The sequence below is a fragment of the Sminthopsis crassicaudata genome, chromosome 3 (genome assembly GCF_048593235.1).
Source record: "Sminthopsis crassicaudata isolate SCR6 chromosome 3, ASM4859323v1, whole genome shotgun sequence".
NCBI lineage: Eukaryota > Metazoa > Chordata > Mammalia > Dasyuromorphia > Dasyuridae > Sminthopsis > Sminthopsis crassicaudata.
In genome coordinates this window covers 45,644,204-45,705,151 of record NC_133619.1, presented here as the reverse complement: position 1 = coordinate 45,705,151, position 60,948 = coordinate 45,644,204, and the positions used below count along the sequence as shown (strand labels likewise).

Genomic DNA, 60,948 nt, shown 5'->3' with positions numbered 1-60,948 from the left:
TTAAAAATTGCTATAATCACCCCACTTTTTTTAACTTGGTTTTTCTCTCAGCTTCCTCTGAATGTTAGTACTTCCGACAGTATTATTATGTGACTGTGACGTATTTGGGAATGCTCCTTCATTAAATGACTTTCTGAACATGTCTTTTAAAAACCTAAATTATTCAAAGAGATCCTTATGCATCCACATCAATTTCTTCAGGCATTCTCCTTTCCTTTTCTTTCTCATCACAATGAGTGCTCTGTTTTCATATTTTCATTTTTGAATATTAACTTAGCCTATGGAATTTAAGTCTACTGGCTCTTGCTACTTTTTCCACCTCAAAGTCTTTGAAATATATTTTCTCAAAATAATGTGAAATAACTAGCTTTTTTCTCTTCTATCCTAGAAGTCAAGCTTTTTAAGGTTCACAACATTTTTATCTTAACTATGAATTGTTTTGTGTTGGTGAAAATCAGATCTAAAATAAGATTGTCTGCTTATTGGATCATTACTTTTAGAACAGAGTTATTCTTTTTTCACCTTTTTTAGGTCATAGACCCCTCTGGCAGTCTGGTAAATCATGGATTTTTCAAGGATAAGATCACAAAGAAAATCATTTATGTTTCAATTATGAAATATATGCATAATTATAGATATAACTGTATAAATATACTAACAGTTCATGGACTCTAAGTTAAGAACCTCTACTTTGGAAGTTTGGAATTAACAAAAATGCAATTCAGTAAATTATCAGTTGCTTCCATTTTTGGCAGAGAACATTCTGATAGATATCCAGATAAATGAAAGTTAGCTTCATTACCCAGTCACACCCAAGCTTGTAAAGTTTCCAGAACTACTGATCCCCTCCCTGATTCTTCTCCTCAGGGGTAGGGATGAACTTTATAATACTTGGATAATGATAACATTTCTGCTTATGTCTCTCTTGCTCTGCACACAAATGCTTCCCACCACTTTCTCCCTTTCTTTCTCATATGCCCAGTTTTAACTAATCTATTCCTTTTAAATAATGTATACATTTTCAGAGCCATATTCATAAGCAGGTCCCACTGTACCAAATATCAGTAATGCCTCTGAGGTCTAGTTTGTTTCTTTTAATTGTGATATCTAGTTCACTTTCTTTATTAACTACACTTTGTGCATTTGTATTTAATGCCTGAGGACAATGTTTTTTAGTTATTATTCCTGTGAAAATCAGAAAAATGGATTAGTTTCTTGAAGGGTAAATTTTTTAAAATGTCTTTTAATTTTACATGTAAGTGTGCAAAGACATTGTTAACAACAATTGATTACCTTAATTTCGTATTTTTTCTCTTTTCTCCTTCTTGCTTCCCTCCTTTTATCTTTCCCTCCTTCCTTCCTTCCTTCCTTCCTTCCTTCCTTCCTTCCTTCCTTCCTTCCTTCCTTCCTTCCTTCCTTCCTTCCTTCCTTCCTTCCTTCCTTCCTTCTTTCCTTCCTTCCTTCCTTCCTTCCTTCTTCTTTCATTCTCCTCCCTCCTTTTCCTTCTCCTCCTTGTCATATAAGAATGAATCCACCCTAGCTAATGCAAACATGTTGTCATCTGATCTGCCACTACAAAAATAAAATCTCTTTCTGATCAAGTATTAAGTTAAACATAAAAGACTTGTTCAGTATTCCCTCAAGCTATGTCATCAATTTATTTTTTAAAGTATCAATCTACTGAGAGGCTGCAATATTAGTTTTTTTTTTTTTGAATCCTATTTTGAGTTTCTGTTAATACACAGTTTTTAGTCTTTATGCTTTGCATTATTTCTTTTGTGTGGCAGAAATAAATACCTGTCCCATATATGATTTATATTGGAGAGTGAGTAAATGTTTCCTCTCATTTGGGAAGACCCTAGAAATGAGTTGAATCAAGTGTTAAATTACTTTCATCTACATCTATAATCATATGAAAAAATGTTCTAAAACACTATTGATTACAGAAATGCAAATTAAAACAACTCTAAGGTATCACCTCACACCTCTCTGATTGGCTAACATGACAGGAAAAGCCCAATGATAGATGTGGGAGGAGATGTGGGAAAACTGTGACACTAATGCTTTGTTGGTAGAGTTGTGAAATTATCCTATCATTCTGGAGAACAATCTGGAACTGTGCAGAAAGGACTATAAAACTGCAAATCCTTTGACCATTGCCATTGCTGAGTTTATATACCAAGGAAACCATAAAGGAGGGAAAAGGACCCACATGTGTTAAAATGTTTGTAGTAGTTCTTTTTGTGGTAGCAAAAAATTAGAAAATGAGCCTTTTAGGTGGGAAATGGTTGAATAAATTGTGGTACATGAAGGTAATGGAATATTATTGTTCTATAAAAATGATGAACAAGCTGACTTTAGAAAAACCTGGAAAGATTTACATGAACTGATGCTGAGAGAAACAAGCAGAACCAGGAATACATTGTACACAGTAACAGCAAGGTTGTGTGATGACCAACTTTGAAAGACTTGGTTCTTCTCAGTGTTTCAGTGATCCAAAGCAATCCTAATACACTTTGGATAGAAAACACACACACACACACACACACACACACACACACACACACACACACACACACACACACACAGAGTAACTATCATATAAGCTCTGGCATAGAGGAGTCTTCTCAAAGATATTAGATAAAAGAATTTAATCCTCATTATTAGAGGCCATACACCTATAATGAACCTGGTCTTTTTCTGTGTGTAGAGCGAAGAGTTCCTTTATGGGTCTGACAAAAGTCCTAAAAATAACAATCTCAAACAATCTAAGCTAAAGTAATTATTTGTACATCAGGGTTTTTTTTTTTTTGTTTTTTTTTTTTTTTTGTTTTGTTTTTTTTTTTAATTTTTAAGTCAGAGTTCAGCTTTTGGAACAACCCTTATTTGGTTGCAAGTTATATAGCTAACTTTCTGTTAAAGTTTCATCTATATCTGAATCTCTCTAGAAGTTATATAAATGCTTAAAGTGAAAGTAAAGAAATCACCCCCTTCAATACCAATTTTCTAAGGCACCTAGTTCACTTTGATTCTAGACAAGGGAAATGGACTTTTTGGAGTGAAATGTCCCTATTAGAGTTGCTGTGAAGTAGGAGGTGAGTGTTTAGAGATACAAATGTAATGATCAATTAATAGTAAGTTTTAATTTGCTTAAAATGACTTTCTTGTACTGAAGATCATGGAATCATAGAATTGAAAGAGACCTCAAAGACTATCTCGTCTAATCAGTACCCTAATGATATTCCCTCTGCATTTTACTTAACAGGTGGTCATCCAACCCTTGTTTGAAGAACTCTTAGATATCTTTTCCTAAGAGGGACTTGAGAGAGTTCATTTCATCTTTGGACAATTCTAATCCCCCACCCCCTTGCTATCAAGCTTATGTATATTTTCATTGGTTGTTCACTTTGCAACTCTTGTTGACAGTGTTATAATAACCCACAATGGAAATAAGTGAATGGAAATATATGGGAAGTTGTTTTCAGCAAGCTTTGGTTTATAAATTTCAGCTTTGCTGTGGAACTTAAGCTGGAAAAGAAAATGATTACCTCTGCTTTCCACACTCTATCCTTCAACACATATTTATCCAACTTTTAACCTTTGATTTAAAAAAAATACAAACAACTCAATGGTGATCAGGAAAAACTAAACCAGAAGAAACTATATTTTAGAAAAAAGTGGGGTAGAAATACTACTCTTTTGATTAGTAACCAGTCCCAGTACCAGAAAAACTTCAAAGTATTCTCTAAACATTGAATTTTCATCAGTGATGCTGTAAGCCTGAACTCTCATCTTTCATGCCATAACATCAAAAGAGAAAAAAGAAGAATGGCTGTATTTCAAAGCAACCTTTTGCTCAGGCCAGAAACTGTGTATTTAGGCACCACACACACAAGTAGTTAATTGCTTTGTTTAGTTATGTTTTAATAAATGATATAATTAATTTTTTGTCTTTTTTAAAAAAAGAAAGAAAGTTGATATCCAAGCATTTCAGAAATGAAATGCTGAGCCCAAGGGATTTCTAGAAGAAAATGAAAAAAGAATTAACCAGTGTCAAACATGGACATCTTCAAAGGGAAGAGTATCATTTAAAGTCACTTTTTACTTACTGAAATATGGTCTGCATATTTTATTGTTTCTATCATCTTGCTTGTTACAGTCCAGCCAGTGAATGTTCAAAGAACATAAAATCCTACAAATAAATAAACTGTGAATGTGAAGGAAGATACAAAAAGGCAACAATTAAGATCAAACGCTTGACGTGTAAGCTTTGATTATGTGAAGCAATTATGTTTCCCAGTGGTTCTCCAGCAAAATGTCATTTAGCCAAGATAGCTGTACAGCAGGAAATCGGAAAGTTGTAAGTATCGCTACACACTGTGAGTAATTAGGAAAATATATCTGAATGGCCCAGGCATTGTGGAAGTGTTTGTTCTTGTTTTTAGTCACTTCTGCTCACAAGTGTCAAATATGACTGCCCGGGCTTGCTAAGAGAAGTGGATTTGGGGTTTCATTTGGTGGGATGTAATTTCTCACATGAGATGTGCCTTTCATGCAAAGAAAATTGACATTCTTGCCATCAGACCAAATATGGAAGCCTATGACATCACATACACCTCATCTTTCATATGGAAAAAAAAAAGTTTAGAGGCTGCTTCTAAGCTTATTTGAATTGTATGCAAGAATGTTCTCTCACAAATATATCTTAAAATTAGTTTAGGGAATATATACAAAGGACCCAGGAAAGGTATATGATTTCAATAAAAAGACTGCTAATTTTGTGACTGAACCTGAGTCTACATCTCCACTGTGCTTGGCTATCATACTAGCTCTGTGACCTTGTGCAAGCAATTTAATCTTTTTGAAGTTCAATTTTTTTAATCTGTAAAATGATGTGCTTGGACTAGATTGACAGTAAGATTCCTTCTAGCTTTAAATTTCTGATTCAATGATCATTATGGAAAGCACAGTATCAGAACTCCCTCCATCTCAGATACAACCAATCTATCATAAAATCAGAGATCTAGTGCTGAAAGGGACTGGAGGTCATTTGGCCCAATTTTCTTATTTTATAAATCAGGAAACTGAGGCCCAGATAGGCTTACTGTCTTGTTCCAGGGCACTCAGGTCACTAATGGCAGAATCAGAACTTAACCTCAAGTTGTCTGATACCAGAATCAGGAGTTTCCTGAGGCACCGAGAAATTTTGACTTGTGCAGGGTCACACAGCTAATGAATTTCAGAGGCAGGATATGAACTCAGGTTTTTCTGACTTCATCCCCTACACTGTAACTATTATGTCATGTTGATTTTGCTGTGTATGGTCATAAAAATTAAGATAAGAAAGTAAATAAATAAAAGAAGAAGAGTAAGAATGTTCCTTAAATGATTACATGAGTTGACAAATGAATTCAGCAAAGATCAGATGAAATGTTTGAATAGGAATTTCTTTTCTACTTTTTCTATATGTATGTATGTGTACACACATGTATATACATACGTGTATATACATGTATATATAGAAATATGTAAAATATTTATAAAACATTTTGTAGATATATTTTTAATTAAAATTAAATAAATTATATTTATATTATTTTGTATTTTAATATATTTATTACACATATATGCGTGTATGAATATATAGGCACATATAGAGATACACACATGCACACACACATGTGTGTATGACTTTAATGAGATTACTTGAACTGGGTATCAATCATTTAAGTGTTTTTAAAGCATTTCTTATGTGCCAGGCAACCAGGCTAAGAGTCAAGAACAGAGAAAGACAAAAACATTCCCTGTCCTTGGGATGTTTATACTTTAATGGAGGAGACAACATGTGCATACAAGGTGGGGAGAGGAAGGGAACAAGCATTTATTAGGTGCCTATCTATTATGTCCCAGGCACACTTCAAAATGCTTTGAAATGACTTATTTTATAATAGTTCTATATAACTGGGTTCATACAAAGTATAAACAGCAAGTAGAGATTATCTGAAAGGATCATCTGTTAGTGCATATAAATTCAGTGAGTGCTTATTACATGCTAAAGGGTGGGAAATACAGACAAAAATGAAGTAGCCCACTTCATGAAGCTTGAACTAATGAATAACATAAAGATGCCCAGGACAGTATTCATTAACAATCTCTGTTGCATTTTGTTTGATAGTAAGTTGAATTAACACTAAAACTCAGGGATGCTTGCATTTAGAGATAAAAGAAGGGACTTTACAACTCATATAATATAGTCCTTTCATAAGTGATTTGCTAAGGTCACACAAGCAGTGAGTAGCATGGCCATGATTTGAAAACCTTGCTCTTAAGAGAGAGAAATGATCCAAGAGTCAGATCCCACACAAAGTATTGTGTTCAGTTCTTAATGTATATTTTTGCAACAACATTGATTAGCTGGAGAGTATACAACAGAGCATAACCAGAATGGTAAAGGGCTTCAAATCAACCCACATGACCACTGACTGAAAAACTGGGGATGTTTAGTGTGAAGGAGGAAAGACTTGGGGTCAACATTATAGATATTTTTGAACCTGTGAAAAGCCGTCATGTTAAAGGCTTAAGTTTAGGCAAAATAGTATACTCTACTGGGAAGAATGTTAGACTAAAAGTAAAGAGGACCCTGGATTCAAATCCAGACTTCCAACATTTACATATGCAAATCACTCAAATTCCTTGAGTTTCAGTTTTTCTATCTGCATAGTGAAGAATAATGATACCTACAGTGCTTTGATTCACAGGGGTGTTTTGTTGTTGTTAGCTTCTAATAATATATTGTTTATTAATTCTCTGCAAATGTCATAGCACTGTGTTAATGTCAGCTATTGCTGTGAGCCCAGAACAGAACTAGGAACCACTGCTAGTAGTTGCAGAGAGAAAAGATTTATCTGTGGTAGAAGGAAAAAAGAAATTTCCTAATATTTTGAGCTATTTAGATATAGAATAGGAGGTTTCCCTTACTAGAGATCTTCTAACCACAATTGAATAGCCATTTGTTGGGTGTAGTCTAAAGGAAATCTTGCTCTGCTTTTGATTGCACTATAAGGTCTCTGAGATCTGAGGTCTCTGGAGACTGAATGTGGATCAAATCATAGTTTTTTCACTAATTTTCTCATGTTTTTTTTTTTCCCTTTTGGTCTGATTTTTCTTGTATAACATGACAATTATGGAAATAGGATTGTATATACTTGACCTATATCAGATTGCTTGCTGTCTTGGGGAGGAGGGAGATAAGGGAGTGAGGGAGAAACATTTGGAACAAAAAGCCTTACAAAAAATGAATGTTGAAAACAATATTTACATGTATTTGGAAAAATAAAATATTATTGAGGGAAAAAAGATTGATTTCTTGATTCCTGTTTTATCAATTTCAAAAACCAAAATTTTTTCTCAACAAAAGTAAAGTTGGGAAGGAAAATGATTTGCAGTTTGAAATACCCAGAGCTCACACATGTTTATGAATGCCCCACGAACAATAAAGTCTAAACTCACTATATTCTATGGAGATAGGTTACATGTTATGCTTTCCTTTCCTCACATCCAATCAATTCCTAAGGCTTGTCATCTCCCTTCGCTTGCCTGTTCTTTACCACATTTCTGATATATTTCTTCTTCTCTCCTCTAATAGAACTACTATCATGGTGCAGCATCTCGCAACTGAATTATAGCAACATCCAGTTGGTTGGATTCCCAGACTCAAATCTTTGCCCAGTCTAGGTGATCTTCTACTCAGCTGTCAAGTTGATCTTCCTAAAACGCAGGTCTGATTATTTCTTAGCCTGCCCCTATTCCATTTAGTAAACTCCAGTGGTTCCTGATCACCCACAGGATCAAATATAAAATTTTCTATTTGGCTTCTAAAACCTGCCTTAACTTGGCTCTATCATAAAATTCCAGTTTTTTTTTTTGTTTTGTTTTGTTTTTATATCTTGCTCCTCTCCACGTACTCTGTAATGCACAAGTCTCTTTGCTATTACTTGTATAAGAAATTCCTTATGCATTCCTCATTCTCCTGACTCTAGATAGTTTCTATGTCTACAATTAACTCTTCCTACTAATCTTCTTTCTGGTTTCCCTGGCTTTCTTCAAGCATCAGCTGCAGATCAAAGAAGACTTTATTAGTCTGCCTTAATCATGGTGTCTTCCCTCTGAGATTATCTCCAATTTATCCTGCATATATTTTATTTGTTCAAAGTTGTTTATATATACTCCTTCCCATTAAAGTGGGAGCTCCTTTTGAGAAATTAAACTTTTTTTTAATCTTTTCTTTTTTATAATCATTGCTTAGCATAGTGCCTGGAATATAGTGGGGGCTTAATAAATGCTTGTTGACTTGTTCTGACTCAAGGAAAAGGCAGGGCAGAGAAGCTGTACTATTCATGCTCTAGATAGTGGGCAGCAAATTAAGTCAGTAACCTAATATTTTGTCCAAATATAAATAAAAATAAATTTATGCTTTGTTAATGGTGGGGGAGCAGGAGGGAGGACTCTGGATTATTGATTTCATTGGTGTGGTGACCCCATAATAGGAAACTCCCCTCTGTCAATTCAGAGAAGCAACAGCTCTACCAGTTACAGTTGCCTGCGGATACTGAGAGATGAGGGAACTTACACTGAATAGATAAGAATAGGTGTCAGAATAGGGCTAGAACAGCAGTTTTCCTGGTTCTGAGTCCATTCTTTCCTATTAAATACCACATTATCAATAATCATTTATATTTATGGAAGATTCCAAATCTGGGATTTTCATGATTCAGATCATCAACTATTCTATACTTTATGTTTTTATTTTGTCTTAAAATTGCCTGGCACTGAGAGTTAAGTCATTTCCATAGGATTAGACAACTACTAGAAAGTATCAGGACAGGAGATAAATATGTCCTGCTAAGCTCCATGCAGTTCATATAGGGGACCAGGCTATACTTACAAAGAGAAAACAGGCCCCAATCATGGCTGCTTTGATTTTCACATCTAGATCAGCAGGCACGTGTATCCCAAAATTATCAGCATTTGTGAAGACATCATTTACAAATCCTGACCAGTACTTTGAAATTTTCCCAATGGTTATCTTTTCATTAATTGTTTTCACCTGTGGAAATCAAGTTAAAATAAAATGAGCATTAAAAAAATCCTTTTGGAAACTTAAAAAATTTTTCTTTGATAAATATAGGTTATTTAATCATAGTACCTTAATACTTAGAGAAAATCAAGACAAAAGAAGGAAGAAATATGATAGACTAGAAAGGATACTGTGAAGCCTTTAGAATGAATTTTAAAAATATTTATGGATATATGACTTGTTATTACTTTTTTTCCAGTTCTAAAATATGCACTACTTCAAATCCTTAAGTCCTTAATAGATGACCATTAGTCCCATCTTTATCTCTAGACTTTGGCTAAAATAACATTAATTATTTATTTATTCTGAATTCTAGGATAGATCCACATTTTATGATAGATTCATGGTTTCAGATCTCAAGGCCAGTTTGTCATATAGAAATCCTAGTGGCTACGTCCAGGTTTAAGTCAGCTTGCCCCCAGATGCCCTTTATACCAGACTCAGGTTCAGGTTAAAGGTAGGTCTTTCAACTTAAGTCACCATTCATTAGATCGTCCTCTTGGTCAGATTATTGCTGATTTCTGGTTTCATTCATTCTTCTTTTACAAGAAACAGAAATGAAAGTGAATACATCTAAGTATGGTATGGCTATACACACACACACACACACACACACACACACACACACACACATATATATATATATATATATATATATATATATGTGTGTGTGTTTTTTTTTTTTTGGTATGTTGAGGTCAGAGAAAGATCAAGGAAAGGTGGTGATCTTTTCTTCTTTTGAAAAAATGGCAATAACATGGATAGCAGAGTTTTTTGTCTTCTATTTTGCATGTAAGTCAAGGAAAATATTTTTCAGTCAGAAAAGTAGCACAAAATAAGTAGATAATTTAAATACAAGGTACAGAAAGAGATGGTGTGATTGTATCTAGTTGTGCTCAATGAGTTAAAATCACCAAGTTAAAGTGGCTCAGTTAAAAAAAACCTTACTGTTCTGATTGTTGCTCTTTTTTGTGATTTTTGGGAAAATTGTAAAGAACAGGAGAAGTACTGTAAGATTAGAACAAACAAAAATTCTGATTTTCACATATCATCTTTACTGATTATAGGTCAGTAAGGTTGACTTTGTTTCTTGGCAACACCTAAAATATATTACAAAAGGAATGGTGTGTGAGCCAAAAGGAATGTAGAGATCACAAAGAGGCAATAGGAGTTCATCAAAGGCAAATCAAATTCAAATAACATCATTTCCTTTTTTGACAGGGCTATAGACTCATTGTACCTAGATTTCAGCAAAAATTTGACAAGCTCTTCAGAGCCCTACAGCATGAATGTTAGTGTAATTAGGACGAGTTGGGATTATTTGAATGATCAAGAATTATTTTTACAGACTGATATCAACCTGGAAGGGGGTCTTTAATAGAATATCATAGAGTTCTGCCTTTAGTTCTGTATTTTTAAAACAGCATTACGTCAACCAACAAGCATTTATTATTAAAAATTGTGCCAGCAACAGGTGATAAAAGACAAAAATAAGACTTTCTTTATCCTTAAGGAGCTTATTTTCTATTATATGTCATCTTCATCATCATAATGATAAGAGTAGCCAGCATTTACATAATCTTTTTACATTTTATAAATAAAGCACATTATCTAATATACTATCTTGTTTGATCTTCACAGTAATCCAATGAGGTAGAAGCCATTTTTCAGATGAGGAAACTGAGGCTGAGTGGCTAAATGACTTGCCCAGGATTATGTAACTGGGAAGTGCATCTGAGGCAGGATTCAAATTCAGGTCTAACACTAAGTCCAGAATTCTATCTAATGAACTATCTATCACACATCAACTTTGTAAGTTATGTAAAGGAGAGAAAATAGCTAACATCTTGGATGAAATAAGGATAAAAAAATCTCTACAGGCCAGAGTAATAAGCAGAAACTAATAAGATGAAACTTAAAGGAGATATTAAGTATACTTTGGTTTAAAACAACTACTATCATAACTGGTATTTATTTATAGCTTTAAATTTAAAAACACTTCATATACATTATTGCCTTTTATCTTTACTACAACCCTAGAAGGCAGATACCCTAAATTGGATTATATCCATTTTACACTTTGAGAAATTGAATCTTAGAGAGATTAAGTGACATGGTCATATGAATAACTGCTGGATGATTTATGGTTCAAATTTAAGTCTCTTGACTCTATGCTCAACTTTATAATATATAATATTGTTACAAGTACAATATGGTCCAAGCTCTAGCACAGGAGGCAAGTTTATCAGTAGTTAATATGAAGTGAAAATAGCAGGAATTAAAATTGCACAAGGACACCTAAAAGTCATATATAAACCTATAAAACAGAGGTCAAACCCCTGTCTCTCCCTATGCCAACTTTCTTCCACTTCCATTGGGACCACTCTGCTGAGTGCTCCAAACTCTAATCCACAGTTATGTGAATCATTATCTATCTCTTCCTATCTTCTTCCCTGCTGCTGGCTTTCCTTTCTCATCCCATTTCTGTCCCCATGCTGTCTGCCTCTGTACTCCTTGCTTTCACCATTTTTTCTATACTTTCTTTGACATTTGTCCCTGTACCCTTTGTGCCTCATTAAATTGTGATTGCAGACCTATTTTCCAGTTACATCAGGCTTTCCTAGGGAGTATCAAAAGAACTGAATGTATCTGTCCCAGAGTTTTAGAAATTAAGTATCAATTTACCCACCTAACATTTTGAATTATATAAAAATAAGATAAATCTTCCTTAGGAGACCTCAAGCTATCATTTATTGTAAGTCTTCAATCAAAGCCTGGACTTCTTGTGAGTTGCAGATATGGTGTATAGGTCATTCTTGTATGAATTAGATCAGGTGGGTCCTCAGTTCATTCCCTTCCAATTAAGAAATTCTATTATTTCTTTCTCTCTGCACTTTCCCCACCTCTGCCCGCTCAATAAAAAATTGATAAGAATTCAGAGTTCTAGAAACAACCACTTTAAGTTATTTGAATATGAATAGTAAGATTGATTAAAAATAAGGTTGTAAATAACCTTGATTCTAGGACTTCTTATCCACTAAGAATTGGCAATTATGTTTAAAAGACCAGGATTTTCATTCAAAGCAAGATTTCAATATAATTGTTTAGAAACATTTATTCACAACATTAGACATACTCCAAACTGTTAACATTATGTTAGACATGTTTTAACAGACATGTTTCAAAGTGTTGACATTACATTAGACACATTACGTTAGACATGTTTAATCTCTAAAAGGCTAAAATAAGATATACAAAATAGGGATCTAAAATGGAAATTTTTTGCCCCAAAGAAGCATACCTCAAAGTCAACATCTCCAAAACAGCCACATGTTGCGTAGGGACCCACAATTTTCAAAATATCTTCTTTGCTTTCATTTTGAATTGTGAACTTTGGCAGGAAAGGGTCCCACTTTTGTACAACATAACCAACTATCGTGCCAGGAGGGGCTTGAATTTCTAACTATAAGAAGATACAAGAAGAGAATCAAGTCAATTCTAAGATCAAAATATTTTTGTTCATAACATAACAATAATTTAAGGTAAAACATGAGAGTTGTTATAAAATTATATTTTTGTTGAACAGTTAGGTGATGTAGTGGAGAGAGCACCAGCCCTGAAGTCAGGAGAACTTGAATTTAAATCTGGTCTCAGACAATTAACACTTCTAGGTGTGTTGACCCTGGGCAAATCACTTTACCCCAATTGCTTCAGCAATATATACATACATATATATATATATATTTTTTTTTTCTTTGAATAATTGTTTTTCTTTTTCTTCAAGTTGAGTCATTCTTTCTTGCCCAGCCTATCAGTGTCACTTACTCTCATTACTGTTCAGCACAGTTCCTTTGACCTATTCCATTTTCCATATTCAGTTGATTTGCCCCTTCTTGTGTAACCTGATAGCCACTTTCCTCTTGGGGTTTCACTACTGGTGTTTCTGACTCAGTATAGACATACAGACACCTTATAGAAACATTCCCTCAAATGCAATATAAGAAACTATATATAGATTTCATTTTATTATTATTAATCTTCTCCCAGAACCCTTTTGATCATGAATAACAATACAGCCCAGCATCAGCGCTCTCATGGTTATAAGTAAGAACTCTGAAATTAATGTATATTAATTAATTATATATTATTAAATATAATAAATTAATGCTTTGAGTTTTACAGCCATCCTTCCAGTAATACTTAGAATTGGTAAGCTGTGGTAATAAATGAATGAGAAAAAAAATGGAATATAGCATGGGGTACTGTTCTCAAAATCCAGAAGAGATATATTCAAGTTCTACACTCTGACACATATTGACTTTTGTTATTTTGGGCAACTCACTTAATATTGCAGTACTTTAGGCCATTAATGTGAAGCTCAAATAGAAATGGGGGCTCCATGCTGACTTAGGAAATCACAAGTATGTATGTCTTTTAAAAAAATAATATATCAACATGTTAAAAACCAGATTCTGCCCAGTAGTTGAAATTTCTGCTCTAGACAATATTCTATGACTATAAATTGCAAGAAGTTACTGATCTTCATTGCTAGGGGGAGCTTTGTCACCTGAGAGATCCAAAGCAATGAAAACATAGGCTGTGACACTATCCCTATAAGAAATTTATGGGAAAGTAAAATAATTTACAATGAGATTTTATTACACATAGAAAATTGGTTGGGCTAAACACCATGATGTCAAATTTAGTGCATGTGAGTTAAAATATCTTTAAAAAAAATGATGCTTGCCTCTAGCCTTAAACCAAAAAAAAATTCTACTTAGTCCTATTCAGTCTTTCCAAATAGTATTGTAGAAACATGCACACATATGTGGGTACACACACACACACACACACACACACACACACATCCTCAGAGTCCTACATAGTTTTAACAAAAAGTTGACTTTCAATGAAAATTAACTAATCTTAGCCCAAGTGTCTCAATATTCCTTAATTTTGCAAGCTTAGTACCTCCCAAATAGTAGGTATTTAATTGAACATTGTTGAATTAGATTGAATTAATTTTTCTTCTATCAATTGTTTTTCTCTTTCTCTTATTACTCTATATAAAAGAGTGAGAGGAAACATAGTAGATATGTTGCCCTTACAATCAGGTGAATCTGGGTTAAAGTTTGATGCCTGAATATACTCCCTTTGAGACCTTAAACTTACAGAGCTATAAAAAATCTAAGGCTCAAAATAGCAGAGAAGTTGATTGAGAACATTTCTTCTTCATGGTTGTTCCCTACACGGATAAAATTACAGATATGCTACATACAAAAACTAAGAGATGATCCTACTTTATCTATTACCTAAAACCAATATAACCATTATGATCACTATTATTATTTCATATTTATATATCACTATAAGATTCCTAGTACTTGTGAGCCATCTTTTTTTAGTTTTTGCTATTACTTGTATCTTATGATAATTTATAAAATTCTACTACTTTGGTCAACAAATAGGGCAATGGCTCTTCCACTTCAGTAAAATTATCCCTAGAACTATTTATTCCATTTAAAGAACAATAACGTAAAGTGATTGGGAAATACTTATACATTATCTATACCAACTCTTCTGTCTCTATTCCAATCATAACTTTTATCTAAAGCTTGAGTGTCTCTCACAAAGGCTACAGAAACACATTTCTCTCTAGATCCTTAGCTTTCAGGCTCTCTCCCTTTTATTAATCACAAAGTATTAATTAAAGGCTTTTTCATTATTCACCAACTTGACTGATATCTTGTCTTTTAAATCATTTCATGATTCCTCATTGTTTTCTCTCAAAATTTCTTACCCCATAATTTAGGTTTCCTTCATTTTTGATTCTGCTTTTTTTGTGTGTATCCCCTTGTTAAATATTTCTTCCTCATTCTTCAGTGTGTATTTCTGAAATTACTTTTTTCTAGTTGAGTGAACAAAGTGAAGCTTCAATTCAGCTGCCTAGCACATTGTGTCTTGGTTCATTTGCTCTATTAAAAACTTGGAAGGAGAAGGGTGAATCTGAACAAATGTAGTTTTTCATTAACGAATATTAAAATATTTCATATGCATTGTATGTCAGCAGGAAGTATAGTGGAAAGCAATAGGTTCTAGGATCAGAGTCCCTAGATTTGTTTCTGTCCTTTTACATTTACTATCTTCATGATCTCCATCAAATCACTAACCTCATTGGATCTCAGTTGCTTGTTATTTAAAATGACTGTGGTGGGTGAGATGGCTTTTCAGATACCTTTTAGTTCAAAGTATCTTATCTTAATATTCTATCTTAAAACAAGAACAAAACATTTCTATCTAGATTGATACTATATTCTGTGATCTCACATTTTTGATGCTTAATAGAAGTATTATATTTATACATGGACATTTTGTAGAAGATAAACTAACAGGAATCCAGGAAACTCAGTGTTGGAAGCATTATTAGGGGCCATTTGTCCAATCTATATTTGAACAGAAATCCCTTATACCAGTGGTCCTCAAACTTTTTAAATAGGGGGCCAGTTCACTGTCCCTCAGACTGTTGGAGGGCCGGACTATAGTAAAAACAAAAACTATGAACCTCAGCCCAATGTATATTGCTAACGCAAGTTTAGGTTGAACATCACTTCTGGTCTGATTTTGTCATAACCCACGGGCCGCATAAACGTCCTCAGTGTCTGGCCCACGGTCCGTAGTTTGAGGACCCCTGCCTTATACAATAATCCTTACAAATGACAATCCCCACTTGGAGTGAGGAATGGAACTATTAAATCTAGGTGCATCCTTAGAGTAGCTCTTTATTAGCAAGATTGTTTTGTTTGCTTATTTTGCAATGAATCATATTCCATTTTTCTACACCTTCTATACCTTTCCCTTTAGAGACAAAGAGAACAAGCCATTTCCCATCAGCCCTTCACCTTCTTTCCAAAGAGATACTGTATTGCACTACACACAGTTACTATAGCAGGTAACTTAGTCTCTACTGATGAACCCAATATATTAGTCATGTAAAATTATTGATACACAGAAAAGTTGGAATGTACTCAAAACATTATAAATCTATTTGATATATGCATGAGTGAACTGAAAAGCTAATAAGCCCTCACTATTTACAAACATTCTTCTAAGTTCTAGTGATATAAATAGAAAAATAAGGCAGTTCCACCTTCAGTGTTAAATTGTTGTTTGTACAGTGGTGAAGGACTCTCAGAATCATATCAGAAATTTGGCACCCTATGACAAAGCTTCAGTTGTCTCACCCACATTATATTTTTACATTAAATACACCCACACAAACACCAACACACATATGTCTATATACTAATTAGAGGAGACAACACTCAAAAAATGTTCAGCTTCAAGATGGATGGAAAGTCCAAGAAATTCAAAGAATGTAGTGGTAGGAATTCAATGAAAGGAGGTGGTTCTTGAGCCATGAGAGAAGGGTCAGATGATAACACTAAGATCTAGAGGGCAAAGAGGGAAGGTACATAATATAAGTATTAGTTTCTCATAGCAGCACAGCTACTAATGCATAGTGGTTCTGAATCTCTCCATAATGAATGGAGTGGATGACTATTCTTGATGGATTCTGGAGCTATCATTCTCTCTTTGACTCTGTTTTTGGCTATCTCTGTATATATGATTTCTCTATCATCTATTTGGTTCTCTTTCTCTATAGTATACATTGTATAAATGGGGGAAAGCTTCCTAAAATTACTGACTGCAATAATCATTGTTAATAATTATAATTGACATCATTTATTAATCTCTCTTATTGGAGCCTTATCTTTAGACATAAAAAGAAATATTATTATAGCAATCTAGTAGGCTACATATATATATGTATTACATATAAGTATAAATGTGTAAATATATACATGTATACGCACATTTACATGCATATATATACATATGGATGGATATATGTGTGTATGTGTATATAAAATGTAGAAATACAAGGTGGGGTGAGGCAACTGGAGCTTTATCCTAGGGTGCCAAATTTCTGTTATGATTCTGAGAATCTTTCACCTCTGTACAAACAACAATTTAATACTGAGAAAGAATAATCAGTTAAAATGGAAGGCTACCATATAGTGGGCTGGGATGAGTTCTTCCTTCATACTACATTGCTCTCCTTTTCCCCAACTAAGCACATTTACTGCCGCCTACCTCTGATGCAACTTAAGGTATATTTGCCTTAGTCTCAATTTTTGTTATTTGTTTTTTTGTCCCCCTCCCCCCCACAATCTACTATATATATATAGTTCTGGTTGGAAATGAAAATTCTTAATCACTCAGTTTCTCAAACTAGTCTGCTCTTAAACCATAGCATACTAAATAAAGCCATCAAAAGATTAATTGTCCAGAGTTCAAATTGAACACTATGTAAATAGCAATATTGTATTTTATTTCTAAAGAGGAAGGAAAAAAAAAACAAGTGATGTTGAAGACTAACCTCTTGTAGGTAGCAAGGGCACCAGCAGCTAGTACATCTCAATGGTCTGTGCACTGTAATCACCTCTCGACCGGTGTTATCAGTGACCCTTAGGGTGCAGGATCTTAATGGTGAACAAAAATTACGGTTAAAGCAAATGCTTTCTTCCACTGCAAAGTACACTCTTTGTCCCAAACGGTTTTTAATCTCATATTTGTTGGAAGTTTCAGTGCCAAGTATCACTAAAAGAGGGGAAAATAATCAAAATGTTATTATATTCTAGTACTATCTTTAACTATATAAATGGGAAGTTCATTTATTACTTACAAAAAAAAACCAAATTTCTATGTCATTAAATCTGTGGTACCAATTTCATTTCACCTGATATTTATCATTTAAATCATGTGTCTGATTTATATCAATTCTGAAATTCAGTCAGTCCCTTAACCTACAAGGGTAATTGTAAGTAATGATTTGGGATTAGATCAATCATTTTCTTTCCAAATCTGTGCTAAATTGGAAACTTCTGTATACTTCCCACACCATTTGAAGTTAATAAATAAACAGGAATCTATATATTTGTCTATTTCAAATGCAAAGTTAAATATTTATTTTACTATTTTAAAGATTAAGACCATGATTGTATTTCAAATCTATGACACAGTTTCTCTTTGGATGATCCCTATGTTTTAATATATGTTTGTTATATTTTGAAGGTACATTAGGAAAAACTCAGGGTTGTGGGAAGGAAAATTATTTAGCAAAGTCTAATTCATAACACATCCTTTTGTAACATCTTTAGATTTTTACATCACTTTTAGATTGACTTATACAGTGGTGGTCCTGGGTTGTAAGATTCTAAAGCTGTATTCCTCATAACTCCTCACATAGTTCCTGACACTCCCTTTCCACCTCTGGAAATGTATTAATTCACTAGCAAGCTTTAGTTTACTTAAACTGAAAGAAATGAATGAAGAACTAACTTTTCTCTTAGAGTGATCTTGTATTAATAGGATATTAATGATAATAAATCATTACCCCTGAAAGGGATGATTTTGAATATGATAATTCCAAGCCCATGAACTGATGATTTTTTTTTGGGGGGGGGAGTATTTATGTATGTATATTTAATAAGTGTAAAAAATTATGTGCTATATATTAAAAGTTAGGGAAAACATGACATAGTAAATAGGGAAAATGGATCAGATATATGATAAGAATGTGTCTAAGTCACTTATAAGTTAGTTATGTGACACTGACCAAGTCACTGAGCCTCTGTGTAACCAGACAGTGCATGGAATATCTCTGTTAAGTCATAGATTGTTTAAGGAAATACATACATCAGAAGTTTCCTACACTGAGAAAAATCATAGTCTCCATGTCTTATACATTCATCTCATCACATTACTTCAAGAAAAATTCAATAACTACATTTCTCATCAAAATATTAACAAGTTTGGCTTTCTGAGCATACAAAACTTAATTTCTAAAAGTTTAAGGGGGTACAGCATGTACCATACTTACTTTCAAGCAGCTCCACCTGCTGGTGTATAATGATCAGGTCTAACTGTTAAAGGATGACATAAAGGAGATACCAGGTTTACATTGTGCCTCATAGCAAAGTTGGAGATGTTATAGAAACCGTCAACACAAATCACAGTGTACATGAAGTTCATCTATTTTCTTGATTTCCTATTAAAAATATTTGGGGAAAGCACTCATTTCTTATGAGGCAAAAAGGATATTGTTGTAATCAAGTAACAGTCTACAGGGTCATGGAAGGATTCCATGAACGAGTTGGTAAGAATGCTAACAATATCATCAGTGAACTCTTAATTATGAAAACTAAAGAAATTCCTGGATAATGCAAAAAAAAAAAAAACAATTAACCTTTAGAGTTAAAATAAATGTAATAGTTTACATGTGACTGCTGACGTGCTGATATCGTAAAAATATGTCTCCAATAAAATCACAGAACATTAGAAAAAAGATGATTATCAGAGTTCTTTATTCTGCCACCCTTAGGTGAACTCCTTGCTATTCCTTGCTATTCATTGTTGGGAATCTCTAACAGATATGAAAGGACTAACTTAAAGCAAAGCTAGTCCATTTTTATAAACTTTCTCCTTCATACCTTCCTTTGGATAAGGAAACCATTGATTTAGGTTAAAGATGGTCCCTTCGCTCCAGTTGGTCCACAGTAAGATGCTATTCATAATAACAAAGACCTCAAACAGAGGCAGTAACAAAGAGACGTCTGGGTTTGTAATATGACCTCCTCTTCTTACCAGCTTTGTGATCATGGACAAATCATTTAATAGCTTTGAGTTTCTTCTCCAACTATAAATGTGAATAGGAATACCTGTAATATCTGGCTCACAGGGATTTTTTAAAGGATTTAATGAAATAGCCCATTTGAACAGATACTAGTAGTAATTGCTATTACTGCTGTTATGTATAATAACTATCATTTATCTAGCATTTTAGATTTGCAAGGCAGCCATATATATTATTTCTTTGGATCTCCTTTGTAAAACTAAATTCCTATACAGAGGTAAGCTAATGTTATTACTGTTATTTTTAATAAGCTTTTGAAGGTAAATTATCAATGACTTAACATGGAGTAAATAGATTGTCTGCCAATAATCCAGAGCTGACTGTAGCAAAGATACTATGTGATGTAAATCACTTTTTTAAGAGAATAAAATATGAAAATATATGGATTTGAAGGCATCTGTGTACTATCTGAAGATGATCTGTCACAAGATCATACTTATTTTGTATGTGATGATTCTAGCATTTTTATTGTATTTTGTTCTTAAAGACTGAAATCTTTGGTTGGTTGGTTTGTTTGTTTTTTAATTTCAACATTTCACAATTAGCACAACTGAATGAAAGAAAAGACTTTGCCAAAGAAAAGCTTGAGCTGGCACTTTTTATTTTAAAAAATAGTTTTAAGCTATTACCAATTCAACAGGCATTTTGTTATTTTTGAGAAGAAGAGGAAGAACAAAAACCTTGTCTATCCCTTGAAAAACAGGGTCCTGTGGCTTTTTTCAAGAGTGAGGTCATTCGGGCCAATTCTAAATAGATTTGTGATGGAAAGAGTCATCTGCACTCAGAGTGAGGATTATGGGGACTTAGTATGGGGTCACAGCATATTTTCTTTTTTTGTACTTGATTTTTTTGTTTTCTTTCTCATTTTCTTATATGTATACTTACACATATATATGCATATCCATATATACATATCTTTGTTTACACATATATGATTCACACAAATATATTTACAAATATAGACTATATCTGCACATATGTGTATGTAATATACATATGAACACATACATACTAAACATGTCTATATAAATACATGTATATATGCATCTGAAATGTAAATATATCATATATCTAGCACATAGCCAATGTGTATTACATGGGTATATGTGAAAATATGTGTGTTTGCATGCGTACATATAGATACATATAATGCATAAACGCATGTTTATTATAGTTAGTACACACATATACTATATAACCCAACATACTATATATCTGTATATCTGTAAATTTATATGCACAAATGCAGGATGTTCCAAAATTCTTAGTGCAATTTAAAGGTACTAAAGATTAAAATTTCATTGAGACTTTTTGGTTATCCTGTATCCATATAGCAGATCTGTGAATTTATTAGTGTAAGAAACTGGAAATCCTTTCCATCAATGCAGATTAGCAACCATTTTGCCACTTATGTATCATCTTAAGAGAGTTACTAAGCTAACTAGGAAGTTAAGTGACTTCCATGGGGCCATGCAACTAGTGTGTGGTTAAAAAAAAAAATGGAGCAAAGTATTTATTTCATATACATGTTTACTTATGCATACTCACCGTATGAAAGCAATAAATCCAATCTTTTTGCATACAGTGAATAAAATATACTGCTTCATAAATAAGCCGCTCATTTATTTGAGGCAAACCTTCCCTTTTTCAGAGAGATCTGGGTAAGGGAAGCATCAAAAACATGTGTCTAGACAACTTACTCTGCTTTGACTGAGTTGCCTGTGCTTGCATCTCTCAGGCAAGCTTTCTCTCTCTGCTGTATATAGTTTTAAAAGCCTCTGTGCTTTGCCAAGCATAGGATGTCGGATCACTCCTGGATGGAGGAAGATATGGGATGACCATATGTGATTGTGCAATCCCAGTCCTCCGGCACTGCCATACCACTTCTATATTTGGCAAAGCCTTGTCTGACAACATCCTCTAACAGCTTGCAGCAGTTAATCAACTCTAGTCAGCTATTACAGCTGATCCACTTTGCAGATGGAAGCTGGTAGGCTGGTTTCCCCATCTCTTTTACATATCTCCATGTGCTATTTAGTCTCTGAAGTGCATTTGTCTGCCAGTGGGTTCCTGGATAAGGCATCTGCAATTATAAACATTTTCCCAGGAACATATGCTGCTTCCCGCTTAAACCCTATCAGGCATAACAGAAATCTCTTGTACCTTGAGGGAATTGAAACAGAGATTTGATTTTGATAAAGGAGATAGACTTTATGGTTTGAAAGCATGCCAAACTGTCTGGAAACTGCAGCAGATGTGCTGATAACTCAATATTAGTGTTAACCATGAGTTCTTTGTAGATTCAGATGTAAGAACATTAAAAAAAAAATAATCAAGAGTTGATTGCAGTTTGGAAGCTGGGTTCAAATCCTACCTCAGTATCTCATTAGTTGAGGGAGCCTTGCTTAGTCATTTAACCTCTTAGAGCTTCACATTCTATATCTGAAAAATGGGGTTAATAATAGAGGAACAAGTCACTTCGCTTGTGAGCAAAGTACTTTGAGCATTATATACATGTGGATCATTATTTTTATTACCATTACTCAGATGAGTGCCAATGAATGTTTAGTAACTAAAAACTAAGAGGCCTGGGTCATTGCAATAGTGACTTCTCATTATCTGTAAAATGATATTATTGGACTTTATGGCCTGCCATCTGTGGATATGCAAGTGCTCTCACCCTTATTATCAACATTATTGGGACTAATATTACTATGTGAGAATAGTAGATGCTCACTCTAATAAGAAAAGGGAGAAGCTTTGGGAAACCAACATTTACAATGTACTTGCTATGGGCAAAGTACTGTTCTAGACAAAAAGTACACAGGTACGAAAATAAAATAATTCCTGCCCTCAAGAACGTTACTTACTTTCTACAGAGGGGTACAGCACACAATCATAGGAGTGCAGATTTAGAGCTAGACTTCAAATCTAATCTGCTGATTTTATACATGACAAATTTGAGGCTGTTAGAGATTAATAATAACAATGGCAAGCATAGTTTCTTTTTTAATTTTTGTAAATATGATGTTATTTGATCCATACAGGCACCTGGAGAAATAGGTGATAGTCTTATCTCCCTTTTACAAATGAGGAAACTTAGATTGAGAGGCTAAGTAATTTGCCTAGGATAAGACACCTAAAAAGTATGTGAGGCAAGACTTGAACTCAAGAGGTCCAATAATATCCTATAGATTTTATAATGACGCTTCTCGATATATAAGTAAGTACAATACCATGTAATGAAGAAGGAGATTACATATACATTTAAGGATGGGGAAGAATTAATACTTGAGGGTGTAAGTGATGCTGAAGTAAGTCCTTAAGAAAGGCAAAGTTTCATTAAGAAGGGCCAGTAAGAGTACCCACCTTGAAATCATTATGACCAGAATTAAAGTCCAGCTTTACTAATTATATGACTCTGGGCAAGTCACTTAACCCCAATTGCTTTATTGCTTTACAAAACAAACAAACATATAGTAAATAATATTTAGTGGGATAGTTTTATTCTAGGTATTGAGAATGACTTCCATAAATTCAGGGAGGCAGGAGATGGGATGCTCAGTTTGGAAAATAGCTTTCATCCCACTTAGAATTCATTTTCCATCTCTTTCCATTTCCACATTTTTCCCTGTCCTTAGTCTCACTTCCTTGATGAAGCCTTCCATGGATAATCTAAACCAGAGATAGAAAATATTATATAGTAACATTTCAATTCATTGATCTGAGCCAGATGAAAATGTAATTAGGAAATATTTGATAAAATCAATAGAACATAGATATGTATTGTTTTCTAAGTCAATATGCAGCTTGAAGCAATCCTGGTATATGGTTAAATTGCCCCCAATTCTAAGTTTTATGTCACTGCACCACACCCTAGACTCTCTCCCTCCCCTGATCTCCATTAGCATTTAATGTCTGTTCTACTTATCTGGAGCTTTTATCTTTTTATGTCTTCTCTCTAGTCTTCTAGACAAGAACATAAAATTATTTGAAATCAGAGCTTTGGTTTCAAAAAAGTTTATATAACCTCAAAGCACTTTGACCCATTAAGTATTGGATTTATTCTATTTTATGTGAAGTAATTGATAACTGCAATAATAATTTCAGCATTGAAATCTAAAAGGCTTTACATTAGAGGGTATGGTAGTCAGTGCCTTGATTGACTTACTATATTACTGCTTTGAAAGGAAAATACAAATCCATGTTCTTATAAAAGATAAGCAGATAGACTCATTCATTATTGGTGGAATTGCAAAATTGTAAGAATTGGGGTAATTTTTTTTTGGTAGAGTAATCTAACAATCTATAATAAAAGCTGTAAAAATTATTTTGTCCTGTGAGACTATATTTTCACTGTTAGAAATATGCACTGAAAGTATTATTGTTACTATTAATTTGAAACTAACCATGCAAAGGTTTTCAAATAGCAAATAGAAAAACTATAATCAAACTAAATGTCTTAAAATGAAGAAGTGGCTAGACAACTAGTTGTGCAGTCTTATAATGATATGTTGTATTGGAAATGTATTTTAAAAAGGAAAGACGATCATATAACAATAAAAAGCAAAAATGTCAAGAAAAAGAGATCTAAAACAACAGAATACACAATGATAGTAAACAATAGATTAAATACTCACTAAATATGACCAGATAATAGCTAAAAGAAAAAGAAAGTAAAGTAAAAAAGAGAATGGACAAAGAAGCCTAATGAAAATTTATAATGATAAAAATAAGAAATTTACATAATTTTGTTGTATATTTGAAAGGCATAGCAAGTATACAGTAGATCTGTAGTTTCTTATGCAATCAAATTATTTTTTGTCATATAATGTTATGGAAATGCTTTTTTTATTCCATAAATTAAAAATGAAATATAATAATACAAAGAGAAAAAAGAAGCACAATAAAAGTTATGCCATTTGACACATGAGTTATTAATTTATATTTAAATAGATGCAAAGTATGTTTAACTCTGTTTTTATATTTGATTGAATCATTCATAAACTTGAGTTAATAACAATGAGTTTTGAAATTCTTTTGACCTTTACAGCCTTTCTTAAGTTTTCATAGTATTAGTTCTCATAAAAATCTATCTTTCAGTCATGTCAATACTTCTTCCCTTTACATGTTATCCAATGAAAAAATCAATGATTTTGTAAATTACATGCATGGGAGTGATATAGAATATCTTATGCTATAACAATTGGCCTAATGACACTTATACAAATGGCTGAAAAATAGAGATTTCTTCTTGGTTCTGAGAAGAACAGATCATGTAATTTACTCTCAATGTTAAATGAAATGACATTGATTTACTAAATAGAAAGGCCAAAACACAAATGTATTTTCCACCTGCTAGATAAAATAAATGAGAAATAAGTAAATTATAAAATAAACTTGATCTGAAATATACTTTTGGTATTAATAATTTTAGTAAAATCATTAGTACAATTAAGGACATAGGAGGAAAAAAGATCATAAAATTGTACAATTTTTAATCCTCTTTTTTTCTCCTTCAGTAGGGAAGAATGAAAAAAACCCACAAAATCTTTACTCTCATTTTATAATGTGAAAATGATTTTTAAAAAACTAAATTAGCTATTAAAACTTTTTTTTGATGTCTTAAGCATAAATTCATTTGGGAGAGCAGGGGTTAGGGGAGTGGAGACTAAAACAGAAAGATAAAAACACCTGGCTCAAGTATTCTAGACCAGGAGGGAGATTGACTGGCGGTGGGAGAGGTGGTAGTAATACTTGCTTCCTTGAATTCAAAGGCACAGTGGGACGACTGTGATCAGGGTCAGGATAGCCTGGGAGAAAACCAGGAAAGCCTCTGCGTTTCTGATTCTGACCATCTGCAAGAGAGTTGGAGTCATATATCATTTTAAAAAGTTGGAACATTTTTTTTTGTTGTTGTTTTGAAGTAGAGAGTGAACTACATGGCTAAATAAGTTCTTTTTTTTTTTTTCTGGTTTCCCTTTAAGTTTTAATATGTTTGTCTTATTGACCTCTTGCTGCTTCTCCTTGGGTTGTTTCCCCATCATTCTCACAGCTCATAAGGACTTATAGCAGGGGTCAGTCGAATACCATAAAGAGCATGAAGCCTGAAGTGGTTAACTGTATTCTCATTTTTAGTAATTGGATAAAAGGTAAATCATATGGTTAAATCACTTTATGAAGATTCTCTTGAAAGTCAGGAATGGCTGTAGGGCACTGCAGGAAAGGTATAGATAAGAATGGAGATTAAATGGCATAATTTTCTGGATTCACAGAGTTCCTAATGGATTCTATCTAGTTTTTATGGACCAGAAGTCTCCCCATTTCCTGTTCATGCCCCAAGACACTTAAAATTAAGGGAACATTTTTTCTTTCATTCTTTCAGGACTATATCTTTTATAGCATTGGCAAATTTCATTTATTTATCAATCTACAAACATATCTTCTTGGAATTTTAAATTTGCATAATTTATACAACTGACTTTCACATTTATTATCTTCTCTGAGTTATCAATGACCTGAGTGAGTTAGGACAGCCCAGATTCATATCTCTCTCCAAATACCTCCTCTTTCTTTCTGTATTCCCATTCTGGAGAACTGCCCCATCTGGAGGTCCCACTCTTCTAATTGGTGACTCCCTTCAAAGATTGCAAATTTTTAAAAAAAATTATTTACAAGGATTGCAAATTGAGAAAGAATCCCAGGTATGTTTTATCTTCCTTCTATGCTCCTCCTCCTTCTCCTCATCTGCTACATTGCCTACTTTCTCCCACATACCATCTTATGTTCCAGTTCCCTCTTTGCGTTTTGCCTTCCTCCATTAGCTACAAGCTTTTGAATAAAAGGATTCTTGCTTTTTTATATGTATTCCCAGTGCTTAATACCATATTTGTTCCATAGTAAACATTTAATAAATAAATATTTATTTGGCTATCAATTATATTGTTAACTATAGCATAAAATTGCAGTTGTCTTCAAGAATTTGAAGAAATGTCATATTGGAAAAAAAAAATTTAAACTCATTCTACATATCTCACTATAGCAAGTTTCCATAGCAAAGGCAAATGAAATGAGAACTATTGGCCACACAGGAAGAACCCAAACTAATACTAGTATACCTGTGTACACAATGGAAAATACATTAATTACTGATGATAGCAACATAGAGGGGCCAGGTAGGTGGCTCAAAGTCTTTGAATCAGGAACTAGACAACCCAAGAAGTAGTTATTTTGCCATGTTCTTTCTACTCTCTATACTTTTGTATTAATTTCATCAAGAGATAATTCTGTCATAGAAACTACAATGCAATGAATACTTAAGATAAGAAGTGTTAAAAAAAAAAAAGATATGTTCAGTTGCCAAATATCAGTACCTATCACAGAGCTAAATTCAGCAGGAAGAGCTAGTAACAATAAACAGATCACAATAAACAGATCACATAAAGAGGCAAAGTTACCCTTTTGGTCAGGAGAAAACACTACAAAACAAAATAAGATGCAGCCACTTAATAAGTGGAGCTTCCCCAAAGTGGAACAGGCTGCCTCAGCATGTGTTTTCCCTGTATTGAAACTCTTCGAGGAAAGAACTGGATAAGCATTTGTTGGGAATGTCTTTCTGAGGTATTAGACTAAATAGGTTACAGGTCTCTGCCAGCTATGAAATTCTATGATCTTCATTTTCTAGATGAGGAAACTGAGGTATAGAGATTTTAATTGGCTTTTCCATTATCATTCACAGGTATTAGAGAAGGCAAAGTCAGAACTAGAACCTTAGTGCTGGCTTATAGCCCAGATATAAAAATAACTGACATTTATATTGGAATTTAGAACTTGCAAAACACTTTATATAGATTATAGATTTAGAAATTAAAAGGAGAAGTCATCTAGTTCAACTCCCTCATTTTATAGATGAATAAACTGAGCCCAGAGAGCCAAAGGGATTTGCCCATGGCAAACAGATAGCAAAAATCAAATGCAGCACTTGAACCCAGGTCTTCTGACTTTAGACCTAGTACTCTCTCCATTCTTCTCAGTGTAGTATACTATGAAATAACTTTGTGGGGTAGGTACTGAAGATATTATATCCCTGTTTAATATATAAAGAAACATATAAAGTGTTTGTGTCTTGCTTCTGTAGTCATACAACTTGTAAATATGTCAAAATTTGAATTTAGATCTACCTAATATAAAGTGCAGCCTTCTATCCATAAAGACATCTGACCAGGTAAACATTTTGAAATCTTTGAGATGCATATATGAAGGTATATATCATTGTCTTCATAGTCTGACTCTGCATATAACAAGTATGTCTTCTAACTTATCTTTATCCTATATGTATTTATTTAATTATATGGAATCGTATAATTATATGTCTTAATTATATAGCATGTAAACTCTTTGAAGGCAGAAAATATTTTGCATTTTTAACTTTCTTATTCTTAACAGTAGATCTGGGCAGACCCATCAGTTCTTGTCAATTGATTAACTAATCAAAATGTATTAAGTGTTAGAGGGATATTACTTTTTTATATACCACTTTAATTAGAATAAGATACTATTTTTAAAACAACCCCTCAGACTGAAATTCAGAACTGTTAAGCTTCAGAATATATTCAGCTGATCATTCAGCTGATGAATTAAGTTTGAAAAGAACTGTTTAAAGCACTTAAGTTTAAGCACTGTTTAAAGTATCATCAGAGGTTACTTTGTCTTCATGGGAACAAGTTTTATCTTTTTAGATGTAAGATTTCAATGTTACTTGTGGAGATTTAGGTTTGATGAAATTCTAACCTCTAAATAAGACTATAGGATGACTGTAAAATGAGTGATGAACTTCATAAAGATTAAAACATATTTTTAAAAATATTTAAAGGTTTTAAATGATTTAAAACATTCTATAACTAGTTTGTTGTCATCTTCATTTTTTCACAGTATTTCTAGGTTATTACTTCAATTTATATAGCTCCATCATTTTCCAAGATTAATTGAATTTTGATTAATGTTTAATGTATAGCATTACTTAAAGTAAGAAGCTTGAGTATTCAAGCATTCCTCTTTTTTGCATTTCCTCACTTCTTTAATATTTTACCAATTTTATGTTTTTATGTATGTGTGAGAGAGAGGGTAAGAGGAAGAAGGGAGGGAAGCAGGAAGAGAGAGGGAGAGGGAGAAAAAGAGAGAAAAGGGAAGAGATAGGAGAGAAAAGGGGAGCCAGGAGATAGAAAAGAATGGAGGAGAGAAGAAAAAATAAGAGAAGAGAAAACAAGAGAAAGAAGAGAAGAGAAAAGAAGAGGGAAAAGAAAGGAGAGGAAAAGATTGTAGGATAGAATAGAGAAAGTAGAGAGATTTTTATCAGGGAGCTAATAGATGCACAAAAGCCAGCTTACTTCCTGATTTTTGTTTCACTCCATAAGGAATTCTGTTTTCTTATATGGTATGACTGAATTATTTCTAATCTACAAAAGACTAGGTTGATCTGGAAATAGAATTAAGTTTTTGAAGCACCTTAAGTTCTATATTGAAATATGAATAGTACTATATTGGTTCAGTTTACCAGGGAGCTATTATTTCTAGGACCTCTCCAAGGTTTGTTCTCTCCCAAGAAGGTGGCAGATGTCAAAATGGTTACTTCTGGAATATTGTAGTGTGGATTGGGTGGGTTTCAAAGTTTTTGGACTTTGGGCAATACAACAGTGAGAAGTAATGAATATTGTATTATCCCCTAGAAAACTCTTAAATTATTACCCTCCTCATGGAAATCAACCATTTGTTTCTCTTTCTTAAATGTGTATAAACATATACTACTTTGAGAATTTTGTTTGCTAGCTGTTGTGATTATCCCCAAGGATACCACTTTCAATATTTTGCTGTGTAATTTAGTTTCTCTTTGTCTTTGTCTCTTTTGTCTCCATCTATCTCTTTCTGTCTCTCCATGTTTGTGTCTCTCTTTGTGAGAGATATGTATCTCTCATTTCTTCTGTGTCTCACATCTTTGTATGCATGTTTTCAGGTACATGCTTGATATGTGTGTGTGTTTGTGTGTGTGTTATGTGTGTAGGGGTAAGGTTTAAAATTCTCACCACCAGAACTGGAAGAAGGGCATTGGAAACATTATTTAGCTTGTATCTCTTCTGGGACCAGTGCTGGTTTATCATCCATCTCCTAAATCATAGCTTTGTCTTGAGCCATCTCTCTCCACATTCTCCTTTGGAAATCTCCCCTGCTCTTATTAGGTCAATAGTTATCATCTCTTCATTGAAAACATCTATTCAGCCCAACCTTTCCTCTGAACTCCAGTTGTGCATTGCCAAATATCAGTTGATCATCACCTGGATGGATGACAAGAATGTCAAACTAAACAGCTTGAGGGCATAGTGCAGCATTAAGTGAGAAACTTGGAGTCAAGAAGATATGAATTAAAAGTCCAGTCTTAGACACTTAACGACTTATTTGATTCTGGACAAGCCACCTAACCCTAACTTTAATATTGAAAGTGGTATCCTTGGACTTTGGGCAATACAACAGTGAGAAGTAATGAATAACTAGTTGTATTGTCCCCTAGAAAACTCTTAAATTATTACCCTCCTCATGGACATCAACCATTTGTTTCTCTTTTTTAAATGTGTATAAACATATACTACTTTGAGAATGTTATTTGCTAGCTGTTGTGATTATCCCCAAGGATAGCACCATCCCCTCCACCAGTATTTTTATAAGAATCAAATGAAATGATTACATCACCTTAAGGTTTTGAAAAGACACTATTATTGGTATTCTTGCTATAACCAAAAATGAACTCACCTCTCCTCTTCCCCAACATCAACAAAAAACTTGGCTGATTTTCCAAATTTCCTGTGTCTTGGATACTATAACTATCTTTCCAGTCACTCAGCTTTGAAGTCTATCATCTTTTGTTCTTTCCCCCTCCCTCACTACCTACCATATTCAATCTGTTCCTATCTCTACAACATCTCTCTGATCTGTCCCCTTCTATCTACCCACAATGCTATAACCCTGGTTCATGCCCCTGTGATTTCTCATCTATACTATTGTAATAGTCTTTTAGTTGGTTTGCCTATCTCTAGTCTTCTCTGCAATTCTTCCTTCACACAGATGCCAATATATATTTTTTTTAAATAAAACTAGGTCTGAAGAGGTATTGCTACAAAGGCATCAGTAGCTCCCTCCTGTCATCATTTAAAATATATTGTGGCATTAAATCCTGTTCAGTTAAGGGCCCACTCAGTGTCACTCCAACCTACCTTTCCCCACCTTATTTTATCACATTATTCTCATTCATGTATACTATGCTTTACACAAGCTCTGGATACAAGCTGTTCCCCATTCTCCATGGACTTATTTAGACACCTTTCCATTCCTAGAATTCACTCCTTACCTATCTCAGTCTTTCAGAACCATTCAAGCTCGCATCTTTTTATCGCCTTTTCCACCAACTCTTCTTTGGCGGAACAATCTCTTCCATTTCCTAGAAAGTTTACTGTGGACATTTCCCCTGCTCCATTACTCCCTAGTTTGTGCTATATTTGTATCCATATTTGGGCATTGGCAATTTGTCTTTTTTCTCGGGTCAGCTATTTATGATTGACCCACCAACTCTGACCCCATGAGGAGGTTTAATTGAGTTCTGACATCATTCTAGGGGTGTTTATGACTATCAATCAAATCACTTGGCTGTTCTTGCTTTCGATTGTCAACTAAATGGCTCTGTACAAAGGATAACTACTTTAATAAACACTTTAGTTGGATTAAAGTAAAAAGTTATAAAATGGGGAGGGGGAATTCCCCAAATTAAAATTAACTGTATAGTCTATTTGACAGCAAAATACACATAACCCAGATTTGGGTTCCTAGTTCACTAGAAGGTATGATAAACTGGAAGGTTCATGACTTGAAAGTAAAATCCTGCTTCTGCCATTTACTATCTGTCTCTTTTTTTGCTCCCTCAGTTTCCTCATCTGTAAAATGGGTTAGAGTTGATAAACTTTATCCTTGCCTTTATCTCAAAATCCTTTAATTCTGTAACAAATATGGGCTATGAAGTCCTTTTAAATATACAATACTCTGATCTTATCATTAAGTTAAATTGCTCCCATGATAGAAATTTGCCTCCTAAAAATCTCTGGGCAAATAGAGACACCAATCTAATCTAAGTTTCAGTGTAAACATTTTTAATTAATCTAGACTATCACTCTAATCTGTTTAAGTTTCACAGAGGTCCCCAAGTCTCTAAATAGATGTGTACGTTTTCCATGTGCTACACAGTTTCAGCACAATATGTTACCAAAACTGGAATATCCATTTTCAGTTGGAAGCCTTCCCTTTAAGTCTGGAATCCTGAGCTGGATCGGTTCCATTTATTTGAATACTGTAGCATTTTCTGGTGGATTGATGATATTTTGATCTTAATCTTCCTTTCCAGCCCCTGCTTTCTTCAAAGTCTTAGACCACCAGAAGAAGAGGGAAATTCTTTGAATTTCTATCTTGCTTTGAATTTCTATCTTCTCTTTTAAAAATGTATAACTACCTTATAAATATTTTATATACTCTGCAACACTTTACCTCACAGACCACAGTTGTTCCTCTAACTCGTGTTTTATGAAGTTGAGAAATGTTTGGGACCAAGTGGGGGTGTCAGGCTTGAATAAAAGTAAAAGTTTTGTTACATCTTCTCCCACTGCTACCCAATACCCTACTCTCTTGCTTTGTTTAAAATATATAAAACCAAAGCACAAGTGTATAAAAAATTCATGATTTTCCTGGTTCAAGTGCGTTTTACATTTTGTTTGGTTCTGCAAGTGCTACTTGAGAGGAAGACTGTTCTAAACTTTAAAGGAAAAGAAAAGCTTACTTCAAGCATTTGATGTTAAATTCACAAAAGGGGCTATTTGGTTAAGATGTAAATATAAACAATCAGTAATGTGCCATAAATCTAACTTAGGCTTTTATCAACTTGTGGGCTTCATCATCTTATTTGTAATTAGATTAAATTTGTCACCAAGTATCCCAATTGTACCTCATCTTGATAAAACTTTTCATTAGAAAATAGGTTCTTCTCATAATAGTGTCTAATAGTTTTTCCTGATAATGGTATGAAAAGTTACACAATGATCAAATTTCTTATAATTTCATAAGGAGTATTGGCAAGAATGCACCTCATTACCTTTCTACTAAGAAAAAAAAAAAGCATCCCTCGTCTTCTGAAGGCTGCTTCAAAGTCAGAACACAATAATGATATTTCTAAAGTGTTTCAGGGACAACAAGGACACTCTTTGGTGGGGGAGGGAGGAGAGTGTAGGAGGAGGGCACTCAACACTATTCATCAGTTTGCCTAAAATAAGACCAAGATTTCTACTTTGCTTATAACATTTGATTTATAGCAAAAGAGACTTAAAAGCTTCTTACACTATATCTTGGCAGCATTTATCTATAGCTTATCAAATCCTTTTGTCTCTAGCAAAAGACAACACACACAGACTTCATAAAAGGAAATAGCTCAGTTCTAATGAGAACCAGCTCATCTCTTTGTCCTCCCTTTCATGATTATCTAAAGGACCAATTTACATTTTTTTAAAAGACCAATATGTGTATGTACAAATATATATATATATATTTCAAAATTGGAGAATACTCCACTCCCATCCTCGCCCCCCTAATACTTTCTAACCCCTACACAGAAGGCATTGTACAAAATCCCTTTAACCTTGGAATTTCTACCTGACTGGATGTCATTTAATAGAGTTTCATCTAGTGTTCCTTTGAGAAACCCTTTTTATTAATGCAATACTTGAACCAGTGCAAACACTGTTTCTATCTGAACATTTTCATCTTATTAGAAACAATTTAGATAGCATTGAATCCGTTCTTTAGGTGAAACAATAGCTTTTTTTTAAAGAACCAATTATTCTCTTTAAGTAGCTATAGCACATTTGTGGTTAACTTAAAGAAATCTTGATAGAAGGAGAAATATTTACTGGAATATGTAGGCAAATATATACAGATGTGTATATATAGAGAGACAGAATATATGTCTTTGTGTGCATGTGTATACATATATATACTCTCATGTATATATATATGCATAGATATATATTACATATATACATTTCTGTAATATATAATTTTCCCCCTATGTTCTTACCTTGAGAGGCCATCGAGGGATGTCTGAGTCACCTCTTCAAAGAGAGCCAGGTTAAAAGGAATGGCTTTTCTTGTTGCAGCAAAGAGAGAAAACACAGCATGTGTAAAACTTCAGAAGGTGTCTGTCTACCTCTTGTCAGCTTACAAAATAGCTCAAGAAGTGAGTGTCTTGCTCCAGTTCCCAAATGCTGCACTTGATGAGCGTGGACAATAGGGGGAGATGATGATGGTATCTTATATAGTAAACATGACTGAAAGTTATCTGATATCTTGGTGGCACAAAAGACAATTCAGAAGCCATATAAGCAAGGAAATAGTAGAGTACAAACTGCTACTCAGTAAAAGGCTCCCTCTCACCCTGGCTTTTCTTACAATTCGGTGTGTATGTATGTATGTGTGTGTATGTGTGTGTGTGTTTGTGTGTTTCCACTCACATTGTGACACTGGGATATTTCTTTTCTTCTAATTTGGGGACTACAAAGATAACTTCCACAAGTTTGCTTTTTGCGATAAAGGATCTAGATGACTGAACATCTCACCAATTCTAAATGCATTTTGAAAATATAGAGAATAAATGAATGCCTTTCAAATTGCCCATATGCTTTTTAATTTCCATTTTATTATGAACTAAAAAAAATTATCTTAGAGGTCATTTAATCTAAGTTGTACCTAACCAAGATCTCTTATGAATTTCAGCCTAAATTTTCCCCTCTGGAGTAAGATGCCTTTTTTATTATTTTAGATTAGAAACACTCTACATGTTTTTTCCAAAAATGTTTTTGGCTCATTTGACACAATAACAGACACATTTTAAAATGCAGAACTCTAGTCAAGTTACAAATCAATATGCAAAACCTCCAATTACCTATATTGTTCATTGAAAGAAAGGGGACTATAACCTTGACCTGGAAGCTCAAATTTCTAACACAGGTGACTAAGTCACCATGGAGATGATGCTCACCTGGTTTATTGTACTGACAAACATAATTTACAGCTGTAGAACTGGGAAGAGCCACTAGAACATCAACAAAATTTTAACACAGAAAAATTTCAGGCCGTCACTTTAATAATGTAAGTCAAATTGATATTCTCATAGTCACACATTCTGTCTCTTTTGGTTTTTGTGTCTTCCTCTCATTCAGTTTCTCTGTCTGTCTCTTTGTCTCTCTCTGTCTTTATCTCTGTCTGTTCTCTCTGTCTCTGTGTCTCAGTCTTTGTCTCTGTTTCTGTATCTCTGTCTCTCTTTGTCTGTATCTGTCTCTGTCTCTTACTGTCTTTGTCTGTCTGTGTGTCTCTCTCCCCTCTCCTCTCTCCCACATTTAAAAGGGAAATTCTCACAAAATGTAGAAAATTTACTTCTAAATAAAAAAGACCAAATTAAAAAGAATAATTATTATAACAACTTATATTTGTATAGAAGATTAGGATTTAGCATAGAATTTTACATACTTTCATTTGAATAATCTAGCAGTTTTGGACAGATGAGATTGTTTATGGTAGATTGTTGTCTGATTGTCGTTGAATTGGGATGTCAGGATTAGAAAGGTTTAAGGGTTAGCCTCATTTTAAGTAGGATTTGTAGTTGTATTCTGAGTATCAAGGATGTTTTGTGTTTTTAATCAATTCTTATAGATTGACTGGGCCTGTCAACAAGATGCTTTGCATTCAAATCAGAGGCTTGGCAACTTTTCTGATGCCAGTTTGAAGCGATTGTTCAACTCTTACCAAAAGTATTATAAATTCAATTAATTTTCTTCCAATTAATTTCATTTCAATAAGTGTAATAATTCCCCTCTATGTGTAAAGTATTTGGCTCTACTCCTGTTTCCATAACATTGGGTTTGGGATTTCCAAAACCAAATCTAAAACTGAGTTCAAGGATCATACACATAGAGTCAGGGAATATGGTAGCCACAGCTCTTGTGCTAACATCATCTTTTGCTTGCCCAGGCTCCCTCTGGCTTGTGGCAAGTTTAAAGGCCTGGAAAGCAACCAAGCAGAGGTGTCTGGTTTCATGATATCACCCTCCTTGGCAGAATAGGATTCTCTCTCTCTCCTGCCATGTTCCACTGTGTCACTTGGCTTCTATATCTAAAGAGTAAATGACCTCTTTGATTGTTAATATATTTTTATCTTTTTTTAACCTGTAAGAGACTCAAAGTCCAGTATCTACCAATTTCCATAAAGGTGTGTTGCCTCATAAGCTCCAAAATCATATATCTTTAGTTCTCATGCTTCCCTCTTCCTTAATAATGAGGATGTTCTGGTATTTTGGGGAAAATAGCATACAAAATGGAGCCTACTTGATAAGGATTCATAAGAGGGACTCAGAGTATCATTGACAACAGAAATCATGCAATTCAAACCATGCCTAAACAGGAATTATTTCAATGACATCACCAAGTTGTTATTTATTTCTACCAGAATTTTATATATGTTAGCTGGTCTGACCTCCCCCAAGGACCTAACCCAGCGTCTTAAACGTGTCATATTCTATATAGCTTATACATTGCTTTAAACTGTTGAAAACTGAACACCCACTATGTATGAGCTCTATAAAGAATACACAAAACCTCTCCTGTCTAGAAGATTATAATTAAATAGGGTTATAAAGGAAGTTCATGAATAACTAGAAAATAAAACAGAATATGAACAATGCAGAGGGCCATGAGGTTGTAGAGGTAGAGTGAGAACTTATTTAGTGGAGAAGACTAGGGAAGGCTTCATGAAGGAGGTAGCCTTTTTTTTTTTTTCTGGGTAGGATGGATAGAATTTTGCTAAGTAGAGATGCAGGGAGATGCTATTCAAGGGAAAAAAGCAGGTACTATGCAATAAAAATGAATTAAACATCCTCATCTTTTTGGCTTATGCCAGAGAAATAGATTTGAGTCTCTCAAAAAGGAGATAAGTATTATGGGACTATGGCACAATGAACAGAGTTGTGGTGATTCTCTTGTCTTTTGGCTAAATTACTAATTGGCATTTAAAGACCTTTACAACATGGGTGCCAATCTATTAGTCCACATCAATGCCACAATATTCCTTTTCCTATTCACACCTTCAATATAATCTGATTTATCTGCTGTTCACTTAAAAAAAAATCATATTTGCATAGGGAATTTCCCACATTTAGAACACACTCTCTCCTAATCTCTTCCTTGTGGAACCCCTAGAATGTCATTGCCTTCAAGAAGCTATCTCTGATCATACCCACTCCCTTGTTTATAACCTTTCTTCAAATCATCCTGTATAAATCCTGTATTTATTTGTTAACAAGTTACATACCTCCTAAGCCCCACTCCATAACAAAATGGAAAAGACTTGAGGGCAGGGACTTTTATTTTTATATTTGCATTTGTATTGCCTAGTATTATTATTGTTTTTTTGTCCTTCATGCAGGAAGAAGATCAAAGTGATATCAATGTTGTCTAGCATCAAACAGATCTTAATACAGTCTTTTTAATTAATCGATTGTGGTAGATTTGAATGCCAGGCAGTGGAAGATCTTTGGAGATGTGTGAGCAGGAGAATATTGATGAGTTGTTATTCTTTGTTTCATCTTGTTTTATTTTAGGATATAAGCAAGCAGAAGAGGGAATGCTTAGGAGTTAGTTCACTTGAATAGTTCATGTGACTAATAAGTGCCTCCTTTATTAGAGGCATTGTGATAACTTTCTGTTGCTGTTCTTCATTTTCAAAAAGGACCAAAATGACATTGCTATATTAGATTTGAGTGACAATATGTCCAACTGTGGCTGATCAGACCAATACGGGCTCATTGTGCTTTGCCACAAATCAGACACAAATAATCCATATGAACATTTGGGTTGCTTTCTTTAATTTTGCATATTTCACATTTTCTTGGGCTAATTCAATTCTTTGCTCATAGAGCATAGCACCTTCTCTGATGAGGGCACGCCATGCTGGGTGGTCCTGTGCTAGGGTCTCCCTGGGTCATATAATCGATTCCAAACTTTAGTTTTCAGATGAAACATATTACAGAATTGTAGATTTAGAGTTGAAGGGACAAAAGGGGCCATTGAGTTCTAGCCTCTCATTTTACAGATTAGAAAATTAAGCCCCAGATTTCGATTTGTCCAAAAACACACATCTAGTATCACAACCACATATTATTTGGGATGAACTTATACTATGCAAGTCATTTAACTTCTCTGAGCCTCAATTTATAGAAAATAAATTAATTGAACTAGAGAACTATGGTATCTTCCAGTTCTAATATCTATGATTGCTGTGAAATTTGTCATGGATCTCCCCCTACTTTCTATCTGGTTGGAAAGCTCACTGTTATATTTGACCTCTCTCTAGTCTTTATCTTTATTTCCAAATACTATCAATTCCTCTTTCTGAAGATTTATCACCTCTGTTTCCTCATTTCTTTCCCATTGCCACAATGTCAGCCCAGAATCTTATTTCTCTCAGGTTATTGTCATAGGTTCCTAAAGAGCTTCCTTGCTTCTAGTTTTTCATGCCTTGTATTCTTTTTTCATGGTTTTGGCATATTTGCCTTGGATAAGTGATTTCTCCCTCAATTCAGACCTCGGTTTTCCTCATCTACAAAATGTCAGGATTGGACTAGTTGGTCTTTTAAAAGTCCCTTCAGATTTTTACTTTTTGTGATTTCTTTTTTTTTGTGTATGTCTCCTTAATGATCAGTTTTATCATGTCACTCTACTATTCGAAAACCTTCAAAGAAGGGGGAATTTTGCTCAGACTTCAAATTCTTTTTTTTTTTTCCCCCAGAAATTGAGTTTGACAAATCCTGACATTTTGCATGTCAATTTGAAAGTAATCATTTTCAGAAACCTGTACAAAATGGTGGCTTCCATAGAATAAATACTCGCTACTCTGATTCTTTTAGATCTGAATGGGAGTTGTCATTTTCATATAGTTTGCCATTCTTTTCACATTTCACCCTCTGGAGCAGGATTTCTGACTGAGTTCAGTAGATATATTTCAGGTGATCTATGAACTTGAATATGAAAAAATACATCTCCTTGTTTTCATTAATTTTCAACTAAAATTTAACATTTATTTCCATTTTGAAAGCAGATAACAAAATATTATTCTGAAAGGAAGGCTATAGGCTTTAGCAGACTGCCAAAGGAATCTTCAGCACAAAAACATTAAGAATACCTGGTCTACAGGGAACTCTCCTTGGATGAAACCATGGAAATTTTGCTTAAGAAATGTTCTCTCTAGTTGGTGTGGTGGATAGAACACAAGCCCTGAAGTTAGGAGGAGGACCTGAGTTTAAATCTGGCCTCAGAAACTTAACACTTCCTGGCTGTGTGATCCTGGTAAGTCACTTAACCCCAATTGTCTCAGCAAAAAATAAAATAAAATAAAATAAAAAAATAACACTAGAGATTATATTTCTATTTCATTGCTTGAAAATCTCCTCTGTGACATTATGTTTGTGTGTGGTTTTTCTTGTTCTGATTTTGCCAGAGATTTGAGAATTGTCAAAAGGAGGTTTTTCATCCTTCCACCAATGCCAATAAATTAATAGAAAATATAATTGTTTCCCTTTGACTTGGCTTTGCTGAGTCAGAAAGAAAGTCAGATAGGTAGAGAGGGTAAAAATTGCTTACTTCAAGCTAGGCCATACTGTTTGAGGTTTGTTCCTATCCAATATGTTGCCATAGCATTCTAGTGAGATAACGTGTGTCATGTTTATCAGTGCTTTCCCTGTGAACTTGGATCCTTACACAGGTTCTCCATGTTTTTTGCCCCTATTTATACCTAGAAATCTAGTAAACACATTAGTGAACTTGAGAACTGTTAAGTACCATGCTAAATTAGATAATTATATCCATTCCAGTAACTTAGCACCTTGTAAGAATCCTAACAATAAAGTATATCACAATTTGCAGTGGAAACAAGGTTATAATTTGAGAGTGCATTCTAAAGCAAGGGCTTGGTATTAATTCATCATCTTAATATAAGCTGATATTTTTAAAGTTTCATAGTTTGAAAATGGGTTTCCAAACTTTGCCTTATTTTGATATAATAGGTGTGTCAACAGAATGAACACATGGTTGTTAAAACCTTTGTGATCATTTAAAATAGTAAAAAAATATAGTCCAAATTATTTTTTAAAATCTAAGATTTTAAAGTTACTTCAAAAACTGTGTAGTACAACCTAAAACAGGAAAAAAAAATACCCAACATGTGATCATCCAACTGTTGTTATAAAACTTTCTGGGAGGGACGTCATTGTACTTTACTAATTATGCTGGCTGGGAAATATTTCTTGACGTCAAGTGTGGATTTTCTCTTCGATATCTTAGATTCATTCATTGCTCTTGAGTTTCCTCTCCAGGTTCTAACAAAATAAGAGTCAATTCTCTTCCATGTGACAGCTTTTCAAATTCTTGAAAAGAATTCTTACAGTTTTTCCCTCTGTTCTCTGATTCTCTGATAAACATCTTGTCTCTTATTTGAAGGAACCTTAATCCTCAGAAATAGCTGTAAATCTAGATTGACTGTACATATTTTTTATAAAAAGATGGGACTCAACAGAGGAAAAAGTTGTCTCGGTTTTTTTCTATTCATTATTTCAGGCAATAAACTTGTTCTATGTACCATGCCTGGTCAGCTTAATGTTTATGAGGGAAGTAAGGGCAGCTACATGAGTGCTAGAAAGAAATTAAATTAAAATATTCTAAGTACATGAGAATACCAAATGGAGACAAATATGAACCATAGAGATTATAAAGAATATTTCTTTTTGAGAAATCTTCCAAATCTCTGGGTCTGTGGAAGGCCATATCAGGACTGGATTGTTCTGTTTTTTGCACTATTCTAAGTTTCAGATTATATCTATATTATTACCATCATACTCTTTTGATCTACTAGAAAAGGCAATAAATGTAGGACTTCTACATGAAATTATTCTGACTTTTACCCATCACTCTATCTTCTACAAGATTAATTTATTGTATGAGTTGTTTTTTTTTTTAATTAGGCAAGTATAAATTGCCTGAATTGGGCTTTCCTCACCCATTTATAGAAATGTATTTGGGAATGGTGATTGATTTTTTAAATCCTTTCATCTCAATCTTATTTGATTTGAACTAAAAATCTTTAATTAGTGTGGTACCTTATAAAGATGCAGAATTTAGAATTGGAAGAACTTAGTTTGAATTCAGACTCTGATGACAATTAGCATCTATGTGACCTTGGGCAAATCAAACTAACCTTTCTGTGTTTTAATTTTCTCTCAATCTGTAAAAATGAAGGAATTAGAAGATGAATTCTAAAAAGCCTTTTAAATCTAAGTCTATGTTTCTTTGATCTTATGACCATTCTAGTTCTTCTTTAGGTAACCTTTACTTTGTAAATATCCTTCCAAAAATGGGGTGAACAGAACTGAACAGTATATTCTAACTACAGCAGTCATAGGGTAGCTCATGAAATCATCATTACTGTAATATAAGATATATATTTGCTCCAAAACTTGACAACCATTTCTTACTACAGTTGTTGACTTCATGAGTTGCTGTGGCCAACCAAATTTAAAACCAAAAGTCCAATTTCTAGTGAGTTCAAATTTAGCCAGTTGTACTTTGTCTATAATGATAAAGATTATCATTTAGTCTATGCTAGTAGCATTCCCATATGGGTAAGAAAACCTGATAGAGCTTGGTTTCTTCAAAACATTCTCACTACAAATGAAATCAAATAATGTAAAACTACAGTTAAATAGGAAAAAAACAAAAACAAACAAACAAAAAACCATCCTAATATTGCCTTCTAAGAATGGTGAATAAAGAAGTGGCTCAATCTGATTTATGTTTCCAAGGAAAACTTGCATGGAATTTTTGGCCATTTCACCTTGCTATACCTACAGAATTCTAGAACTGAAAGGAATATCAGAGGTCAGTTGTTGGCAACTCCTCTCTACCTAAGAGCTTGATGTTCCAAATCTCAGATCTGTGTATTTCCATGGGTCAGCTCCTATTCCTGATATGCTCACACATTCCTCCTCTCTGCCTCTTGACATCCTTGTCTTCCTACAGGGCTAAATGAAGTGCCATTCTTCAAGGACTCCTTCCTCAATTCCCTTTTTGGACCCCCCAAATCCAAAGCTGTTAGTATTTTTGTTGGTTTCTGACATTTATTATTTGGGGCAAGTTATCATTAATTTAATCATTTTAACATCAGTTTCCTTATGTGCTAACCCCTCTACTTCTCAGTCTATTATTATATTATTATTATTTAAAGTATTCTCATCTGTATACATATTTCATCCCTGTAGTAGAAGGCAAACTTGCAGAAGACAAGAACTATGTTGCTTTTTTTTTTGAATTCTAGTACTTAGTACCTTATAAGAGCTTAAAACATATTGTGGAATTAGATACCCAGGATGATCTCCATGCTCAGGCAAGACTCACAGTGAAGTAAACATGCCAGTGGAGAAAAGTGTTTCTTTAATCATAAACTTTGCAAATCTGAATATCATAAACTAAAAGATCATAAATATTCCTAGAATCTTTACTTAATGTTTTATTAAATTTAAATACTAGTTTTGCTTTATTTCATAGAACTTTAATAGGCTTTAATTTGGAAAGCACAGGTCTTCTATAAAGGTATTCAAGAAATCTGCTTTCACAATTTCTCTGAAATTGGTCCCCATTTGTTCCCCATCCAGAGTTGTGAATTTATTGGTATAAGAAATTCCTAGTGAAAAAGTTCCCTCTGATGATGCAGAGAGTTCTAGAGAATTATCTAGATATTGTGAGTCACTGAGTGTATATGTATGGATCTGTGTGTGTGTGTATATACATATATATATACATATGTATATTTCTTTCTTTTTTTTTTTTTATTCATTTTTCCAAATTATCCCCTCCCTCCCTCCACTCCCTCCCCCCGATGGCAGGTAATCCCATACATTTTACCATATGTATATTTCTATATGTATATATTATGTGTGCATGCACATACATGTGTATAAGTTTATATATACATACATATTATGGGTGTGTGTATAAATATAGATATGTACACAGATACATTTGCATATAGATATATTTGTATGTATATATATATATATGCAGATATGTATATGTGTGTATATATATATATATATATATATATATATATATATATATATATATATATGTAGGTATGTAGGGGGTACGTGTAGGTATGTGAGTGTGAATGTGTATGGTGATACTTGAATCAATCCAGGTTTTTTTTTACTCCAAAGTTGACCATCTGCCTTTTGGGATACCATGTTGCCTTTCTGAAATTCTGAAATTATTCAATAAGTATTTTTTATTGTTGAAGATTTGAAATGATGGCATCTTGAAAAGTAAGGTCAGATTCAGCATTTTTCCCCTTCCTCTTCTCCTACCGCCTCAATTGATTAATGCCTACAGATACAGTCAGATGTGCAATATCTGACAAAAATAGTGTCACCAAGAAACAACAATGGCTGTTAAATCATCCTTAGTTTTCACTGCACAGGGAAATGACACATTGACTTTCCACTTCAACAGGAAAGGCAAAAAACAACTGACAGGTCATTATCAAGGACTTTATAGAGAAAGGCTTCTAGATTTCTCTCCATTTGTAAGACAGGCAAGAGAAGCTTCTAAGGAAGCATGTCTGGTTATTTTAATATTCAGTTGTATAACCTTGTGCATTATCCTCCTTGTAGCTTATTATGGTTTTTGAATTTTACTATCTAAAAGAAACTGCTGCCAGCCATGATGATATATTAAAAATGCTAAACAAAATCAGGCTCACCTCTGAAGTTGGGGTAACGTACTATTTGGGGATATGTTTAGATGTCCCTATTTTTATTTCTAGTCTAAATCAAAAGTGATATGGCCAAAAAAGGAGCTGAATTTAGTTTTTGTTTTGAATCTTAACTCACCATTTGTTACTTGTATGGCCTTGCACAAATCATTTACATTTCCTGGACCTGTTTTCTTCATTTGTGAAAAGAGAAAGGTAGAATAAGTGATCCACAAGATTCTGCATTGCTCTGTCATTTGATGATCCTAAGACCCCAATGTGTAATGTCTGGACAAGCTCTCTGGAGGACCTCAGAATTTGATTTCTATGTTCTCTCAAGTCTCTCCCAATAGCTTTCTCACAATTTGAGGAATTACCTCTCCTCCTAATATCTAAAATGTTTACAATATCCCTTGGTTTCCCAGGTATCACCTGTATTGTTACTCACACAAACCTCGGCTGCCATGGAAATGTTAATTTTATTCATTCAACAAATGTTTGAATATTCCTTGTTTTGGAATCTCTGGCAGGCTTTGAAAGGAGGTACAAAGTCATAGAATACATCTTTACCATGTTGAAAGAACTTGACATTTCATGAGAATATCAAGGACTGTGCCCACATCATGAACACAGAAAATAATGAAACTCTTGTTCCTCTACTGATTTTTGTGTTATTAACAAATATCCTTGCTATATAAGCAACAAGCTTAGACACTTCAGTGGGAATTTTTAGTTCATTGGATTGTAAATTCCTTGAAGGTAGGAACCATCTTTTGCCTTTTTTGTATCATGAGCACTTGGCATAGTGCCTGAATGGCATAGGTGCTAAATCAATATCATTGACTGACTATTCTAAATAGAATTTACCAGGAAGTTTATGGAACATATTTAAAGGAAGGATTTCAATGGCATGTTCCAAGCGAGGAAACTCCCTTTACCAATGTAGAACTACAAATGTTTTGGAGCTTGTAATCAATCCTAGTAAATTATCAGGAGATAATGTAAGCTCAGTAACAGTGGAACATAGCAAATGCATCTCCAAGGGAGGACATGAATGCAGGACTTTCTACTTTGAGGCTGGTCCACCATCCATTTCTTTATAATTCTTCTCATTTGTGACTATTTCTCAAAATCATATATATTCAATACTATTCATAATCTTTTAAAATTCTACATAGCAATTAGATATGTCATGCTACTTGAAAATGAACCTTGTAGTGTCACAGTTTAAAACTTCTTCCTACTCTTTAGTGAAAAAGATATAAATTCTTGAGCTTGGCATTCAAGATCTTCCACAATGTGCCATGTTTACTCCTTATGCCTACATAAAAAAAGATATTAATCCAAGAGGAGATAATACATCTCCTCTGTTTCTCTTTTAAAGTTCTTCATCACCTGCCCCCAACTTTCTTTTCCTTTTTCTACAGGAGCTACTTCATTTAGCCTGGATTATGGTTAGTCCATACTCACTTGATCTTTCCCTTCAGTGCTTTACCTGTTACATATGATTACTTAAGATAAGAGATTTTGACATGAAAGGGATTTCAGAGGTCATCTGGTCTAATCACCTCACTTTACAGGTGAGGATAATTTGTTATAAGTTCAAACAAAGAAACAAAAAATAAAAGACAGAGCTGGGATTTAAACTCATATCCTTTAACTTCAATTTTAGCCCTTCTTTCCCCAAACCACACTAATTTTCAGCATTCTTTTTATTTTTATTTTTTTATTTTTTTTAAGTAGGGCAATTGGGATTAAGTGATTTGCCCAGGTTACATAGCTAATGAATGTTATGTGTCTGAAGCTGGATTTGAATTCAGGTCCTCCTGAATTTAAGGCTGGTATTTACACTCATTTTTCTTATCCTATTCTGGAATTAGATTTTCATTCAGATGACAGTCATTTTGAGTTAGTTTTTCTTTTTTTGTTGTTTTTTAAATTGTTATTGATATCTTTTTTTTTTTCTTACATCACTCTCACGTCCAAAGCTATCCCTATCAAAGGGTAATTATTCTTAACTAAACACCAGTGTGAGAAATAGATGCCTTTCTCCCCAGTAAAAAATAGAATTGGAATATGAAATGTATCAGTGTGATGACAAAACTCATGCCTTTATCTTCTCTCTGCTGCTAGATGTGTCAAAATTATCATTAATGCAGAGTGCTTTTTAAAAAGAAAAAAAGTTAAAGGCTTGAATTACCCTTCTGCAGTCAGTGCTGCATTGTTATTGTTTACTCCTTACGCCTACATAAAAAAAGATATTAATCCAAGAAAGATAAATTAAGCCTGCTGGAGAGCACCAGGATGAAGCTAGGAGGAATAGAGAATTCTGAGACAAATATATCTGGAGGGGTCTCCATATATTTAAAGTCCAGAGGAAAGACCTCTGGACTTGAGAGAATTTCCCACAGAGAGGACCTATTAGGTAAATGACATCTCCCAGACTCTAGGTCAGCTGAACCTGAGGCAAAAGCAAAGGGCTATGGTCTGTTTGCAGAAATTCTCTTTCATTTTCAGACTTGTAAATGTCCCTCAGGGGAAAATAAGATAAGTTGAATCAGGAGCTTTGAAGTAATCTCTACTTATTGTATTTCATTCATCTGTCATTTGCTTGATCTGATCCACCTAATGCATAACTGTCAGAGTTCCCAGCAATCTTTTCCTCCAAAGAGTCCAGGAAAGGAGACAATTCTGAGATTTGCTGGCTAATGTGCACGTACTAGGGAATTAAAAGCAAACAAATAAAACCATCGCCCCAGCACACGTTAGTGAGGAATGGAATGCTGGGTGAGGAGTCAGGTAAAGGAACATAACTTTTCTACATGGCTCTGCTCTCTACCAGATTTTTAACTATGGACTAGTCATTTTACTTCAGAGGACCTCAATTGCTTCATAGACAGATGGTCACTAAATTCCCTTTTACACATAATATTATGACTGATGTTTTTATAGTCCATGAAATCCTGCATTAAAGTCAATGAGAAGAAAAATAAAAATATAGAATTAGAATCGGAAGAACCTTGAAGGCCTACTATTCCAAGTCCTTCTTTCTATAATTGAGGAACCGAAGCCCAGAGAGGTCAAAACACGTGTCCAGCATTCCACTGGCCGGAAGCAAAAGTCATCATTAGAACTCAAGACCTTTTACTCCAGAACAACGTGCCCTCTCTTTCACACATGCTCCCTCTCAGGAAGAAAACTGTGCTCTCTTTCATGGAGCTATTCCTTCCACATTCTCTTCTTTGTGTTACAGCTAACAAGCAAACTGAGAGGGAGAACAGGAAATAAGCAAAAAAAAAAAAAAAAAAAAAATCCCCAAGACCCCAGAGCTCCTTATTATCCCCAATACTCTTTTTGGGGGGTTGGAATATTGCTTAAACCTACTACCCTTAGCTGAAACCCTTCTCACCTTGTACTTTGGCTCTTGATGTGCCTTGCTTGCCTGTGGGGGAACTGTGGTCACTGTCCTCCAGACATCTGCCAGGGTCTGCCGGTCTCACTGAAATACTGCAGCCAGCCCCTAGCTGGCTCACTGCAGCTCAGTACAGTAGATTACAGTGGCTCTCTGCATGAAGCTGCCTCCCTCCCTCACAGCAGCCATATCACACACAGCTCAGATTGCTGCATTAGCCAGGCAGCTCACAGTCCAGCCCCGAGGGCCTCAAAGGGTTGGCTGCAAAAAAAAAAGTGAATGATCATGTCAGCCTTTCCCCCAAAACAATGCCTTGGGACTGGGGACTGTTCCTGCGTTACATTTACCAGCTTAGTATAACTCAGTGGTTTGCACTGTAATTTACAATCTACCTGTTTGTGTGCAGGGTTAGGTGTTTGCTCTTTTGGATGATGGCTATCTCACCTGGGATTTGTTTCTCCCTGAGTGAATGGGGCTAAGCCCAGTGCTCTGAACATGATGGATATCTGGGGAAGGTTTATAGAATAGAACTGAGTAGAATTGAATGTTTATCATGAAAATACATATTTGGAACTAAGGAGATTTATGGTATTTGACTCAGGGTAAGCACATAGGGTGTAAAATCTAAGAGCTTGATGGGAATGAGGTAAACAGTTTCCATTTGGAGCTTTGTTGGGTTTCAACTCATGGGACAAGAGGTTCCCTTGCCAGATATCTCCCTTCCCCCTTTCCAGCTTCCTTTACTGTGTTGTCTTCTCCTGTTTGATCATAAACTCATCAGTGGTCTTTTTGTAGCCTCAGAGCTAGTATAGTGCCTGCCATATAGTAGGTGTTTAATAAATGTTTATTGAAATGAATGAGAAGCCCCTACTTATCTGGTCCTCTTTCTTACTCTCTCCTCTTCTGGCTCTTCCATCCTCTTATTTCTTCTTCTTCTTCTTCTTCTTTCTTCTTCTTCTTCTTCTTCTTCTTCTTCTTCTTCTTCTTCTTCTTCTTCTTCTTCTTCTTCTTCTTCTTCTTCTTCTTCTTCTTCTTCTTCTTCTTCTTCTTCTTCTTCTTCTTCTTCTTCTTCTTCTTCTTTCTTCTTTCTTCTTTCTTCTTCTTTCTTCTTTCTTCTTCTTCTTTCTTCTTCTTTCTTCTTCTTTCTTCTTCTTTCTTCTTCTTTCTTCTTTCTTCTTCTTTCTTCTTCTTCTTCTTTTTTTTTTTACTTTTCCTCTACACTTTTTCTTCTTCTTTATCCGGCCTGCTTTCATTTGAGTCAAACTCATCAACTTGTTTTTCCCTTCATGCACAACATTCCATCTTTCACCTATGTGGCTTTGCAAAAGTAGTCTTTTTTATTGATCAAAACAATATATTTTGAAGGTTAATTAGGTAGTGTTACACAAAAGTATTTGTTAAACCATATGCTCTTCTTATTGTTGGTTTTTTATATCTACATATAATCACTAAAAGGCTCTTTTAAAAAAACTTTTTATTTTGAGGTTCTTTTTCTTCTTTATTAAAACTTTTTTTTTATTTTTCAAAACATATGCATGGATAATTCTTTATCATTAGCCCTTGCAAAACCTTGTGTTCCAATTTCCTCCCCCTCTTCCCCCACACCTCCCCTAGCTGGCAAGTAGTCCAATATATGTTAAACATGGTAGAAATACATATTAAATCCAATATATGCATACATATTTATACATTTATCTTGCAGTACAAGAAAAATAAAATCAGAAAACAAAAAGAGAGGCAAAATAAAATGCAAGCAAACAACAACAAAAAAAGCGAAAATGCTATGTTGAAAACCACACTTAGTTCCCACAGTCCTCTTTCTGGGTCCTGGTTTTGTTTATCACTAAACACTAAACTGGTTTGAATCATCACATTGTTTAAGAGAACCATGGCCATCAGAATTGATCATCATGCAATCTTGTTGTTGCCATACATAAAGATCTCCTGTTTCTGCTCATTTCACTCAGCATCAGTTCATATAAGTCTCTCCAGGCCTCTCTGTATTCATCCTGCTGGTCATTTCTTATAGAATAATAATATTCCATAATATTCATATACCATAACTTATTCAGCCATTCCCCAATTGAGGTATATCCATTTAGTTTCCAGTTTCTTGCCATTACAAAAAAGGCTGCCACAAACATTTTTGCAATGTGAGTCCCTTTCCCTCCTTTAAGATTTATTTGGGATAAAAGCTCAGTAGAAATACTGCTGGGTCAAAGGGTATGTATAGTTTGATAACTTTTTGGGTATAGTTCCAAATTTCTCTCCAGAATGGTTGCATCCGTTCACAGTTCCACCAATAATGTATCAGTGTCCCAGTTTTCCCACATCCCCTCCAAATTTGTCATTATCTTTTCCTGTCATCTTAGCCAATCTGAGAAGTGTGTAGTAGTATCTCAGAGTTGTCTTAATTTGGATTTCTCTGATCAATAGTGATTTGGAGCACCATTTCATATGACATAGTTTCAGTTTCTTCATCTGAAATTGTCTGTTCATATCCTTTGACCATTTATCAATTGGAGGGAGAATGGCTTGAGTTCTTATAATTTGAATCAATTCTCTACATATAATTTTAGAAATTATGTTTTATCAGAACCTTTGAATGTAAAAATGTTTTCCCAGTTTATTGCTTCCCTTCTAATCTTGGCTGCATTAGTGCAAAGATGTTTTTATTCAATATAAAAAGCTTTATTAGTTTTATTTATTTATTTGTTGCTTGCTGTGTACCAGGCAGGTGATGGGAAAACCATAAGGTTTTGGTGAGATAGCTCCATCTTTGTGAAGCAGGTGACTTAATGTGGTCTTAATTATAATAAAATGTATAATAAAATAATTACAAAAAAAGAAAACAAAAACCAATGCAATGCTTTTTTCCTCTGTCTCTTGAATTGTTAATTTTTTTAATGACAAAACTCAGACATCACTGTTATTGAATTGGGATCTTCTAGTTATTAATGAATTTGACTAATGAAATTGCTTTTACTTTTTTATACTTCTATGTTGCGTTTATTTTATATAATCATCTATTATTTTCCTAATAGAATTTTAAGTTCTGAGAGGGAAGGAACTACTTAGTTTTGTATTTGTACCTTGTGGGGCTAGGATGAGATCTTCCACAATAAATTTTTATCAGACTAACAGCAATAGAATTCTTTTCCTTCTCCTTTTCTCTCTTTATTATTATTTTTTGCCTAATGAAGATATTAATAGTTGTTAATCAAAACAAAATAAAACAAAAAAAAAAATTCCAGGTTGGATAGTTCATCTTCCAGAGCTAGTTTCTGATTTGATGCCTACAAAGAAATTAATGAACTCTGAAAATTGATTTTTTTTAAAAAATAATTGCAATATTGCTTTTGGCATCAGAGAAGAGCCACTCATTCATAGAATAGGATAATATAGGAAAAGGGACTAGATGTAGGATTTCATTGATAGAGGGAACCCCCTGATGAGATAGCTAAGTGCTTTGAATACAACATGGAAAATACTTAAAGTGGTTTGTTCTTAGAATGCACATTGTTCTTAAAAATAAGACACTTCATTTCCCAGCTGTTCTTTTTCTGTCATCTATCTTTCTTACCAACTAACCAATATTTCTCAAACTGTTTCCTTCCTCCTGAATTCCCTGGCTTCCTTCCTGTCCCAGCTAAACTTCAATATGAAAGCTTTTCTGATCCTCCTTAGTGCTATCACTTTCTCTTGATTATCTCCAATTCATTCTGCACACACACACACACACACACACACACACACACACACACACACATACACACATACACATGGAGTTTGAACATCACTATTCTCATGTCTCCTCTTAGACTGTGAGCTACTGTCTTTTTCTTTTCTTTTTATCTCCAGGCATATAGTGCTGAATAAATGTTTGTTTACTAATAAACTAACTGACTGATTCATTACTGCTCAAACACCATTTTAAGAGGACCCATGACATCATGGGGTGATGTCTTGACTTCATGAATTGGATTTAAGTAAGGCAGAGTTGCACAGAGGTCAGTCTCCCTCTCCCACAGTACACAAGTCATGATGATTGGTGATGGCCTGGAATAAAGTGGATGACTTTGATGTCTCCTATTTTTGATCTAGCTCCAAGCATCTCAATGCAGCTGAAGCAGACGACAAGGGAACACATTGTTCCCTTGCCTCTGTAGGAATTGGGAATTCTTTTATCTTGTTCCCATTCCTCTGTAAGAATTCATCACATGGTTGGAGTAGACATACTTCTAATTTGCCAATAGATGTGAGGACTGTTGGTTTCCTTCAATCTGGTTTAGCCCATCTGCTGAGACAGTTTTACCGGAGTGTGGCCACTGTGCATGCTCCAGCTTCTTGAAGCCACAAGTGAGACTTTGGTGACAGATGGACACTGAAGTGGATGAGCATTCCAGAAAAGGGCTCAACAAGTAGTCTTCCATGAATACCCCATAAACATCCAGTAATATATATCATATCAACATCCCAGTAGTGCTTACTAATCTGGCTATTTATGAAGAATGTGTTATCTTTGGACTTAATGATATGCAATTTTTTCTGATTCTATATATACATAAATGCATTATGATATATATATATACATATATATATATATATATGTTATGAGATAAATAATTGTTACAGTAAATAAATTTCTGAACCTGGAATCAGGACAACCTGAGTACAAATCCTATCTCAAACGTTTATTAGTTGTGTAAGTCATTTAACCTTCCTGAGCCTCAGTTTCTTTAATGGGAGAAAAAAATAATCTTCCTTCAAGTTTTCTTCCTTGGAATATCATAATAAGACTTATTAATCTCTTCTCTAGAATTTATGCTCTGAAAAGAGAATTTGGTTGGTATCTAGGCATTTACAAAAATAGATCAATCAATTTATCAGACTGAAAAAGATTGTCAACAAGGAAATTTAAGACAAGTCAAGGAATTCTTATTTTATCATGTTACTTCTTTAAGAGAATTTCTCACCTAAAAGAAATATCCTTCCTATTGTCTCTGGGATAAAATACAAGTTTCTTTTTCTGACTTTGGAAGCTTTTTATAACCTGATTCTAGTCTACCTTTCCAAGACTATTACAGATTACTCTGTAATCCACTATGTTCTTCATTCCTGCCATTTCACCGACTATATCCTTGCCACCAAACAAGCTGTTTCCCATGGCTAGAATGCAAATTCTTCTCACACATGTATCTTTATATCTCTATTTTTCTTCAAAGATGTACCATCTAAGGTTTTTCTTGATCTTCCATGATGGTAGTGTTTCATCCTCCTCCCCAATAAATAACTTTCTTTATAGTTTCATTTATGTTTATCTGTTATTTCCCTCAAATAGAATATAAACTCCAGGATGATAGAATTTATTTCATTTTTGTCTGTATCCCCAGCACCTAGCAAAATACTTGCCATGCAGCAGATGCTTTATGAATACTTTTTAGATTAATATTTCAATAGTTCCATAGCAATATTTTTTTATCTTTGAGAGCATATAACTTTTTATACCTTGCATTGAAAGAGATCATAAATAGTCAGAAAATAGTCAGTAGGGCAAGAAAGATCAAGGACAATTCATTGGTGCATCTACTGCATTACTTTTACATTATATAGATTTATATAGTGATAATTTTATGATAATGCAGAAGGGTATAGTTGTATAGAATTGACCTCAGTGACACAAAAGCTTTCACTCAAGGCTAATCTCTGACACATATATCAATTGGTTAAATCATTTAACTTATCAGTGATTCAGAGAATTAAGAGAATTAAGTTGTGAAGTAAGCACTATCTGCAGTGGTAAAGAGAATAACTTCATTGTAAGTTCTTTATATTGATGAAATCAACAGATTCACTCACAAAAAAAAAAAAAATATGGCAAATCTAGTAATAAAAAAAATTGAGAAGGAACTATTATTAACTTATAAATCCTGTCAAAAGAAAGGAAAGATGATTGCACATAGAATTGCATAATTGTTCAGAAAATTAATCTTTTAGGCAAAAACAGTGTATTTAGTAGATGGTGTAGGCTCAAGCATAGGGAGCCATTGACTGCAATTGTTTTTCAAGGTCCCTTGATCAGCGTCATAGGACTAAAATATCCTCTCTTACTCTAAAACTTTCCAAATAAGCCCTAAGATATTCTGCCAATCAGAGAACATTGTGTTTGATGTACCACCCAGATCCAGTCTTGGTATCCATGGAAACAAATAACCTTTCCACAAGGTTATCAGGTCTAATTCATTGACTTCACAATCATCAGAGTCTTTCTAGGTTTAATAAATTCACTAGTCCAACAAAAGTAATTACTTCTTTGCGTACTATTTAATTCTTGAAACATTAGGGTAGCCAATATTCCTTCACAATTCAAGGCATGTAACAGGGTGCTTCTGAATATGATTGGACATATGCAGTATAATAGAACTGAAACTTGTTCATTGTTTGCATTTTAAACATAATGTTATTTGAGACTGTGGTACATGGATTTATTAATATATTACTGCTCCATGAAGAATGGCAAATAAACAAAACTCAAAATATATTCAGAAACCTGAATGAAATGGTGCTAAATGAATAAAAATATCAAAATGAAAATATTCATTATTCCTTCACTTAAGTAAGTGAAGACAGCTTTAAAAAACTATAATACTTGCCTTAAAACAATAAAAAAGCATTAGTACTAATTTATAAAATACAAATCTATCTTGTCTCATAACAAAAGCAAAACAACATAACTATAATGTTGTATTATGAATGCAATAACAATTGTGAAAAATAAGTTTCCACAGAATGTTGCAGGCTTCGAGCTAATGGAAGATAATAAGTACTACTGACCAATGGGTTTTCAGAATGTGAGAAATTAATGAAGGTTACTTTTCCACAGAACAATTAAGTTTTAACCTCTGGGAAATTTTGAGCAAACACAGAACTGGGGAGCTGGGAAGGCACAAGAGGACTCAGCCAATCAGAAAGAATCTGATGGTTTTGGGAAAAACCACACACTCAAGATAATAACCGATCTAACTCAAACTAATTGAAATCAATGACTTTACCAAATCGTTAGTGTGCTTAATAGTTTAATTGTATATCAAACAACACATCCCATAGAGTTTTCTACCATTTTTGAACATGAGATGAGGGGGGGGAACATGCATATATATATATATATATATATATATATATATATATATATATATATATATATATATATATATATATATATATATATATATTTAGAGGAAAACATACAGTGAGCATATCAGGAAGGTTGTAATCCAGAAGAGAATAGACTGATCCATTCTCTGAGGGGACAGAATTTTGCCAAGCTAAAAGTATAAAGTTTTTCTGGCTTCTGTGCTCCCTCTTCCCCAAGAGGAGTGGAGCCCATTTCTGGCCAGAGATATAAGATGATTCCTTAAGAGTCTTCTTTAATAAATGTTCCTTGATCCATGAATTTCAGGGATTATTCAGGGAATTCCAGGCTATCTTTCTTGCATATTCTTTTGTTAAAATGTTTGAAAGGGATGATTCATTGTGATGGAGATACATTGGATATTTGTAAGATTCAAAAAAAACAAAACCAAAAAACAATTTTTAAACTTTTTATTTTCTCCTTCTGGCAGAGAGTATACATTACCTGAGTTCTTCACAGCTTCCTTCAAAATCATTTAGATGGATTTTGCAGTGACAGAAAAGGAAAGGTCTATCTCAATGGAGCAGGGATAACAGAACCCAACACAGATGCATTAAGGGGAGGGTCAGGAGTGGGAGGCTCTTAGCCAAATTATAGCAATGTTGGTTATTCTATTTTGGTTCAGATCAGCAGTGAGACCTCCAAGGCAACCACAAAAGGCAAATTGTGAGCCCTGAACCAAAGCAAAGCAATCAGGACTTGGCCAGGCCACTCAGTGCAGTGGGGAAACCAGTAGCACCAGTCCCAACACAATCAGTGAGAAGCCCCTGTGCCCTAGGAGTAAAATTCAACCTTTAAATTGAACAAAAAAAGCACAAAGAACTTTGATCATAGAGAGCTACTATGGAGTTAGTGCAGACTAGAACCCAAATCCAGAAAAAGATAACAAAAACAGAGGACCTACAGATGAAGCATGAAAGATGGATATGAACTGGTTTCATTCAAAAAGGCTCTTAAAAGAGAGAAAGAAGAAAATGGGGAAGATAAATGAGAGCACATAAGAGTGTTATCAGAAAAAGCTAACACCTTGGAAAAGGAAGCACAAAAATTGACTGAAGAAAATAACTCCTTAAAAAATAAATTTGATGAAATAGAAAAAAAAATATATTGAACACAACAACTTAAAAATAGAATTGAAGAAATGAAACAAAAATACCCTGAACAAAACAACTTTAAAAATACAATTGGCTAAATGCAAAAAGAAACAAAAAAAAAAGCTAGCTGAAGAAAATAATTCACTGAAAATTAGAACTGGACAAATGGAAATAAATGACTCAATAAGAAATCAAAAATCAGTCAAATAAAATTTTTTAAAAATGAAAGATGAAAGAAAGATAGATAATATAAGAATAATTGGACTACTTGAAAGCCATGATTTAAAAAAAAAAAAAAAAAAAGAGTTTAGACAACAATTTCAATCAAGGAAAACTGCCCTGATGTCCTAGAACCAGAGGATAAAATAGTCATTGAAAGAATCCAATAATCACCTCCTAAACAAGACCTTGAAATGAAAATTCCAAAAAACATTGTATCTAAATTCTGGAATAATTAGATCAAGGAGGAAATACAGCAAGTAGCAAGAAAAAAACAATTCAAATATGATGGAACCACAATCAGGATTACCTAACATCTTGCAGCTTCCATTTTAAAAGATTAGAGGGCCTAGAATACGATATTTTGGAAGGTGAAGGAGGTTGGGCAATCAAGTTGGGACTACTATCCAACAAAAACTAAGCATCTTTCAAGGGAAAAGATAGGCATTCAATGAAATATGGGATTTTCAATCATTTCTGATGAAAAGACAAGAGTTGAACAGAAAATTGATCTTCAAATACCAGACTCAATTGAAATATAAGAAGGTAAATGGAAGGAAAATGTGTTTTTTTAAAGTTAAAATGTTTACATCCTTATATGAGAAGACATGTAATTATTGAGAACTGTACCTTAGGGCAATTAGAAAGGGCATTCTTAGACAGTATGGTTATAAACTATCTGTAATGTGATGATATAAAAAAGAAATTAGGAGTAGAAAAGGGATTGTACTAGGAGAAGAGGAAAAGGCAAGTAAAATGGAATAAATTATGCCACATAAAGTGCCACAAAATACCTATTATAATTTAGGGAAAGAAGAGAAAGGGATGAGCATACACTAACATAGTTAGTGGAAATAACATACATACTTAGTTTGGTATAGAAATTTGTCTCCTCCCTTCCTGAAGGCAAGCAATATGACATTTATTATACATCTTGAAAAATATATTTCCATATTGGCTACATATTTTTTTAAAAAGCAAAAAGATGTGATAAAAATAAACTGTGAATATATATAGTATTTTTCATCATGAGTCTTTTGGAATTTTCTTGTCTTGTTATCTTGATCAAAGTTGCTAAGTTTTTCATAGCTGATAATGGTACAATATTTCTGTTACTGTTTACAATGTTCTCCTTGTTCTGATCACTTCACTTTGCACAAAATAAGTTCATATAAAATATCCTAACATTTTTTCTCAAACAGTTCTGCTCATCATTACTTTTAACCTAATAGTATTCCAACACATATATTTATCACAACTTGGTTAGCCATTTGCCAATTGATGGGTCATCCCATAATTTTCAATTCTTTGCCATCACAAAAAAGAGCTGCTATAAACATTTCTTTTGTACAAATAATTGTCTTTGTCATTTTTATCTTTGAGTTATAGAATTAGTGATGGTACCAATGGATTAAAGAGTATGCAAAGTATAAAAAATAATGATCAAATTTTAAAAATCAATATTTTCTTTTTCTATTATCACAAAAAAAAATTTCCTTTACAAAGTATGCTTTTTATCTCTGCAGAACTTTATGTGTGTTTCTGAATTCTTCATTTCCATCATTCTTTAGAACCCAATAATATTCTATTACTTTTAGGTACCATAATTTGTTTATCCACACCATACTTGTTAAAAACATAATAATTTATAACTTCTTAACATTATTAATAAGGTTGTATTTTGTATACTTTTTGTACATGAACCTTTTCTTTAAGTTGATAACCTCTCTAGAGTCCAAGAGGTCAGATTTCTGGAACAAATAGTTTTTAAGAAGAGTTAAACCAATTCATAGCTCCATCAGCAGTGTATTAACTTGCTTATCTTCCCATAGCAACTTCAACCTTTTTTCCCCTACCTGCTTGACAAGAATAAGGTATTTGACCTTCTCTCATAATTCATGATTATTGAGTATTTCCCTCAGTTAATTATGGATAGTTTGGATTTCTTTTGACACTATTTTAAAACTTATCTTTTAATTTAATAAGGAATGATGCTTAAGATCTCTACCTTTTGTTCTGAGGCTATTTTTTTCATTAAGATAACTACTTTCATTCCTCATCTCTTTAGTTCTTTTGTTAGCCCTTATAATAATTTTTGTGGCTTACATATATAACTATCTTTTTTCCCTTGGGTACTAATTATAGTTGTTACAGAATTGTGGAATTATTTTCTGGAATGAACTTCTCCCATAGTATGTTTTTATTATATTAGGAAACTGCTCATCACTCTCTCTATCCCCTATTATTTTTTTATATATTTATCTATGCTTTTAAAAATATATATCAGTCATTTACAAACTTACCCTCTCCCTTCATTTTCAGTTATCTATTTGTCACACAAAAACAAAATTCAAGAAAGAAAACTGTCAGCCAGTTGATTCCTGTTAACATATATATTTTTTCGTACTCTTAAATTCTTCTGTCACTAAAAAAAAAAAAAAAAAAAAAAAAAAAAAAAAGAAAGAAATTTCTCATCTCTTCACAATAAAACTGCTTCTCATTCTGATGAGTATGACGGGTAAGTAAAACCTGGAGAGTCTTAAATCAACTTACTTGATGTGAAATTAGTAAAACCAGGAGAATACTATACACAATAACAGGAATATTATATGATTATCAACTGTGAAAGACTTAACTATCCTGATCAAGACAATATCCAAGACAATTCCAAAGTTATCAAATTCCTTTAATTTTTTCTCCTTTAATAATCATTATTTCTTTCTCCTCCCTCATTCACGAATATACTTTATCATATTAGAAAAAAGAAAAAAAAAATCTAAACTGCATGTTGGTTAAGATCCCCCTCCCTCACTCTCTACCATGATTTTATGGGACAACATAAATAAGAATCACATAGGGTGGGCAGGTATAGATGAGGTATGAGACACATTGTTGTCAAGAACATCAAATTCAATGATATTGATCTGTCTATACAGTTGAGTTATTGCATATTTCATTTTATATTTTTTATTTTACATCAATTGATGTGATATCTTCCTATGTTTTTCAGAACTTCTTATATTTCTTTCAGAACTTCTTATATTTTTATTTCAGTTCAGCAATATGAACTTTCATTTACATAGCACAATTTATATAGACTTTCTGAGATAAGCTAACAGCACAAATGAACTTGATTAAAAGAGATAAATATAAAAATGCATTTTGCGAAGAGGTACATTATAATGAATTATTATCGTACTAAATGTGTGTGTTTATGTGGATGTGTGGGTGTGTGTGTGAGAGAGAGAGATACTGACTGACACAACCTCTGACACAAATGAGTTATATAGAATTTGATAACAAAATTATAATAGTAGAAAATATTGATGTATGTCTAGATAAGTATAACTCTACCATACACTCATCCCCAAATAAAAAAAAAGGTTAAGGTCCTGAAAATAATTTTAGGAAAGTCTTATAATACTGACTGTTACTTTTTGGGTTCCTTATTAGGTGATAAGTAGGTACTTGGCAATTCTCTAGCTCAGAATTCACACCTTTGGTTCACACCTTTAAAAGGAGTTTATACCTTTGGACTTCTGGGGGGAGTTTTCACCTTTAAAGGAGTTTACCCCTTTGGAATACCCACAAGCCCATTCTCTGGGAGGATAAAAGGAGCCAGGATTCAGGAACAAGAGGATTTAAGATTCTACCTCTGTTCTGACTGGAGGCTTTGGATTCAGAGGGAGCTAGAGACTAAAGCTGGCTGGAGAGATTCTGACAGGAAAAGATTCAAGACTTTGAAAGGCACAATACAGAACTAAAGCCAAGGCTACCTCCTCAGAAGCTCACTAAGAGATCTCCTCCCAGAGAATGATCACAAATCTAGAGACAACAGAACATTACATTTTGGCGCCCAACATGGGGCAAGGACTTTTGCTTATCCTGACTCTGGCTGATTCTGAGCCCTTCAGGGAACAAACCCGGACATAACAGTTTCTGATTACCAAATAAGAATTGAAAGGTATATAAATATTTCTCAGTCATATATATATATAGTTTTACAATAATTAGCTACAGGTAAGGACATAAAATATCACAAATAAATGAAGAAAAGCAGAATGGTGATATATTTTATCTTGCCCATAATACAACAAAATCATATTTAATGAATTGTCACTCATTAAAATTAATTGGAGAGTAAATAGCATAATCCAAAATAATTGGTGGGTGACAGAACAAAATAGAGAAACTATTCATTAAAGATAGAGTCAACAACAAGTAAGCATATCATAATTTGGAGGTTATAGGGAGAGCAGTACGTGGGTGAATTCTCTCAAACATTTAAAGAAGAATTAATTCCAATATATCAGTTGCTTGAAAAAATTACAAAAAGAAAGGATCCTCTCAAATTCTTTCTATGATACAAATTTTGTTTTGATTCCTAAACCAGAGATACTAATATCCTTGTGGATATTAGCACAAAATCTTAAATAAAACATTAATAGTCTAGCAACACATTAGAAATATAATACAATATATAATTAAGTTGGATTTATATCAGGAATGCTAGGTTTGGTCAGTGTTAGGAAACATACAATTGATCATATTAATAAGAACAACAAAAAATCATATTATCAATAGATTTTTAAAATTCATTTAGATAAGATGCTTATTAATTCTCATTAATAATACTAGAAAATCTTTAAAAAATTAATTTAAATCCCCTAGCTGCATGAAATATGACAATAAGCTTGAGTCCTTGCCTCTTCCCCTCAAGAAAAAAAAACTGGGGGTAGAGCAAGGATATCTGTTTTGATCTTTACTATTTCATATAATGCTGGAACTATTAATCAGTAGGACAAGAAAAAGAATTTGATGTAATAAATACAAGCAAAGAAGAAACAAAATGATTACTTTTTGCAGATAAAATAAAGTTTTATTTAGAGAACCATGGATATTTTTTATATTTGAGAGTCTACTTATTAAGATATGCATAAGGCCTATATGCGTAAATCTATAAAACATTCTCACAAAAATAGAGATCTAAATAATTGGAGAATATAAATTACATATGGACTAATTTGATTTAATATAATAATAACAATGACAATATCAAACAATTTACTTATTTAGTGTCATACCAATTAAACTGCAAAAGGATTGCTTTATACTGGGAAAAAAAAAAGACAAAATTCAACTGGAAGAACAAAAAGTCAAGAATCTCATGGAAAATGGAAAAAAAAAAAAAGATAAAAAGGAAGAAAGGATGCC

General features: G+C 33.7%; 1 protein-coding gene across 1 annotated transcript; it reads right to left on the bottom strand.

Moving 5' to 3' along the window:
• Window positions 1-3,906: 3,906 nt before the first annotated feature.
• Window positions 3,907-34,221, bottom strand: LOC141564819 (phospholipid scramblase family member 5-like). The gene is made up of 8 exons (XM_074307681.1): window positions 34,051-34,221; window positions 25,587-25,750; window positions 19,080-19,122; window positions 17,577-17,797; window positions 12,438-12,599; window positions 8,945-9,106; window positions 4,110-4,192; window positions 3,907-4,021 (listed from the first exon to the last, which is right to left on the bottom strand). Exons 1-7 carry the CDS (start codon window positions 34,061-34,063, stop codon window positions 4,154-4,156), a joined length of 804 nt encoding a protein of 267 aa, XP_074163782.1. The 5' UTR covers window positions 34,064-34,221; the 3' UTR covers window positions 3,907-4,021; window positions 4,110-4,153.
• Window positions 34,222-60,948: the final 26,727 nt, after the last annotated feature.

Bases quoted from the DNA above. Each gene is read 5' to 3' on its own strand.
- LOC141564819 (XM_074307681.1), bottom strand. The intron at 19,123-25,586 runs GTGTTTTTATCT...ATCCTTTAACAG, and splicing joins GTCTAGAATACTTGAGCCAG to TTAGACCTGATCATTATACA. The intron at 4,193-8,944 runs GTAAGTATAGCC...ATTTATTTGTAG, and splicing joins TTGGGGCCTGTTTTCTCTTT to GATTTTATGTTCTTTGAACA.